General features: G+C 34.7%; 2 protein-coding genes across 2 annotated transcripts; both read right to left on the bottom strand.

Annotated features, from left to right (window-relative positions):
• Positions 1 to 37,195: 37,195 nt before the first annotated feature.
• Positions 37,196 to 38,499, bottom strand: LOC131858292 (LOB domain-containing protein 1-like). The gene is made up of 3 exons (XM_059211486.1): positions 38,350 to 38,499; positions 37,698 to 37,847; positions 37,196 to 37,483 (listed from the first exon to the last, which is right to left on the bottom strand). The coding sequence occupies exons 1-3, from the start codon at positions 38,497 to 38,499 to the stop codon at positions 37,196 to 37,198; spliced, it is 588 nt and encodes a 195-aa protein (XP_059067469.1).
• Positions 38,500 to 39,718: 1,219 nt separating this feature from the next.
• LOC131077910 (LOB domain-containing protein 1) lies at positions 39,719 to 40,634 on the bottom strand. Its single transcript, XM_058015498.2, has 3 exons — positions 40,520 to 40,634; positions 40,222 to 40,352; positions 39,719 to 40,006 (listed from the first exon to the last, which is right to left on the bottom strand). Exons 1-3 carry the CDS (start codon positions 40,605 to 40,607, stop codon positions 39,719 to 39,721), a joined length of 507 nt encoding a protein of 168 aa, XP_057871481.2. The 5' UTR covers positions 40,608 to 40,634.
• Positions 40,635 to 72,089: the final 31,455 nt, after the last annotated feature.

The raw sequence follows: 72,089 nt of genomic DNA, 5'->3' as shown, positions 1-72,089 counted from the left end.
AAGGGTGTGAATATACTGACCCTAAAAGTGGGCTACTCAAGAAGAATTTATAGGGGTGTTTCTGAGTGTCACAAGCAATTTTCTCCTTATGGGCCCTCAAAATTTACCAACTTTTTGAGGTCACAACAATTCCAATGATGAATATGATCTTGTTTATGTTGACAATGATTTATCTAACAATGTTCAAAAACAATAATCCTAGCTCCTAGTGATAGACAAAGTGACTCATCATTATAGCACGGTCCTTGTTTGGAACTTGCAGTAGCTCCATCTACCATGCTCAAAGTTTCTCCTCTTGAATATTTTCCACCTTCCCAAAATAATGTTCAACGAGATTGGAAGGTGGATGAATTTCTTGATTATCTTCATTCATGTCGTAGATTCTCTTTCTCCTCTCTTGCTTGTTTGCAATGCGTTTCCCCCATGATGTGTTTTTCTGTTGTCCCATTCCTCTATTTGTATCTCAATTCTTCTATTTGTTGTCCCTTGTTTTGTCTACTTGGGGACGATGCAAAGGGTTGAGATATCTTGTGGTCTCTTCCATGTTGACTCAAAAGATACATTTTCCCTTCTTCCATTGTGCTTATAGTTCTACTACCTTTGGAGATGACGTCAATCCAATACATACATATTTCATTATATACACTATTTATCATAAGAGCATACTGACCCTAGAGTTAGTAGATCCCTTATGTGTTTTATTTTTTGTGACCACTATCCTTTGATTTTTCCTTTCCTGGGGGCATATCATTGTGGTAATGTGCTTGTCTTTGGATGCAAGCTACCTTAAAGCAATTGATCTCGATAAGGCATATGCAATCACTTTAATATGGGGGAATTCACTATCACATGTCTCAATACTCAAGTTACTTTGTAAATTAAGCCTTTTTCTTTGTAATTTGGTATTTTTATTTTTCATGACTCATAGTAAGTGAACATTACTAGGCTAGAAGTCATGATTCTTTCTCTTTCCTCTTTCTTATGATGTCCCTTTTATCTTGATGTTGAAGCAGTGAGATCTTAAAGTCCCTTGGGGGATTAGCGTGTCTTATCTCTTTGATATCTTGATAAAAGTTTTCAATGCAAACATTTTTACTTTACCAAGAGCATGCTTAGTCTCATACTCCCGCTAAAGTGGGGGCTAAATATAGCGTACTAAATTGTACTCCCTTACAATTTTATCCTTATTTGGGCCCTCACCTTGGCATTCATCCCTCGAGGCCTATTTGGAGCTCCGATTTTTCTTACACCATGCACCAAACTCAATATTTCAACACCTACACTCTCTCCCCCAAAATTATGAGTCCTTGATTGGTCAGGACCAGAGCACTGGTGCCCTGATCCTTAGGTACCAAAGTGCCCTCACTCTAGTGCTCCCAATTAGGGCCCATTTTGGGGCCTCATAATGGTAACATAAAATGGGCGAGAATCTGGATCCTATGTAGGCTCATGTTGAAAAATGATTTTTTTTTCGACCAAGCATGTATAAAATGAGGTCTACCCCTCTAATTTTGACATCAATTGGAAAATTCAAGTCCTCAAGCATTCATTCGAATTCAAGTGAGCAAGCAATTAGTCTTCTTTCAAGCATTGGAGATGACATTCATGTTCTATGTTTTATAAAAACTACATGAAACCTTAATTCCTTGTGAAGACAAACAAAACTTCATAAAAGATATATCATTAGTGTTTCAGACATTTTTAGGATTTCCCTCAAAAGGAAATCGTTTCCATTATAGAAATTCATTTACATTTCAATTCTATTTCATTGTTAATTCAAAAACTGGGGTTTGACCTAAGGCAAACCCCTGTTCCTAACAAATTTCCCTTCTCTACTGTGTGCAGGAACATGTATGGAGCTACAATTTTCAGGATCGACATTATTCACAAAGATGAACAAATTCACTTTTAGACAGCAAAAAGTTCAAAGGACTAGAGGGATGAGCATTCTAGTCCTAAGAATTCATGATGATCTTTTGAGAACATATGCAAACACTAACATATTGCTCAAATATAGGTTTGTGTCTCTGTTTGACAACTGTAGTGCACTGTTCATGCACAATTGCTTCAATTTCACCACATTCCCTAATTTAAACATTTTCACAATTCAACTTAAAAAGAGGGAATCAAAACTCCAATCAATGAATCTAATCAAAATTCTCAGCCCTATCTCTGTTGGATTGAGGTTAGATCTATTGGATTCACCCCTCTTTAATGTATTTGTCCCTAAGAAAAAAAATTTAAGGGTTTTACTACATCATTTGATGAAACCCTAATTTTTCACCAATACAACTACAAATCAATAATTTGAGCACCTTTCACACCAAGCTACAAGCATCTATATTTTATTGTAAGTTCCACCAATGCAAGTTCTATATCTTACATAATTTCACTAGAATTATAAATGAGTTAATGTGGTTTCACATATGATCACTATAATCAAATCCTTGAACAACTAATGCACAAGAGACGTACTAGAAAATGAATAATAAAAAATATAGTTCATCTCAAGACAAGTATTGGTAGCAAGGCATTATTTTCTATCAAACTCATTGTAAACTATTTCGAGAGCATAACTAAAGTATTTTCTTGGGCATGTTGCTACTAATAAAGACATTAACCTAAAATCTAGAAACATTTTACCAATAACATAAAAAGCTAAAACAACTTTTTTATCATACAAAAAGAGATGATTTTACACGCCATCTTTTTTGTATGATTACAAATCTTTTTCTAGAACCTCAAATAGTTGATGTAAGAAAAAGTCTACTTTAATGATAAAAATACTTTTACTTAATTTCTTTTTGTCTTTAAGACTCTATATTAATTTATTATATTTTACATAATCTTTATTTTAATTTAGATAACAATTAGTTTATTCAAAACAACAAATTAATAAATAATATTATCAAACTTTGAAATTATTTAATTTATATTATCTTCTTATTGATATTTAACTAATTATTATTAATATTTTTTAAACATATTTTAACAATAATGTCTTTTCCTAATGCTGCAACTTGCACACCCTTTACAACTTGCTCATGTTAGATTGACATGTACTATAAAAATTTTGTTTCTCGTACTTTTGAATTAAATATGCACTTCTATCTTGTCATTTTGAACTTCTGCCCGAATGCTATATTTTTTAAAAGCTTTCAAGTGAAAAAACTCGAGTCTCTAATTATTTCCTCTATTCATGTATAAAAGCTCTATTTGATAAAAAAAGTGTGGATTTAGATTTTTTAGTGTAACTTTAGATACCTAACATAGTACTTTGTGAATAATATTCTCTCTATTTTCCTTTTTGCCCACTAGTTGACAATAAGGGGAATTATTTATCCATTTATTGGAAAGCTAAAGTAGTGTGTGTGAGAGGGAAATGATGAATTTTGTACAAGTATGGAAATCCATTCATTCAAAAAGGTAAAGTGAAACCGCACTCTTAGACAAACCATGCACTTTATAAGTGCATTATTATTGTACCCAACTTGATATATATATAGTGGTACACTAAACTAATGTAAAAGCAATCAAGAAGTCCAAAATGCACATTGAAAAAATGGTACATGGGTCTCAGTGGATTGAAAATAAGTCAGGTGAAAATAGAGGTTTATAGTAAGGTACTAAATGTATATAATATAATTGTAATGATAAAATTTGTATGTTTATTTTCTTTGTTCTGAATAATTTTGTGTAGTGTCTTGATAAATGACATATTTTTTAATAATTATAATATTTTTTATGTTTTTATAAAATCAATTATATCTTTTTCATTTTTTTATTTGTATTCTTGGATAAGATTTATAGATGGAAGTTTGATACAAGTCACTTTTATAGTGATGGATATGAGACTTAATTTTTAAAATTCAAATGCAATCTCACTAATATAAGAGAGCTAGTCATTCTGAGGCAGCCTAACATATATTTATACTGAGCGGTACACTTGATTGTCATATCTAACTTGTCATATCATCTAGAAGTTATCAAGGAGTTCAAAAAGACATTTCTAAACAACATTTATTATAGAAGTATATCAATACACATCATCATAGGTCTATTGTACAATTGATTGTTCTCCACAAACTCTTTGTTTAAAGCTAGTCTAACTGAGAAGAACATAAACCTAGACACTTAATAAATTCTCAAAGGTAATAAAAAACACCACTAGTCCTTATATAGATGTAAATGGAAGAAGATCAAAGTGGATTATTTTTAACAATTAAAAAACTACTAGATTAGTCTAATGTGCATAGTTCAAATATGTTTTCCAAGTTCAAATCTACACTCATGGAGGTTAGGTTTTTATGTGTAGGTGAGCCAAATAAAAATAAAATCAAATTCACATTTCATAAAAAAATATCTAAAGTATTCTAAAATTGTAAAATCTAGATAAATGAATATCTAGCATGTATGCACTAACATCTTCACTAGAATCAAAGCTAAGTAAAAATCTAGATAAATGAATATCTAGCATGTATGCACTAACATCTTCACTAGAATCAAAGCTAAGTAACAATATATTTAACTTTAAATTCATACTACACATGAATTGGCATTTATCATAACATTTGATAAGATTCTTGTTTTTCCATAGTTCTTTCTAGAGTTTTCCAAACCATTTATGTAGTCAAGATTTTTGTTGTTTGTTATGATCTTGGGGAGTTGTGGTAGTATAATGCATCACCCTTTGATTGTTTTCATGTCCATATCAAATACCATAAGAAGGGTTTTAAAGTGTAACCCTTGGCAATCTATTTAATGAACATTTACCAAGAAATATTGTTTATTGTTAAGATGTGTTATTTTGTGAGAACCTTTTGTTTGCCACTGTTACCAAGAGGAAGCCTTAAGGCCATCATTGCTAAGATTGGTTAGAGGAGTGACAAGTCTATATCACTATAAATGTTCAAAGTTTTGTTTGAAATTAAAAAGAGATCCTTGTTAATTAGTGAAACTAGCAATTGATAAATTGTCAATTGTAACCCCTCTTAACTTAATAGACATGAGTTAAAGTTTTCCAATGAAAGTTTTATTATAGAAACACCATGGTAATTAGGTAATACCAGGCTCAAATGACAAGCAATAGAGAATAGTTTTAGAGCATTTTTTATAGGTCTATGGAAAATAAGGAGGAACCTCATTTAGAGTAAGAGAAAGTGGAGGAGCATCTAGAACATAACATCAATGTCAAGAGACAAGAACGGAGATCATGGGTAAATGGGAAAATTCCAGTTGATAGTGATGATACTCTCAAAATGAATATGACAATGAATTAATAATGAAATTGATGATGGAGTAAATTTTTCTCACTAACTAGTGGGAGTCAATCACAGTAGGAAGAAGCAATAAGAATAACAAGGCATGTTAAGGATTGAGGAATGACACTCATGTGAATTAGTCAACTATGATGACAATAATAAAGGAAGAAGAATTATGGGTCTAAGAAAAAAATGAAGAAAAATCTTTTGAAATGAGTGAAAAATGTTTTCATCTCATGATAAAGGAAAATTATAATGTGAATAATATATATAGATATAGAGAGATTGAATCATGGGTAAAGATGGTTAGTCAAAGTTTTAAAAAGTGAGACAAAATAGAGGTAAGAGGACCTCACAAGACATAGAACATAGAATGAAAGTCAAGACATGAAATAAAATATAAAAATGACAATCCTTTCAAAATATAATAGCAAGAAACCAATTAGGCTAGTGCAAGAAAGAAGAGTAGTCAACAAGGAATCAAATGACATTACATAGGCATGACCATGACAAAATGTTCTAGATGACAAATGATCTGTTGGTTCCCAAATCAACAGATCATAAACCCTAGAAGATTAGCCACTTTGCCATCAATAAGATTATTAAAGGACTTGGCCAATGAACAAGATTTAGTCTCAGGACTGAAATCTTCTGTACTTTTGGCTCTGCAAGACCAAGGTAGATATACCTCAACAATGTCTTGACAAACTAACCCAATAAATACACAGACATTATTATTTAAGCAGACATCCCAATGATAATATACCAAGAAAAGCTTCAATATTCTAGACTTTGGTTGCAATCCTGGTTTTACACTTCCACTCAGGTATTGGGGTTGGTTTTGAATAATAGCTAATCCTACTCCTACTCCTATGATCATAAATGAAAGATACTGGATAATAAATGATTTTAAGGTAATTCAAGAAGGTGAGACTAGTGCTTATCCTAAAGTGAACAGAGTCAAATCTATAAATAATTTACAACTCCCTGCTATGTATCATCATTTCATCACATCCAAACATTTAATGACTTGCATACTATGTTCATCAAAACCACACCAAATTGAAATACATTTCAATGTGCACACATTGTAGAAATATTGAAATATAATTTAACCCTTTCCTTAAAAGAGACCCTTTATCAAGACCACACATTCCTACTTGAAGAAGACAAATTAATGTGTCATTAACACAAAAATTCATACAAGTTGCACACACAGAAATGAGACAATCTGCAAATGGTTATGTTGGCATTAGATTGTAATTGATTTTAATAGTTGCAGTACTGGTGAAGGTGCAGGAGGACAAGTGTCCTAGAGGAAGATGAATGTGTAGCAATGATGAATATCCCAAAGTAAAGACCAGATTGCTTGAGTTGGTGTTGTATCAGACTGGCAAAGTGAGCAGATTTGATTGTATATGTGCAAGTTGTACATGCATGGAGGTAGCAAAGGCAATTTATCAAAGGCCATAGAAAAGATAGAGACGACATTTGAAATTCTACTTGGTCTTGTTTTTGGACAAAGAATATGCAGACTATAAAGTCGTAAAAACTTTGGACAAACTGATTCGACACAGAAAGTGTTGCTGCAACATAACACAACATACCATGTTAGTCACACATGCAGATATAGAAAGAAAGCATGGGATGTGTTACTAGGACTTGCAAATTGCACAAGAAATCATAGGCCATTGAGTTGGTAAGGCATCGAGAAAACTGGTTTGACTCAAGAAAAAGTGCAGTTACAAAAATGTATAACACATCATGTTAGTCGCACAAGGTCACAAAGAAGGTTAGTCACCACATCGTGTTAGTCGCATTTGGTGCAAAGATAGCATAACACATCATGTTATCACTATTGTTATCTCATGGTCAACTCTCTATGTTGACCAAAGGCTACTGTGATAGGAGATAGAAGCTGTGCATAACACACAGGTTATCGGTATCTATGAAACTATGTTTGGAGATGTTAGTAACATGGCAGGTTATGTTGCCCTGCCATCCTATACCAAGGAAGACCTAAGACAAAATGCCTTGCAAGGTAAACAGATCAAAGGTTCGTGAGGTCCCCCCGCTCATGCTGAAAAAGACAAGAAGAAGATGACATTGCGAGGTAAGTTAAAATGAAGAGGAGAGGAGAATCCTGCTATCCCGCACCATTCAAGATGAATGTGCAATGATCTTGCAAGGTTAAAGGAACAAAATGAGAATGATGCATCCCACCATCCCATAATGATGAAGGCAAATGAAGATCTTGTAGGGTAACTTAGAAGTAAGAAGACTTGGCATCCCACCATCCTGCAATGAGTAAAATGGAAGTAAGATGAGCTTGCAAGGGAACAAAAGATAAAGTAAGAGATGGCCCCCACTATCTTGCACCATGGAGATCTGGGAAAAGGTGACCCCACAAGGAAAATAAAGGCAAAGAAAGTTAAGGCCCTCGCTATCCCACATCGAAGAAAGGTGAGACAAAGTACCCTATGGGGTAACTCAAAAAGCAAATCTAAAGGTCCCCTGCTATCCCATGGCATGAATAATGGAAGAAAGATGGTTGTGTGGGGTAATAATAAACAAAGGCAAGCAAGGTCCTCTCCTATCCTGCACCGAGGAAACCAAAGAAGAGATGACCTTGTGGGGTTAAAACAATAGAAGGAGATTGAGGCTCCCTGCTAGCCCATGGCCAAGAAGCTTAAAAGAAGATGGTCTTGTGGGCTAAGGAAAATAAAAAAGGAAAAGGTAATCCTGTCATCCCGTGGCGACAGAGAATGGAGAAAAGGTGACTATGGGGAAAGTAAAATGGATGATAGTGCACATCTCATCATCTTGCTGGTATACTTTGTGATGCAGAGAATGCGATAGAGTTTAAGGTCATTGTAACCTTTTGAGGTGATTCTATTGACATGTTGGTAGCTCGATAGACATGGAGGTCTATGTGGCTATTGAATGATATTGACTGAGCAACTTGAATGATGGTTTGGAAGACATGTGGCATCTAGGTGTTGTGTAGGGGAAAAAGCGAGACTAGGACAATGTACCCTAATCCTAACTTTTGACACACATTGTGGAATACGAAAGAGCCTAGAGATATCGCACGGTTGGCTACTTCTTTTGGTGAAAGAGAGAGCCACAGGATATCTATTAGGATTTCTATTCCCTTGTTGAAATTGAAAGCTAAAATGATACAAGTTCAAACCCTAACCTCGAAATGTAAGTATGAACTAGTAACAAGTTTGCAGAATTGAGATTAAACAATGAACGGCTGTAAATGTAAGGATAAAATAAGAATGCAGATATGTACCTGGAGTCGAAATCAGACTGAAAATGTTCGGGACGGGGGCGCAGGCGCCACTGTCCTGAAAACTGCACCGGAAACCACTGTTTTGCACCCTGAAACACTGTCTGGAAACTGTCGGAAAGCTGTCTGTCCGGAGGACCAGGGCGCCCAGCGCCTCTGTCCCAGGGACCAGGGCGCCCAGCGCCCCTGTCCCAGTCTTCTGAGCTGCAATTGCACACAGAGTTCTGTCTCAGTCTCCTCTTTCCGGATCTGTGTCCTGCGGCGTCGTCCGAATCCCGAAACCTGCAATAATATCTGAAAAGGGGGAAGGGCGGCTATATAGGGTTTTGCCTTAGTCAAACCCCCGCTTTGGTGATTTCCACCTCCATGAATAGCCAAGTTGTTTTGTAAAATGTATTGTGTGTGCAGACCTAGTGTGTGTGCAAGGTCCAAAATGCAAGAAAGCAAACTAGAGCAACCTAGAAAGTAAACCCTAATTGCTTGTAAATGATAATGCAAATGCTCTAAATCAAGATGCAATGTGATCTAAAGCATGAATAAATGATATATCAAAGCTTATGTAAGGACATGAAAACAATATGAAATCATACCCAACCCTCAAGGGAGGAGTACAAGCCAATCTTCAGTCGGTAATCTCCTATTGTTCTTCAATGTCTTCCAAGCCCTAATTGGATGAATGAATGAATTTGATAGATGCTTGATAGAATGATGTTGAGTGTTGTTGAAGTCTTCAAAGATCTGCTCTTTCGCTGTATATGAAGTTCCTGGAAACAAAAATCGGATCCATTCAAATGAGAAAAGAGAGCTTTTATGTATGAAACCCTAGGTCGTAAATTTGTATTTTGGTTGACCTAGAGATTGAATATCCCGCCAATTTCTTGGGGTTAAGCTTTATTTTATGATTGGATCGTGCTCCCAAAATTTCGGGAAAAATGTCCGGGACCATGTTGCATGGGCGCCATGGTCCCGACAAGTTTTCACCAAATTTTCAGGGCCATCGGATATGATGATTTTATAGAGAATCCCGAAGTTACAGGTGATTTCAAGATGTTTAGACCCCGAAACCAAGCCCCCAAGTTCGAAATAGGACTTAATTAGGGTTTTTGATTAAGTGATGTATTGGAGGAATAAAATGCGAAGGGCGCGCTTTAGTGAAAGGGCCCTACTTTATGATGTAGAGAATGATGAAATAAGACTTTAGACCTAATTAATTTGATTAATTAAGTGCTTAAGGAGAAATGCAATGCAGAATGCAAAATGCGCTAAGGCGGGTGCTAAACTAGGTGTGAAATTGTACCACCCTAGCGAGTGCGTACAATTTGCGACGCTACAGGTGTATATAATATACAAATGTTAGTGATGATGCTCTTAATTGAGGTAGTTGTTGATCCTTTCAGAGAAGGTCGAAAGAGGATGGAGAATGCATTAATGGTGAGTGCATTGCAGACTGTTCATGTGGCTCAAGGAAGGGTACCAAATCTCATCGGGTATATGAAGGTTACTAAAGTTAGTAATCTGTACACGGAGAATAATCAAGAGACAAAAGGGAGACATTTATTAATGGTGGCTATCTATCTAAGAGGATGTACAGAGAATCAAAACCACCTACAGATATGAATTCAAAGAAGCTTGACATGGAATATCTTTAAATTATTTTGGAGAGAAAAATTGCATGTATAGATATGACTGAAAGGAGATAGTTTTTTTTAATGAGAAGTGACAAAGGTAGGTGTGTAGAGCTGGCAAAGTGCTTTCATTATGAGTCTTGAGAAGGAAAAGAAAAGGAGTTACAGAAAAACCGAGAAGTGGGTGTAGCAAACATTGAGAGAAGTGCACTGCAGAAAAGTGTAGGGGAGTAGTGGCCAATATATAGGTGAATAAGCTTTGCAAAAAACATAAGATAGAGAATTGAGAGAAGTGAGGAGGGAACAAAAAAACATTTTACGCAGGCATGTATAACACGATGCTAGTGCAAATATAACACTATAGAAGAGATTGTATACAAAATGTGCAAATGTTTAGAGGAGACAATAAGTAGTTGACAACCAAAGCAGAGAGTAGATAGAGAAGATCACAGAGGTGGAGTGCAGAGATCAAAGACCAAAGAGTGCAGAGTCTAGGCAGATAACACAATGGATTATATACACTATGAGAGGCAAAGAAGGAGGAGTGACAAGAGTAGAAAACATAGAGCTATTTGCAGAGACAAAAAGAAGGCAAAGGGCAGAGAGATGAGAACAAGACCAGAGATAAATAAAGAGTTGAGAGCTGAGATTGAAGCCTAAGATCAGAGAGCAAAAAAGAGTCAAGCCAATCTCATGAGCAGAAGATAATTAGTGTGGTACAATACATCAATTGTAACCAGGTGCTTATTTGTAAATTGAACATTTACTTATTGTAAATCTCTTAGCGGGTGCTTAGAGTAGGGGTAGGTGCTCCTTTGAGTAGGTTCTCATAAAATCAAGGGTTGGTGCTCCTTTGAGTTGGTTCTCATAAAGATAGGGGTTGATGATCCTTTAGATTGGTGCCCATAAACATTATAATAAGTGTTTCATTGTGAATCTATATTGGAGCAGTAGAATCCACTAGCATTTCTTATCGAGGGTTTTCCCCACTATGGGTTTTCCTCGTATCTCTGGTGTCATGTGTTTCCTTTGTGTGTGTTTGAAAATGAGTTTAACATCTCTTCCCATAAGTTTCTTGATGCTTTTTGTTAGAGCTTTGATTGTTTAGATTGGTTGCATGACTTTTGTGATTAATATTTTAATTATTTAGAAAGTGCAAGTTTTTAATTACCACTGATTCACCCCCTCTCAGTGGTCCATTTGTGTTCTTCAGGTTCTTCTTCATTAATCTTTCAAAAATTGATACAATATGATAGAGACTTATAATATCCATAGAAAGAAAATGTTCTAGCTTTATTATCTTCAAACTAGCTCCTAATACATCCTACTTCTCAAACTTTCAAAATCCTTCTTACTGGCCCTAATTTTCCCTTTTATAAGACAAGGGAGAAAAACAAGCTTATGTTGGAATCCAAGAACACTGAGAGGGGTGTTGGCATTGGTAAAACTAGTTAATCCAGAGAACTCATATATGTGCTAAGATTTGTCATTGATGTCTAACACTGATCGATGGAATGGTATCGATGGAGTGGTGTATCTCAGTAGTAAAGGTGATAACTTTTAAACATATAAAAACAACATAAGAGACTGCAGATAGGAATCTGGAAATCATCAAAGCAAATAGATATTAAACTAGTTCAATCACAAAACCAGATTGCAATGATAACAAAACCTACAAACATTCAATAAAGATATGGAAATAAAACATTCAAATCAAATGCAAACCATCGCAAACGTGAATTTCTCCTCCAAAATTCTCCATTGTCCTTTCTCCTTCAAATGGCTTTGTTTTGTGGATCTCACCTACAAGTGCATAAGCATAATATGAAAGCAAGATTGACAAGACAAGATGACAGCATAAGGATACTAGAAGCATGATTGATTTGGCCCTTTTGATTGAAGAAATTCATCCAATTTATAGATAAATTGGAGAAAAGACAAGATTAGCATGAAATTGATATTAGAGGCAATTGATTTCAAAATGGCAAAATTGAGTTGAAGGAAGAAGGTTATGACACCTTCTATGTCATGAATTATGACATATTGCTAATGCAAAGGTTAGAGGACTAAAAGCTTATGACATCTTACTATGCCAATAGTATGACGCATGAGAAATTCATGCTTCCACCGAAGCACAAAAATAGGGAGAGACTAGAGAGAAATTAATTAGGTGGAAATTAGGAATTAGGAAAATTAGAAAATTAGGAAATTAGAAAATTAGAAATGATGTGGAAATTAGGAAATTAGAAATTGATGAAATTAGAAAAATAGGCGAATTAATTAATAATTTTTCATTCATTAATTAATTCACAAAAAGAGGGGGAATTAATTAGCCAATTAAGAAAATATTTAATTGTGACAAGAATACTTAGGATAAATAAATAAATTATTTAACCTAGAGGGAAAATGACAAACAAGATTAAATGAATAAATCATAAAACCTTAGAAGATTAGGTCTTGACAAAAGATAATTGATGTAGATTTGATTTAATCATGATTCTGACTTGATAAATGATTTGATTGATAAACAATTGAAATTGGTTGACAAATTGACCAATATTGATAAAGAGACCAAATTGATATGCACCAATTGACATGATTGAAGAGGACAAGGATCGATGACAAATTGATCACAAAATTGACGAGATTGACAAGGATGAGGATCGATGACAAATCGATCTCAAAACGACAAGATTGATAAGAGGACAAAACCCTAATTCAAAAGTGATAAAAATGAGGAATGCAGAAGAAGGACTCGATGCTTGCAAATGATAAAGACCAAGTACACAACATAGAAGAAATGTTAATGTGACACAAAAACCTAAAATAAGGCAATACGCCAATGTTAAAGTATGACTCCGCAAGCGTTGACCATTTTTAGGTGTCTATAGAGATAGATGACCAAAGTTCAATAAGCTGAAGGGAAAATAGACTAAGCTAACCGATCTATCACTCAAGAAGATCGGTGTTGAGGTCAGATCTTTAGGCTGGTTATTCTGAGGATGATGAAGTCACAAAAGGTGACTTAGGAAAGAAGGCTTGAGCTTGTATCCAAACTAGAACCTCATTGGCAAATAGGGAAAGAGACTTGATGCTAGCACAACAAATTGATAATAAAAGGATGAACCGATAATATAGAGCACAATGGTAGACGTGTACATCAGTGAGGGAGAAGGAAGATAGGTGATCACCATAAATCTCAGAGTGGTGATCGATTATTTAGTTATGGTGGAAAAAGGTGAGTTGGTGAGCTTGTGTCTATGTCAAACTAAAATTTGGTGAAGTCAACCTTAGTCGTCATGCAATTAAGCCATGATTACTTGCGGATTTTTTGGTTCGCATTTATATGACTGAACCCGACCCAAAATTCACTATTTTGGGGGAATGCAATGGCATAATTGGTTGAGTAGTTGGCAAAGTTGTTGTAGGGCGTATAGAGAAAGAGTGGGAGATTTTGAATTTGAAATCCTCCAAAATCTGTGGTTGCATTGATTAAGGAAACACTTGAAGGTGATGACAAAGAATGTATAAAGTATTTTGAGTTCATTCAAAATATTTTTTATCGTAAAATTTGCAAAGTACAGATCCTGTAGAAGGAGATCCAAAGTGAGAGGTAGTGCTAAAAGATTTAGCAAAGTGGAGAGTGTGTGAGGTAGACCAATAGAGTGAAGAGCCAAGGGTCAGAGGACCGACTAAGTGTAGAGCTAAGGATCATAGAATAGGCAGAGTGCATAGCCAAAATTATAAGCAGAAAACTAGTGTTGTGTAGAGTAGACACAACTGGTGCAAATGGTGCATGATTTTCATTGTGATATGATCAAGCTATCAATAGATACTCCAACAGATCATTCTTCTGTTTCTTTCTAACCATTGCAACCTAAATCCCTTAATTGGGTGGACTTTAACAGGTCCCTTTGTAAAATCCCTTAGCTGGGTGACATCTTAATTGATGTTCTTAAGACCTTTAACTAGGCTACCTTTAACAGGGTAAAGGCACTAACAGGCCTTATACAAAATCCCTTAACCGGGTGGCACCTAACAGTATCTTTGTAATCTCCTAATAGAGATGGCTCTTCACCGAGCGTACTCCAGAAGAGCATAAATTTTGTGAGTTACTACTCACACAATGGTTCTCTCCCATTTGGGTTTCCACGAGATAAATCTTGGTGTCACTATATATCTTTTCATGCATGTATATTCTTCTGCAATAATTATGTCTATTGATGCTTATTAAGATAGTGCAGTTTTGAGTTAAAAGTTTTAATTGTGTAAAACTGGTAAAGTGTTGATTCGCCCCTCCCCTCTCAACACCGATTGGAACTAATAAGGGTGGGGTGAATCAATGTTCTACTAGTATGATCAATTTTAACCTTATTAAAACATGCATACACCAACCAGTATACCGGTACATATAGAATTGAAAGAAGTAAAGCAACCAATAATCCAATCACATAAGTGAATATCATAACACACAAATTTATACATGGAAAACCTCAAAGAGGAAAAACCACGGTGGGATTTCTGACCCACAATATTAATCCACTGGCCATATGAAGATATATTACAAAATATAGGGGTCTACACTTGTAGGAAGGCTTACAGCCTAGAGCACACTACTCAATCACAAAAGGAGCCTCACTGACTACATAAAAATCCAGACTACAATCCAAAGAAATGAGTAAAATGCTAAGATAGCATCTTCTATGCCAAAATACAGTTTTGGTTAAGCTCTGTCTATTCTGATTTGAAACCCTAAACCCTTTACTGGAATAACCCTTACATAGATATCCTCACATACATAATCTCTCTGATATATTTCACATCTTCTATCCATCCATATTCACATTCATATCCTTATCCACATATTCTATAATCTCACATATCACAAAATGATCTAATCCAACTGACCTATATACCCTATACAATTTATCATGCTTTATGTCGGCTTACAAAGATAATTACAATATTAATATACATGTCGGCTAGATAATATAAATACATGAATATCAAAAACAATTTCCGATACCGGATCTAAGAGATGTCAGCCTCGAGTACCAATAACCCGATTCTAAACCATGTCAGTTTGCATTGCCGATAACCAAAGAAATCCTTCCTGTAGGTGTCGGTGTAGTGTCTGTGAAGTGCTTGTCGATACACAACTGAACCAAAACATGAAGCCAGAACAAGATACCATGTTTCCATTAATGAAAAAATAGTAAAACCAACCAATTGAGTGTCAATTGCCAATAGCTTCAGGCTGAGTAAGGCACTTGTGAAAAATTGATTGCTTGATATAATGGAATATGCCAAAAGGCATCAATCATAGGTACATTAAAAAAATCACCCTAGGAAAAGGGGCTGGAGGTAGCTGGAGTAACTACTTCTTGGAAATAGTGTAGAAGGCCTAGAGGTAGTGGAGTTGAGATGTCCTTTCACTGCAACATCTATCCCTGTCAAAATTTGAATTTTGACGCAGGAGGTTGTGTGAGATTAGGTTAGGTACATGTTGATTGTGTGATCATTAAAAACACCTGCCAAAATAGGAATCTGCAAAAAGAATGTGGTAGATCACAAAATGAGAAAGAAAAAGAATACTAGATTCTTCTTTGGGCTGCTCTTCTCCAAGTGAGCAGTACTTTTTGTGCCAACTGTCTATTTCATCTATGGGCCAAGAAAAGGTTCTCAGATTATACAACTTGTTCATATCTTCCTTTGTCTTATTGGCATGTACAATGGTAGCTTCCACACTATATTTACGATACAAAGAATCAATATCAAAAATCATTTCAATAAACAAATGGTATGTTTCTTGTTGACTGGGGTCCCTAGTTAAAGAATTTAAAACTGCATCAATTGATTCTTTGAATCCAAGCCTCCACCTATCCACATCTTTTATTTTCCCATCTTCAATAAAAATAGTAGGAATATCCCACTTTTGAAGACCTCTATGTTGGCAATTAGAGGAATTGATTATGTGTTGCATTGATGTTTTGTCACTGATGGCAACACCGGTTGTTTTGGTTATTTACCGGCTTCCAATAGGTTCCAGTAGAGTGGTTGGTTTATGATATTGATCTGGTATGCTCCAGTATGCTTTGTATTGTGGATTTGGTATGGATATGTCATTCATGCTATTCAGATAGGTATCACAATCAGTTGGTTTGGGATTTGATGACTCGGGAGCTATCAGTTGTTCTAGTAATCCTTTTGGTCACCAATAAGGGTTCTACCGATAGAGCTTTGTTGAAGACCTTTTGATGCACATGATAAGTGGTGTTGGTGCAGCTTCTGGATGGATTTTAGGATGCCGTTGGTTATCTTGTTCATGTTCCTATTGATCAGTGGTGTTGGATTTGTGTCCGGACCTAATGCTATCTTATTCGGCAAGGTTATGGACCGGTTTATGTAACGTGTTAGTGGATGATCCCGATACGTTACCATTTGGATTTATTGATTGGATTATGTTGTTTTGGTCTTAGGGTGACTTTATTGATCATTAGATTGCAGGTTTAACTTATAATTTTATTGTATTATCTTATAGGTGTCCGAGCTAATTGTTTAGGTCCCGAGTTGGTATAAATATAATGTAAGATCTCTTTGTAGGTCATGGGATTATGAGATTATGATTATGGGATTATTTGTGTGCAAATAAAGTTGTAATCATATGTAGAGGTTTTTGGTCAATCATAGGTGATTGAATTGGGTTTTATAAAAGAGGTTTAAGACCTCTGGTACTGAGCTTAATTGGAACTGTACTCAAGAATAGGAGATGCTATTCTTGTAGTTCATTCTTCTTCCGAATTGTATGCTAGATTTATTTTGTAGTCATTGAGGCTCCTTTTTTGATGAGCAGTGTGCTCTAGGATATTGGCCTTCCTGCATGTGTAGGCCCCTCTTATTGTAATCACATACTTACTAGAGAAGTATTATCTAGCTATAGAAGTATTATCTAACTGTGAGTAGGATTCCCACCATGGTTTTTCCCTTTACCAGGTTTTCCATGCACAAATCTTGGTGTTATCTTTTGTGGATGATTGGTAAATGTTGTGTGGTTTATATTTGTGCTTAACTATTATATCTACTATTCCAGTATTTGGTTTATGTATTCAGGTAATAAGGATTTAATGCTTAAAGTTCTATAATATGTTGACAACTGATTCACCTCCCCTCTCAGTTGTCCTTCGGTTATCTGAGTTGTCTAACAATTGGTATTCGAGCTTGGTCCTCTACGCAGCAGCTTAACCACTTGAGGAAGATCCTATGGCATCTAATACTACAAGTTCATCAAGTTCATCTACTGCTATTTTCCAGAGAGAAATTCCTAGGCTTGATGGAATAAATTACAGAGTATGGAAGATTCAGATGGAGACTCATCTGTGATGTCTTGGCAAGGAGATTTGGGAGATCATTGAGAATGGCTATACACCTCATAATCTGATATCTGGCAATCCTCCTCTAGCAGGCTTGGATAAGGACATTGAAAAGGGTTGTAGAGCTAGAGAAGCCCTTTTGTGTGCACTTTTTGATCAGCAAATTATGGGACTATCTAACAAATCAACAACGAAGGCTATATGGAATAAAATAGAGAAAATGAATTAAGGTGACCCTACTGTTAAAATTGCTAAACTTAATGGTTACTGGGTGAGATATGAGAACCTGAAGATGGAAGATGATGAAAGGATTACTTATTTTATGGAGTGAGTTAATGAGATTGTCATAGGAATTCAATGTTGTGGTGGATCTCTGAGCAAAGATGAAATATTTTCTAAAGTATTGAGAGCTTTGCCACCAGCTTATAAGATGAAGGCTACTACAATTAATGAGTTGATAACAATAGAAAACACCTCTGTTAATAGGGATACCTTGGTTGGGAAGTTATCTACTTTTGAGCTTGAGAAATTAGGTCCTTCTGGAGTTGCAAAATATGAACCTGCTTTTCATGCATCTACATCATCTATGACAAGAGTGATTAGAAAGCCCTATATGCTAAGGAGCTGGAGGAAATGAAGAAAGAAGATGAAGAGTTTAAGAAAATTGAAGCCCTATTTTCTAGAAGAGTACCTAAAGGTCCTGTAGGAAGTAAGTATGAAGGAAAATCACTTTTTAAATGTTTTGCATGTAATAAGATAGGTCATTTTGCATCTAGATGTCCTGAAAGGAATTCAAGATTTGAGGAAAGAGTTAGAAGATCTTTTAGGCCTAACCATGATTATCAAAACAATCATAAGTACAGGAGAAACAAAGACAAATCATGCTACTATGTTGATGAGGAAGGTGTGACTGATTCTGATGATGAACTAACCCAAGATTCAACTAGTGGATCCGGCAATGGAAAGGAATGGGTATTTTTGTCTATCAAGGAAGATGATCATGTACTTAAAGAAAAGGCCCTTGCTACTAAAATTGAAGACACAGATGAATGGGTGATAGATAGTGGATGTTCACATCATATGATTGGAGATAAAATGAAGTTTCTATCTTTGCAAAAATTTGATGGCGGTCTAGTTAGATTTGCAGATGACAAAGCATGCATGTTCAAGGGAAGAGGAACTATATCACTGAATGGTAAGCATGATACTGACAATTTTTATTATGTTGAAGGTTTAAGGCATAATCTTTTGAGTGTAGGACAGTTGGTGGATAAGGTATTTCAACTACAGTTCAAGGATGGAAAATGCAAGATTATCAAGAGATCTGGATTAGAGATTGCAACCAGTACTCAGACCAAATGTAACATATTTCATTTCAACTTTGGTGAGAAGACATGTTTGATTACACAAATTGATGAGAGTTGGCTATGGCACAAGAGGTTTTGTCATGTGAATTTTGATTGCATTGTAAAGATCAGTTCTACTAAGGGAGTTAGAGATATACCTAATATTGTGAAGCCCTATAATTCGATATGTAAGGAATGTCAAATGGGAAAGCAAGTTAGAACTTCTTTTAAGAGTATACAAGGAAAATCTAATGATGTTCTTGATCTTATTCATACTGATTTGTGTTGTCCTGCTAGAATCAAAAAAAATTCAGGGTGATAGATATTTTATGCTAATAATTGATGACTATTGTAGAATGATGTGGGTTACTTTTCTAAGGGAGAAATCTGAAGCATTTGAAAAGTTTAAAATCTTTAATGCTAAAGTTAAGATAGAGACAATATTGAAGATTAAATGCTTAAGGTTGGATCAAGGTCGAGAATTCACATCTGGTGAATTTAACAGTTATTGTGAAAATAATGGGATAAGGAGACAATTATCTGCAACCCGAACACCTCAGCAGAATAGAGTTGTGGAAAGGAAGAATATAACTATCTTGGATGCAGCTAGAACTATGATGATAGAAGCTAATCTACCTCATATCTATTGGAGAGAAGTTGTGAGCATGACCGTATACACATTCAACAAAGTTCATATCAAGAGAGACACTGATAAGACACCTTATGAGTTATGGTTTGGTCATACACCTATAGTTAAGTATTTCAGAATCTTTGGTAGTAAATGCTATATCAAAAGAGATGATTCCATTGGAAAGTTTGATCCTAGATGTGATGAAGGGATATTTCTTGGTTATTCTAATGAAAGCAAAGCATATAGATGTTATAACAAAACATTGTAGAGAATTGTGGAGAGCACTAATGTGAAGGTGGATTAGTTGAATAAAAATCAAATTAGAACTTATGAGAGAGAACTGATAGTGGAGATGATCATAACTAAACTAGTAGCACCTACATCGGAACATAATGTTGAACCAGTTACTCCGATAGTATTAGAAAATCCAATAGTAACTGAAGATCAAATCAGAGGAAAAGAAAGTCAGAAGACTCCTCGGTATGCGAGGTTAAATCATTCAGAAGATCAAATCATTGGAGATAAGAACAAAGGAGTGATGATAAGAAGAAGGTTGGAAAATGATGAGGTATGTTTAATTTCTCAAATTGAACTGGCATGAGTAATTGAAGCATGTAAAGATGAATGTTGGATGAAAGCTATGGAAGAGGAATTAGATCATATAGAAAAGAATAATACATGGACTTTAGTTCCCCGACCTAAAAATAAGAATGTTTTTGGAACTAAATGGGTTTTGAGAAATAAATTGAATGAAAATGGACAAGTTGTGAGAAATAAAGCTAGATTGGTTTGTAAAGGATATTCTCAGAAGGAAGGAATTGACTATGATGAAACCTTTGCACCGGTAGCTAGGATTGAAGCTATGAGATTTATTTTTGCTTATGCTTCCCATAAGAACTACAAGGTTTATCAGATGGATGTTAAGTGTGCATTTCTGAATGGAGATCTTGAAGAGGAAGTTTACATTGAGCAACCTGGTGGATTTTCACTTTTAGATGACAAAAACATGGTTTGTAGGTTAAGGAAAGCTATATATGGATTGAAATAGTCCCCCAGAGCTTGGTATACAAGATTGGATAAATATCTTTTGAAGCTTGGTTTCACTAAAGGTAATGCTGACAGTAATTTATACTATAAGATCACTGATGATGACATATTTATTGTTGAAGTCTTTGTTGATGACATCATTTTTGGAGGTGAGGATAAGTTATGTATGAAATTCTATGAAAATATGAAGAATGAATTTGAGATGTCTATGATTGGGGAGATGAAATTTTTCTTAGGTTTGCACATTAATCAGACTGATAAAGGTATTTTCATCTGTCAAACTAAGTATGATAGAGAGTTGTTGAAGGAATTTGGTATTGAAGATTCTAAACCGGTTGGTACGCCTATAGTTACAAGTGAGAAGTTGACTAAGAAAGATGCATCAACACTGGGAAATCCTACAAGATACAAGTCTATGATTGGAGGTTTGTTATATCCGACTCAGACTAGACTGGATATAATGAATGCAGTTTGTATTATATCAAAATATCAGAGTGATCCTAGAGAGAAACATGAGAGTGCGATGAAAAGGATTTTCAGGTATTTGCAGGGAATAACTGGATTTGGTTTGTGGTATCCTAAAAAATCATGACTTTACACTATGTGCATATACAGATGTTGATTGGGCTAAAGATGATGACTGGAAGACTACATCTGGTGGAGCTTTCTTTCTTGGAAAGAAAATTGTTTCTTGGATCAAAAAGAAGCAGTCATGTACATCTTTATCTACTGTTGAGATCAAAGCTTAACAAAGATATCATTCACATGGGGAGTTTGTTAACTTCATTGTTATATCATATTTTGGGAGATTTTTGTTTGCCTTCCTTTGGGGGAGACTTGTTTGGCATTTCTTGGCACTTGGATGTTTTTCACATCTAGTGTTGCCATAAATTCCAAAGGGGAAGATTGTTGGAAATTAGAGGAATTGATTATGTGTTGCATTGATGTTTTATAATTGATGGCAACATTGGCTCTTTTGATTGTTTATCGACTTCTTGTAGGTTTCGGTAGAGTGTTTGGTTTACGATATTGATCTAGTATGCTCTGGTATACTTTGGCTTGTGGATTTGGTTTAGATATTTCATTCATGCTATTCAGATGGGTATCACAATCAATTAGTTCAGGATTTGATGACTCAGGAGCTATCACTTGTTCTAGCAAGCCTTTTGGTCACCGGTAAGGGTTCTACCACTAGAGGTTTTTTGAAGACCTTTTGATCCACATGATAAGTGGTGTTAATGCAGCTTCTAGATGGCTTTTGGGATGCTGTTGGTTATCTTTTTCATGTTCCTATTGATTGATCATGTTGAATTTGGGCCCGGACCTAATGTTATCTTATCTAGCTAGGTTATGGACCAGTTTATGTAACGTGTTGGTGGATGATCTCAATGCATTACAGGTTGGGCTTATAGATTGAATTATGTTGTTTTAGTCTTAGGATGACTTGTTTGATCATTAGATTGCGGGTTTAAGTTATTAATTTATTGTATTATCTTCTAGGTGGCTGACCTAATTGTTTAGGTCTCTGGTTGGTATAAATATGATGTAAGATCTCTTTGTAGATCATGGGATAATGATTATGGAATTATCTGTGTGTGAATAAAGTTATAATCATATACAAAGGTTTTTGGTTGAGCATAGGTGATAGAATTGGGTTGGTAAAAGAGGTTTAAGACCTCTAGTACTGAGCTTAACCGAAATTGTACTCAGGCATAGGAGATTCTATTCTTTCAGTTCATTCTTCTTCCGGATTGTAGTTTGGATTTATTTCGTAGTTAGTGAGGCTCCTTTTGTGATGGGCAGCACGCTCTAGGTTGTTGGCCTTTCTGCATGTGCAGGCCCCTCTTATTGTAATCAAATACTTACTACAAAAGTATTATATGATTGTGGGTAGGCTTCCCACTGTGGTTTTTCCCTTTACTGGGTTTTCCACGTACAAATCTTGGTGTTACCTTTTGTGGATGGTTGGCAAATGTGTTTTGGTTTATATTTGTGCTTAATTGTTATATCTACTATTTCGATATTTAGTTTATGTATTTTGGTAATAAGCATTTAATGCTTAAAGTTATATAATCTGTTGACAACTGATTCACCCCCCCCTCTCATTTTTCCTTTGGTTATCTGAGTTGTCTAACACTCTAAATTATTCCATTTTCTCTTTCAGTATCTTCCCTTCCTCTTCCACATGTGGGAGCTCTTTTATTAGAATATTATAGTTTTTACATGGGAGCTCTTTTAGGGTCATGATTTCAGTGTTGATGAGGTGCCCCTGCACCACAATGGATTCTCAACATCGTATTATCCGACTCCAAATGCTAATGGGGGCACGATATGGCAAGTGTCTTGGGAGAGTTACTATCTCTCTTGCACAAAGATTATCCCCTTTTGGAGGTGAATCGAGAAGCTTCTATCTTAGGGTTTGTAGTAATGGTTTTCATTTGAAATTACCTCTTGCAGTCGTGCAAGCGCGATTGAGAACTATAGCCCAACAAGGTACCAAAAATGAAGTAGTCACGCAAGCATGATTGAGACCACAAGGCCCTACTAAATGTATGATATGAGAGATATCAAAAGAGAAAACTCAAATAATCCCATCCTCAAAGACTTTAATCCTGAGAGGCTTATTTTTTAGAGTGAGTTGCAAAGCTCAGGTCTAGCTGTACTCACTTGGGTCATTCTCAAAGGGTGATTACTTTTTCCCACTGTGATAGGCCCACTAAAGGTAATCAAATCTCAAACATAGAAGCACTTCAAGGGTCAGGATTTTTGATTGTCCAAATGGACAAGAGCATACCCTCCTACTTTTTAGACAACTTGTTAGACATAGAAAACAAGACGTTCATTTACCATTAGCAAAATAAGTGTGTCTAGAAAACTTAAAGAAGATACAAAGTTTGGTTGAGTTCTCCTTAGGCAACCTACAAAACAAATGCGTTAGTGGTCATGTTTTTTTGATAAAATGAAGCTTTGGCAAGCGTAATCTTCGACAATCATCCTGCAAAAACTAGTTAGGCTGCTAGAAAACTCACAAACAGACCAGGGTTAGCATTAGTAATAACCAAATTGAAGCATAAAAACCCTAAAATTGTAATCTATTTTGAAAACACATAAGAAGAAATTGGTACAAGTATTCTCACCTACTCGTACAAGTACTCTCACATACCTGTACAAGTACACAAAGAAACTCGTATGGTACTGTAAAGGTACTCATACAAGATTATGAAACAGGTCTGGCCAAAAACCCATGAGATTGAAGATTTGATGATCAGAGAGGCCAAGAAATTAGATTTTCAGCCCCACGGTGGGCGCCAAAATGTCGTGTATGTGAAGTAGAGTACCTGTAGTTGCAACACAAACACTCAATAGATCATTACAAGCATGGTTAGAAAATTGAAATAAAACTAAAGATAAACCATGGCAAAGCGACCTATCACCTCCTAAGAGATGGGAGTGTGGATTTTCTCTCAGATCTAGATAAGCAATCCCAATGACTTGACTACACCTAGACAGAGGATTTAAAATGATATGCTATGCAAGCTAGATGAGATTTATTATGATAGATTGATCCAAGAGTCTAATTAAGCTAATGATGTGCATGATTAAGCTATGATGATGATACAATTGCCTATAATAACAATGCTCAAATGATATGCTAAAATGGATATGCCTATAGTAACAATGCCTAAATTGATATGAGATGGGATCCTTTGTGCTCCAAAATGAGGGATATTTATAGGATTTCCAAGGTCAGGGGTGACGTGGCAGGAATCAATGCTCAAGATTAAGTCTGAAGATATCAAGGGTGAAATTGGAGGAGGTTGGAGGAGAGGTTGGAGGGAGGGACACTTGTCATCTCTGTGGTGAAAAGTGTCAAGAATCCTTGCTCATAAGAGGGCAAGTGTCCAAGGAAGGAGACATGTAGCCAAAGTGTCATGTGTCTCAAGGGGAGAATATCCACACCATAGGAGGTTAGGATGGTTAGAAGTTAAGAAGCATGTGGGTAATTTGAATTTAAAAATTCAAATAATAGGAAAAGGCTAATTAACTTTCAACAACTCATAATTTTATTTGTTTTAATTAATTAGGGTATTAGAAGGAATGAATTAAATTGGGGGAGGATTAATTAATTTGGATTAATTAATCAAGGGAGATTATTGAAATGAACCTATTAAATAAATCCTTAGATTTATTAATACGTAGATGAAAGGGATTTAATCAAATTGCTAATGAATTCAATTAAATTAGGAAGGGGGATTAATTGAATAATTTCTTATTTAATTAATTATCTTCAGACCATTTTTAGGTGTATACACATAGGAATTAGAAGAAACATGTTGAATACAAAATATATACCACATGATTTTAGGCTAAAGTAGCAACATACTTAGTATTTATTTCAATGAATATAAAAGATAAGATTCTATATGTGAAATATAGAGTAACAAGGAAGTTTGTGTCACACTTTATAGCTTTTATTTGTATTTCTTATGCACATGTTCTTAATAAAAAGAGGAAAAAAATGGGTGATAAACAAGAAAAATTTATCCTTGTTGGTTACAATGAACAATAAAAATCATAAAGTTATATCATCTAATTTTAAATATTTGAATTAATATAGATGTAAATTCAAAATAGAAAATATAGAATTGGAGTATCAAAACACAACAATAGAAATAACTTAAATAAAAAAACTCAAGTGAAAATATATTAAACTTGTGTCTTGTTGGTAGCACCAATTTCAATATTTGAGGTAGCCATGTTTTATTTTCTTCAACATCATACAATAAAAAAAGAAAATTTCAACACCTATGAATTCTATCAATATATGAGAAACCTGATGATGATCTATTAATTGATAGAAAGTGAATAGAATTATGAATTAATTTCTAATTTTACTTATACCAAAGTTTATCTTGTATCATATAAATATGTAATCAAGAATAAGAATTTATTAAAAGATATTGATGATAACATTGAAATAAATGAGAAAATATATCATTGAGGTTTAGTATATATCATAATAGGAAATGATGTTATTTGAGTCAAATGGATTAATAAGATAAAGTATAATGTTATCATTTAAAACTATAAAAAGAAAAGAAATATTGATATCTAAAGTTTATTCATATTTAAATATGGAATCTATTATAAGGATAAATGTATGCCTTTAGAAAAAGTAGACACCAATGAGATCTATTTGACAATTACGAATCAATACACATGGAAAATATATTAAGTAGATGTAAAATAAGTATTCTTAAATGGAGCATTAGAAAGAAAAGTACATGTGTAGTAGGCTCTTGATTACAAGATTCTTGGTCATGAGAACAAAGCATATAACTTAAAAACAATTTATATGAGCTCAAGCAAATGGTAGGCCTCCATACAACTATATTGATTCATTTTATTTGAGCATAGGTTTTGGTATTTCAATGAATAAACAAGGTAGAATTTTAATAATCTATCTATATTATTATGACTTGATTTTTATTGAAAATATATCAATTAAGTTAGAAGGAAGGAGTTTGATGGGTTTGGAGAGATACTTTCTTAGCATTGAAGTGAATGAAACAAATTATGATATGTATGTATGTATATGTGTATATATGTACATATGTACATATGTATATGTACATGCACATGTATATATATGTATGTATATATGTATGCAAATATATATCTATATACATATATACATGTACATATATCCAAATACATATACATATACATATACATATACATATACATATACATATACATATACATATACATATAAATATACATATACATATACATATACATAAAGAAGTATGGAAATGATATCTTGAAGATATTGATAATGCCATGTTATAAACCTATACCAACACTTGTTATCATGGATATGAAATTGAAAAAAATAAAGGCCTAGCAACAATGTGAACCCAACATTGTATATGTTGTGCCTACGAAGTGTGATACCTGCAGCTGCAACACAAAACACTCAATAGATCATTACAAGCATGGTTAGAAAATGATAAGCAAATATGGATGAACCATGACAAAGCGACCTATCGCCTCCTAAGAGATGTGAGTATGGATTTGCTCTCAGATCTGGGTAAGAAATCCTAGTGACTTGACTACACCTAGACGAAGGATTTAAAATGATGATGATATGCAAAGATGAGATTTATTATGCTAGATTGATACAAGAGACTAATTAAGCTAATGATATGCATGATTAAGCTATAATGATGATGCAATTAAGCTAGAAAAGAGATTGATTAAGCTACATGATTCAACAGTTATGCTAGAAAATGATCAAATTAAGCTAATGCAACTACCTATAACAATAATGCTCAAATGATATGCCTATAGTAACAATGCATAAGATGAAATGAGATGGGACATGCCTATAATAACAATTCATAAGATGAAATGAGATTGGGATCCTTATTGCTCCAAAATGGGGGATATTTATAGGATTTCCAAGGCCAAGGGTGAGGTGGCAGGAATCAATGGTCAAGATTGAGTCTGAAGATATCAAGGGTGAAATTGGAGGAGGCTGGAAAAGAGGTTGGAGGAAGAGACACTTGTCATCTCTGTGGTGACAAGAGTCAAGGAGATTTGTTCATAAAAGGGCAAGTGTCCAAGAGAGGAGACATGAGGCCAAAGTGTCATGTGTCTCAAGAAGAAAATATCCACACCATAGGAGGTTAGGATAAGGAGGTTAGAATGTGCAAGATAGGATAGGGTTAGTTAAACCGAAGGTTAGTTGGAATGGGTTAGGTTAGAGGGATGGTTAGGTTAGGTGGTTAGAAGTTAGGAGGCATGTGGGTAATTTGAATTTAAAAATTCAAATAATAGGAAAAGACTAATTAATTTTCAACAACTCATAAATTGATTTATTTTAATTAATTAGAGGATTAGAAGAATTGATAAGAGATGGGGGGAGGATTAATTAATTTGAATTAATTAATCAAAGGGAACTATTGAAATGAACCTATTAAATAAATCCTTAGATTTATTACTAAGTAGATGAAAGAGAGAATTTAATCAAATTGCCTAATGAATTCAACTATATTAGGAAGGGAAATTAATTAAATAATTGCTTATTTATTTAATTATCTTCAGACCATTTTTAGGTGTATACATTTTGCCCCTCTTTGAAGCGAGGTGTGATGACGCATTGAGTCAAAGAATAATCTCATATTTGATGATGATATTGGTTCGATAGGATGCCCCAGCTATTGATTGATAAATTGCGATATGATGATGCCCCCTCGGGAGATCAATTGATATAAATGACCTTTGGAGTGTTTGGATCTTTGCGAAATTGATATTTTGATTAGAAGTGATTTGATTTTTGCAACTGCGGTTGATGAAAAAGCGAGTTCTACGATCATGGTGATGTGGTTTTTGATTATTGATAAAGCTTGATTGATTAGATTGATAAGATCGAGATTTATTCTGGTTTCAGGAACGACACCTCCTGTATAAGACAAAGATGATCAAAGCATCTGGTTTTAGGAGTGATATATCCTATATAAGACATGATCATAACATCTAGTTTCAGGAAAGATGCATCCTGTATAAGACATGATAGGATTGATTTAGATGCGATCGATTGATCAAATTGATAAGGTTGATTGGATAAAGAACTAACAGTTTGTTGATATCAAGTTGAAGAAAGATTCAGATATGCTGATGTTGGTTTTATTGAGGGGAGAAATATAAAATTTTCATTGGGTCGATAATATCTGGATAGAGATGAGTCATCATTTTGATTGCGTATACACTTATGATGACACCTTGGTGATTCCTGTGATAGATTTAACCTTGAATAAAATGAACATGTAGTATCCCATGCAAGAATGAAATGCAAGCTAAATGCAAATACCAATGCAAATGAAATGAAAAGCTATGACCAGACCAACCACTGGGTTGTTGCGTTTTGTTATCATTGAGATTTTTTAAATGTGGGAAGAGTGCAAACATCAATGGTATAATTAAACCATGATGACCTGAGCACAAATTTCTTAGATTTTAATATGGCAAGTTAGCACAAGCATCGAGGTATAATTGAACCGAGATGACCCGAGTGTTGCTTGCGTAAAACAGGGAGTATTAACCATTTCAATCCACAAATCGGAAATGTCTTCGATGATACTCTGATAATCATGTCCCAAGATAAATTTGTACATATTAATGATTAATTTACAAAAAACAGACAAGAAAAATATCATGTTCCTTCCTTGTTCCTCTAGTCAGAGACATCCTGGAGTTACTCAGAAATCATGATAGTGAAAATCAAGATAGAAAAGTTGAACAAGAATGTTAAAATCATTATGCAAAAGATATCATCCATTGAAAAGTGTGTGATGTGCTTAGACTGACTTTGTGATAGCTTGATGGTTGATAATTTGATCTTGTGTTCAATGTTGGATGTGTCTTAGTTTTTTCTTGATAAGGGTTGTTTCACTATTGTTCTACCTGTTTGATTAAGCTCAAAATGATCAAAATTTTTGCCCCCAGCTAGGTGCAAGATTTTGCCCCAAGCCTAGAAACAAATTCAGTATGATATACCCAATTATCCAAACCATGACAAGAAGCCACCTGAGATGCCTGCATATGTACAAGGCTTTATTATGGATATGAACAACGCTGAATGAATGCAAGCAGAAGGATGCATGAACTAATAGATTGAAGAGCTAGCAGACAGATAGCGCCTGTTTGCCAAGTTTTCATCATATGTTTTTATTGCACTTTTTTTCATATTTGATTTTTTGGGATTTTCTTCTTTTTCACTTTTTTTTTGTATTTTCTACTTTTTCACTATTTTTTGGATTTTTCTGCTTTTTCACTGTTTTTTGGATTTTTCATTTTTCATTTTTCATTGTTTTTTATTTTTCTATTTTTTTAGACATAATTTTTTTTAGATGCATGCTATTGATGGGTTCATCGAGCTGATCTTCGTCCTGTGTTGATAGTTGATATGCTCTTGACCCAAATACTGCTATGATCACAAACGGACCTAACTAGTTTGGTTCAAACTTTCCTTTCTTTTCTCGATCTGATTGGTTTCATGGATTTTCCTTTAGTACTAGTTCCCCAACTTGAAAGACTCGTGGTTTGACCCTGTGATTATAAATTCAACACATTATTTGCTGATATACCTTAAATGATCAAAGACATTTTGTCTTCATTCATGGATCAATTCTAACTCCTTCAATCTAGATACTCATTGTTCTTCATCTGGGATAAGACCTTTTAATGATAATCATAGAGAAGGTATCTCTACTTCTATTGGCAGTATTGCTTCTGATCCATAAACAAGAGAGAAAGATGTGGCACACATTGGTGTGTGGATACTGGTATGGTAGGCCCATAGAGCAAGGTTCAATTGAATATGCCAATCTCTTCCAGCATCATTCACTGTCTTTTTGAGGATTTTCAGAATAGTTTTGTTGGATGATTTTTTTTGCCCATTCCCTTGTGGATAGTAGGCTGTGAAAAATTTGTGTTGGATCTTGAATTTCTCACATAGTTCTTGTACATCCTGATTCTTGAACGGTCGCCCATTATCAATGATAATGGTCATGGGTATTCCATAGCAACAGATGATGTAATTCAAGATAAATGCAACAATTTGTTTTCTTGTGATATTTGTGAGAGGTACAGCCTCAATCTATTTTGTTAAATGTTTTGTAGCTACAAGGATGAATTTGTGACCATTAGATGAAGAAGGATTTATCTTTCCTACTAGATCAAGGCCCCATTGATAGAAAGGCCAAGATGTTGCCAAAGCATGAAGTTCTTGTGCTAGTACATGAATCAAATTCCTATGGATCTAACATTGTTTGCATGTTCTAGCTATCTTAAAAAAATCTTGTTCCATAGTTGGCCAATAATAGCCCAAGCGTATGAGTTTTTTCGAAAGGGTAAGACCACTTGAATGAGTGCCACAAATGTCATTATGGACTTCATGTAAAGCCTTCTCAGATTCTTCTTGTTCGAGACATCTTAAAAGAGTACTGTCTAGACCTCGTTTAAACAAGGTATCCACGACGAGAGTATAATGGGAGGATTGGCGAATAAAGTTTCTCTTTTAATTTTTTGATAAGTCAGGAGGGAGGATATTATCTTTTAGGTATGTGTAAGTTTGGCCATAGTGGGAGGAATCATGCCCAAAAAGGTGACAGATAGTTTGGGAATCAGGACAATTATGAGTAGGGTAAAACAACTCTTCCACTAGGAATTCATAATGCTATTGATTTTCCTATGTCTGAAGGAAGAGACGCAAGTGTAGCCATGGCATCTGCTACTTTGTTGGACCATTCCTTGGAATCTACTGAAAAGTTATTTCTACAAAGTATTTCTGTATATCATCAACCATGTTTTTATAAGGCATTAACTTTTCATCCTTTGTTTGATAATCATCATTGATTTGATTAATGATGAGCTGAGAATCTCCAAAGACTTGAAGTTGTGTAATGTTCCATTCTATAGCCATTTTGATGCCTATAAGCAAAGCTTCATATTCTACTGTATTGTTGGTGCATGGAAAGCTTAATTTGTATGCTTTTGGAATTGTATGACCTTGTGGTGTGATAAATAAAATAACTGCTCCTGATCCATGATGTGTTCGATTATTGATGCCTTCTCCTGGACTGATATTTGGGTGATGTATTATAAGATCTGGATCCAACCCTGGAATGTCTGTATATGACCAGGTAAAAATGATTTGCCATCTTTTAAAGGGTTCCAAATATTTTTGCCTTGCTAGTTCTGATAGAAAAGTTGTTGGATGTAGATCAATTGTGCCAATGGTAACTGCCTCTATCGATTCTATCAAAATTGATGACCTTTCTTGATAGTATTCAGGTAAGGTGTCAAGTCTCCCATCCTTCAGCACCTCAAGGAGGTTTTCACCGTTAGATGTGTCCTTTGTTTTTACTTTTTCTCGATCTAATGTTGCCAAGAAATGGTTTTCAACATTAGACCTAATATTGTTTTCTTGATTTTCACTTTTGCGACTAGGAGATTTGTCACCCACTTGATTGGAAGATATGTTAGTAGAATCCCTGGTGAAAGTTGTTGCGGGTTCAATTTCATTAAGATATAAGGATATGGCATGGTCATTAGGAAAAGTATCAATGGCAATATATCTTTCATTTTCCCATTCCATAGGTTTTGGGAGGATTAAGGATAAAGGATCCTCATGTTGGATAGTTTCAAAGATAATAGGGGTCATTATAGAGATGTCAAGGCTTTCAGTATGTATTTCTATGTCTATAACGATACTCTCATCAGAATGACCTTGCACAAGTAGCTCCTGATTGTCCTCAATTAAGTCCAAGTCAACCAAATGTGATTTTGATTCAAGAGGGCTAGTTCCTAACGTTTTCCCTGCATACGTGTGAATTATATCGACACCTACATCTTCTTCTTCCCTTTCAATTTCAAGTTTCTCTTGTTTGTTTTTCCATGATAGCAAATATTCTCCATTCCCTCTATCTTTTAGCTGCATTTGTTTTTCCATGCTTGACAAAATTGATTCAAATGATTGTTCCTTGGATTGTGTGCTTGAAGATGTCACCTCTCTGTTATGTGGAACAATGACTTCTTGAGCTGGTTTTTGATTACTACAAGACTGCAATGGATTTGAGTCTACTAAGATCGTGATTTCCTGCCCATTGTATGGAAATTTCAGGCGCTGATGACATGTTGATAGAGTAGCCTGTATGTCATGTATCCATGTTCTTCCCAAGAGTATGTTGTGTCTTTCTGTAAAGGTCCCACTCTGATGGGTAATATCACAATTCCTTTAGAGGAATGCTCTTCTTCATCATATGCTTTGATTTTTATCTTTATTTCTTTGAATCAACTGCCTCTTCTGAATAACCTAGAGCATGGACAAGACTCAATGAGAAAATTTTTAAGCCAGCTCCTCCATCTATTAGGAAATATTTAATGAGTGTTCTATGAATGAGGACTTCAATTTGCAAGGACACATTATGGGGATGTTGCAAGGAATCAATGCTTGGATATGAAGGAGATAGACTTTGAATAGGATCCTCTGAAATAGGTTTGATGGCAATCATGGATATCACTTGGGGAACTTCATCCTTGGGTGTATTGTTTGGTGATGATGCTATGGAAGATTCTTGCAAGCTTTCAAGTAGTGTAGGGATAGATTCCTTTGGAGAATCAATTTGCTTATGGGGGAATGAGCCATTGCTAGACATAGGTGCACAATTTTGATCTTCTTTAGAAAAATCTTTTAGGGATCTCTTTAAGAGCTACATAAAAGAGCCACCTTTCTTTGGAGATGCATTTGAATCATTGTGAGGTTTTGACATAGTTGGATTTTGATTTTGGACTTGTTTGATTGCTTTGATATGTTGGCTTGTTATGTCTTCTTGTATTTTGCTTTGGTATTTCATATTTTTATGATCTTCAGCTATTTCAAATGTTTCAATTTCCGTCTCGGCGATCTTTCATCTCTGAGCCCTGGTTAAAACGAGCATACATGTGTGTTAGATATTGCACTAGGATTCGATTGTCTAAAAGTTGTTTTCATAAGTAATCAACTATTAATGTAAATGCAATAGAGAGATATGACATGAAAAAATGGTTCAAGTGTTTAAAAATTTGCAAGTTTTTCGATCTTTGGCTTTGGAGTGCAATGATGATGATTTTGATAAAAACCAAGTCCAATAGGAATGATATATCCTACGATGTGGGACAAGGTTTTCCTGGTCAAATGTTGTAGTTTCGTGATAAAGGATGATAGATCCTGATGAGAAACTATGTTTTGAGTGATCAGTTTATCAAAGAGGGTGATGATGCACTTTGAGATGTTTAGATCTTGAACTTGCTGAATGTGAATACTTGAAACTCTTGAGGTGTTTGTTTCTAGAGTCCTATTTGACAAATGATAACTTGACCAAGTAAACCAATAAGACAACCCAAGCATAAAATGATAGATAACAGGTGTTTATCCTCACTATAAACTGACCGAGCAAATATGACAGACCTGAAAAACACGTGCAAGAAGACAACTTTGGACCAACAGAGGCAGATATTCATACAACAGTTTAAGAAACTTCAGATGACAATACATACAGGTCCATATGACAAATCAGGAATCTCATATGACAAAGCACAAGCTCATACGACAATTCCCACTAAGCAAAACAATAAACTAGAGGCCTTGTACGACAAAAATTTCTAAACCATACGAAAAACAAGAAGGCTCGTATGAAAAAACTTGCTAAAGCATACGACAAACAAGAAGGCTCGTATGACAAAACACAAGATCATGCAACTCAAGATAGAACAGAGGTAAAAAATGTTGTTTGGATAGATTTTTGATCATTGAAGTTTGATGTTTTGCTTTTGTTTTCTAGTTTTAGATGTCTGATTTTCTTGTTTCAAGGATGAAGACACAGCAAGCACACGATATGATAAGTGACCTCAAGCACATTATGCTACCTAAGGAATTTGGATGAGAGAGAAAACCTTTGCTTGCAAACTTAGGTACACACCCAATAGCTAATCAGAATACGACCACTAAGTCTCACGTAATGGATTCTCAAAGGCATATTATCCGACTCCAAACACTAATGGGGGCATGATATGGCAAGTGTCTTGGGAGAGTTACTATCTCTCTTGTACAAAGATTATCACCCTTTCGGAGGTGAATCAGGTAGCTTCTAATCTTAATTGGAACTAGTAAGGGATCCATTTGACACGTCGGGATATAAACTCAATTAAGAGGTCTCCCAGCCTTGAAAACCAAGGTTTGATATACCCAAAGGTACGAAGGAGAGTTATTCTTGAGCACTATCGTTGACTTGATTTTCATCAAATCATGTTTATTTTATAGCGGGTTGGAGTATTTGGCATTAGTCATTCCCCTCTCATCGACCTTAATGGCTTAGAGTTATTAGCTCCTCGGGAGGGCAGGCTTGCTAAAGATATGCACTAATGAAAGAAAAAGATGAGTCTAGCTTTTTGATCACTTAAGGAAGGTGAGAGCATACTTGTCTATCATCAAAACACACAATAAATGATTGTTCATTTCCATTAGCAAAAACAAGTGTGCCTAAAATTTTTAAAGAAGACAAAAAGTTTGGTTGAGTTCTCCTAGGCAACCTGCAAAATAGATGCATTAGTAGTCATGATGTGTTTTGGTGAAATGAAGCTTTGGCAAGCATAATCTTTGACAATTGTCCTACAAAAACTCGTTAGGCTGCCGAAAAACTCACAAACAGACCAGGGTTAGCATTAGTAATAGTCAAATTAAAGCATGAAAACCCTTAAATGCAATTTGCTTTGAAAATGCAGAAGCAAAATTTCATACGTCACTATTTACCTGATCGTACGAGTATCCTTCTGTGACCATAAGAGTGCAAAATGGAGCTAGTATGACAATTCAGTATCCTTAAAAGCTCATACAAGTAAGAAATAATTCTCGTCTAGGTGCACAAAGGAGCTCGTACGAGGCTGAAAAGGAACTCGTATGAGAATCTGATTTAGACTCGGCCAAAAATAAATATTTGATGATGCTTGAGAGGCCAAAAATGAGATTTTTGGCCCCACAGTGGGCGCCAAAATGTCGTGCCTGTGAAGTGTGACACCTACAACTGCAACACAAAACTCTTAATAGATCATTAAAAGCATGGTTAGAAAATGATAAGCAAATAAGGATGAACCATGACAAAGCAACCTATCACCTCCTAAGAGATGCGAGTATGGATTTGCTCTCAGATCTGGATAAGCAATCCTAGTGACTTGACTACACCTAGATAGAGGATTTGAAATGATGATGATATGCAAAGATGAGATTGATTATGCTAGATTGATCCAAGAGACTAATTAAGCTAATGATATGTATGATTAAGATATGATGATGATGCAATTAAGATAGAAAAGAGATTGATTAAGCTACATGATTCAACAATTATGCTAGAAAATGATCAAATTAAGTTAATACAATTGCCTATAACAATAATGCTCAAATGATATGCCTATAGTAACAATGCATAAGATGAAAAGAGATGGGATCTGCCTATAATAACAATGCATAAGATGAAATGAGATTGGGATCCTTATTGCTCCAAAATGGGGGATATTTATAGGGTTTCCAAGGCTAGGGGTGAGGTGGCAGGAATCAAAGATCAAGATTGAGTCTGAAGATATCAAGGGTGAAATTGGAGGAGGTTGGAAAAGAGGTTGGAGGAAGAGACACTTGTCATCTCTGTGGTGACAAGTGTCAAGGAGATTTTCTCATAAAAGGGAAAGTGTCCAAGAGAGGAGACATGTGGCCAAAGTGCCATGTGTCTCAAGAATAAAATATCCACACCATAGGAGGTTAGGATAAGGAGCTTAGAATGTGCAAGATAGGATACGATTAGTTAAATCGAAGGTTAGGTGGAATGGGTTAGGTTAGAGGGATGGTTAGGTTGGGTGGTTGGAAGTTAGGAGGCATGTGGGTAATTTGAATTTAAAAATTCAAATAATAGGAAAAGACTAATTAATTTTCAACAACTCATAAATTGATTTGTTTTGATTAATTAGAGGATTAGAATGATTGATTGAAGATGGGGGAGGATTAATTAATTTGAATTAATTAATTAAAGGGAACTATTGAAATGAACCTATTAAATAAATGCTTAGATTTATTAATAAGTAGATGAAAGGGAGAATTTAATCAAATTGCCTAATGAATTCAATTAAATTAGGAAGGGAAATTAATTAAATAATTGCTTATTTATTTAATTATCTTCAAACCATTTTTAGGTGTATACAGTACAAGATATGATTGGCAATTTGATGTATTTAATGGCTATTATGTCTAACATTACATATATACTAAGATTTCTTTCATGTTTCATGATGACTCTAAAACACACTCACTTCAAGTTAGAAAGATAATTATGAGGTGTATTAGTAGCAAAAAAATAAGATCATGGTATTTTATGTAGTGCATCTTATGAATTTGGTTTAGTTGTATACTTTAAATGAAGAAACATTGATCATAAAAAGCACTTTAAAAAAAATGTTTCTACTGTACTGCATCAAAATAGCATGTCAATTAGTTTGCATGAGAAGAATGCTATATGATTTAAAGAAAGAGAAATTAACATGATATATCACTTCATAAGAGAACTAGTCAATAATAGAGGAATCAAAGTTATGTTTTCTAGATCAAATGAACAATTTGTGAAATTTTTACAAGCCTTATATAAAGTAGATATTTAGCTATCAAGAGTGAATTTGGAAGTGATTAGTTTGAAGCTGAACTCTTAAGAGAGGGTGTACCCAATTTTTATTGATTACAACTATTCTTGAAATATTAGTTAAGTAATTTATAAAAAATATTATATAAAGAATTATGAAAGTAATCAAATCAGATCACTTTTGTTTAAAAGAGAATAAATAAATTATCTAATTTTTTTTAAAAATAATTATAAAATGATACATTTGCTATTAAATATAAAAGAAATAAAAAAAAGGAGCAATAATGAAACAACACTTTTGATGAAGGAAAACAACGTGCTATAAGAAGAAAAAACTAAAGCAGAACTTGTCTACAACAACATATTTTTATTGTATCGCAACAACACTGTTCTTATATCAAAGTTTTGCAGTATCTTCTTGCAAAAAATTTAGGTCATCCTTATTCTGTAGGAATGTATTTCCCGCTTCACCGCCATAATGAAATCCAGTCACCGGAGACACAAGATTAGCCTGTGCATTGAGCAGATCTGCTTTCGCAGCTGCCAGTTGCGATTGAAGGCATGAAATTTGCTTCTCCAGTTGACAAACTGCGCCAGCAGAACCGTAGATTGAATCATTCATTCTAGCATTTGCTTCATACACCACGCTTGCTACATAATCTGCTCTCTTTTCATTCGGAATACTCTGCAATATCAAAATAATAGAAAAAGAACCACCGGATTCGATCAGGCGTCTTATATTTTACCCTTATTTGCCAAGGGTTTCCGCCATTTATCTATACTTCGCTTAAATAAATGCTCAGTTTTTTGCCCTAAATAATCCTAAATTTAAGAAAATGAATAACTCTAAAGGCAGTATTTTGACGAAAAGAACAAAACAAAAAGCATTCGATCGATACCTGTAGGGTTTTGACAATTTTGCTTGTTCTGAATAACTTGTGTACTGCTACAAATTTCTCAGGATCATTTGGCAGAAAATAAGGAGCAAGCATGCATTTATCTCCACATTTTCTTCTTTGAATCTTACAAGCTGTGCAGGATATCCATATCTATATACATGTACATGTATATATATACATATACATATAGCAAGCACGCATTTATGATTTAAAAAAAAAAAATGTTTCTACTGTCCTTCTAGAGCAATGTCGCGGACCTCAAAGAAAAAACCCTTTGTCTCTCGTTTTAGAGTAGACATTTAATATGTAGCAACTACATCAAATAGCATGTCGAGTAGTTTGCATGAGAAGAATGCTATATGATTTAAAGAAAGAGAAATTAAAAAATATGACAACAATTATAGTACATCTCTATGAAAGATTCGTGGTTTCATCAAACTAAAAACATTAACATGATATATCACTTCATAAGAGAACTAGTCAATAATAGAGGAATCAAAGTTATGTTTTCTAGATCAAATGAACAATTTGTGAAATTCTTACAAGCCTTATATAAAGTAGATATTTAGCTGTCAAGAGTGAATTTGGAAGTGATTAGTTTGAAGCTAAACTCTTAAACTCTTAAAAGAGGGTGTTGAAAATATTAGCTTACTTTCACTAGTTTATTCCTAATAAATAACTTGTGTATTGCTGCAAATTTCTCAGGATCATTTGGGAGAAAATAAGGAGCAAGCACACATTTATCTTCACATTTTCTTCTTTGAATCTTACAAGCTGCGCACGGATAAACAATACCAGACATATATCCATATACATATACATGTAAATGCACATGCACATGTACATATACATATACATATACATATATACATATGCATAATGATATCTTGAAGATATTGATAATGCCATGTTATAAACTTATACGACACTTGTTATCATGGATATGAAATTGAAAAAAAAAAAGGCCTAGCAACAATGTGGACCCAAGATTGTATAAGATATGATTGGCAATTTGATGTATTTAATGGCTATCATGTCTAACATTACATATATACTAAGTTTTCTTTAGTGTTTCATGATGACTCTAAAAGCCACTCACTTGCAAGCTAGAAAGATAATTATGAGATGTATTAGTAGCAAAAAAAAAAGATCATGGTATTTTATGTGGTGCATCTAATGAATTTGGTTTAGTTGTATACTTTAAATGAAGAAACATTGATCATAAAAAGTACTTTAAAAAAAAATGTTTCTACTGTCGTTCTAGAGCAATGTCATGGACCTCATAGAAAAAACCCTTTGTCTCTCGTTTTAGAGTAGACATTTAATATGTAGCAACTACATCAAAATAGCATGTCAAGTAGTTTGCATGAGAAGAATGCTATATGATTTAAAGAAAGAGAAATTAAAAAATATGACAACAATTATAGTATATCTCTATGAAAGAATCGTGGTTTCATCAAACTAAAAACCTTAACATGATATATCACTTCATAAGAGAACTAGTCAATTATAGAGGAATCAAAGTTACGTTTTCTAGATCAAATGAACAATTTGTGAAGTTTTTACAAGCCCTACATAAAGTAGATATTTAGCTGTCAAGAGTGAATTTGGAAGTGATTAGTTTGAAGTTAAACTCTTAAGAGAGGGTGTTGAAAATATTAGCTTACTTTCACTAGTTTATTCCTAATAAATAACTGTACCCAACTTTTATTGATTACAACTATTCTTGAAATATTAGTTAACTAGTTTATAAATAATATTATATAAAGAATTATGAAAGTAATTAAATCATCTAGATTACTTTTGTTTAATAAAGAATTTAAATAAATTATCTATTTAAAAAAAAAAACAATTATAAAATGATACATTTGCTATTAAATATAAAAGAAATAAAAAACAGGAGCAATAATGAAACAACACTTCTGATGAAGAAAAACAACGTGCTATAAGAAGAAAAAACTAAAACAGAACTTGTCTACAACAATATATTTTTATTGGATCGCAACAACACTGCTCTTATATCAAAATTTTGCAGTATCTTCTTGCAAAAAGTTTAGGTTATCCTTATTCTGTAGCAATGTGTTTCCCGCTTCACAGCCATAATGAAATCCAGTCGCCAGAGACACAAGATTAGTCTGTGCGTTGAGCAGATCTGCTTTCGCAGCTGCCAGTTGCGATTGAAGGCATGAAATTTGCTTCTCCAGTTGACAAACTGCGCCAGCGGAACCGTAGATTGGATCATTCATTCTAGCATTTGCTTCATACACCATGCTTGCTACATAATCTGCTCTTTTCTCATCCGGAATACTCTGCATTATCAAAATAACAGAAAAAGAACCACCGGATTCGATCAGGCGTCTTATATTTTACCCTTATTTGCCAAGGGTTTCCGCCATTTATCTCTACTTCGCTTAAATAAATGCTCAGTTTTTTGCCCTAAATAATCCTAAATTTAAGAAAATGAATAACTCTAAAGGTAGTATTTTCATCGAAAAGAACAAAACAGAAAGCAATCGATCGATACCTGTAGGGTTTTGACAATTTTGCTTGCTCTGAATATCTTGTGTACTGCTACAAATTTCTCAGGATCATTTGGTGGAAAATAAGGAGCAAGCACGCATTTATCTCCACATTTTCTTCTTTGAATCTTACAAGCTGCGCAGGGATAAACAATACGAGACATTTCCAGCTGAAATAAGCAGCAAGAACAAAATTTTACACAGCTTTTAGTAGTAAAGCTAGAAGATGAGAGTCCTATACAAAGCTGCAAGTAAATATGTAAAATTATAAGAGATGAGATCGATTTGGAAAATGAACTTTACTCATAAATAGATAAAATATGTTGTTGCTGGCAGGCACTCCGGGGAATTTGCAGGTGTGTAAATTGTGTAAATTGAAAATGTTCGCCATGTGACCCTGAAATGTCACCGTATTGTCTGTCCAGGATGCTAGCCGTATGTTTGAATTTGAATTAATTTATTCTTTATGATAAAAAATATGCATGTAGTATGTTCGACGGAGTTGAATTTTAATTAATTACTGTTTACAGTTAATTATGCCGATAAAGATTTTTGGGTATGCAATTTTCATGTCGGTATGCAACTTTTCATTATAAATTATAATAATATTAGGTATTTTATTGAATATCTATATATTAATAAAACATTAATCATTTCAATTTTTTATTAAGTTTTGTATCTATATGTATATCTTTGAAATATCTATATAGAAAATGGAAGAGATAATTAGCATTATTTTTATGAAGATAATATTTATATAATAAAAATTTGAGTTGTGTCATAGCTCCCTTCCACACACACACATAAATATGTATTTATATATATAGGCAGAGGTAGGCGGGGATGGCCCTTACTTTTACTAATTCTCTCAGATTCTCAGGGTGAATTTCTGGCTAATTTATATATTTATATGTATAGGCAAAGGTAGGCGGGGATGGCCCTTACTTTTACTAATTCTTTCAGATTCTCAGGGTGAATTTCTAGCTAATTTTGAAAAACAAATAATATAATTATCTTACCTACTTACAATTATGGTGTGGTTCTCTTAGGAACTAGGGTAACCTTGGTATAAGGGTGAACAATTGTTTCAAAACTTTCTTGATGATCCACACAAGTTGGACTCTGGGACTTAGACCCTTCACACACATATGCATATATATTGCTTCACACATAGTCTCTGGAAAGGATTTGGAGGTCATCCTTTGTGGAAAGAAACTGAAATCTCCTGTTTATGGAAATAAAATAGGATTGAAACTTGTTTTTCCAACTCTTTAGGGAGGATAGATTATCCTCTCTTTTTAGGCTCTTGCTATGTTAATATTCTCTTTGACTTAATTATATAAGAGATGTTTATCCTGGAACTAATGATATACAAGGCTGTGTTAAGGATCTATATGACAATCTCGACAGGTTCACTTCTCACAATTGTAACCTGGGTAATCTTTCATCTTGAAGTCAACATTAAAAGGATTCTCTGTTGTCTCAATATAAAAGATACCATGGTTGTAATAGCAGTAGTGGAAAGTGTTAAGCAAACCATGGAATATGAAAATTGTTTGATTTATTTGGGCTAACAAATCATGAAGTGGTTTGTTGTAGAACAGTGTTGAGATTATTTTGCAGGTGACAGAGCTAGTAGAAAGTCTAGGTGTCAAGATAAATGAGGAAAGATACTAGCGAGATTGAAGGCAAAATGCTGATAGGAGAATTTCCATGATGGAATACTAATGCAACAAAATGAGATGAGGGAGTGAAAATCATCTGGGCCTACAAGAGTATGCTTAATCCAGAAAGAAAGAGTCAAAAGGTTATATTGTAATTATAATTGTTGTTGAGGTTTAGATGCATTATCTAACTGGACTTAATGTCTCAGGCAAGGCTAGAGGTTTTCTCCTCTCCACTCTTTCCTACCGACGCCCGCGCTAAGCGGAGAATGTAATCTTGTTTATAATTTAATAAAATATTTTGGCTCCGGCCTTTTATTGATCAAGAAAAAATATTTATATAATAGAATGAGATAATTATTTTATTTAAAAAAATAATGTTTGAAATGATTTTGAATGAAATTCAAATCATTATTTTTATTTTAAATTAATATTTTGATTCAATTTTATCCTAAAGAATATTTTTAAGTTATCATAAATATTTGTTTATAATTAATTTGAATAAGTATTTTAAAATTGGAACACCCAATCTAATCAATGACATCACAAAGCAAGATAATTGTATTGTTAGCATGTATCATCATCCTAGTTATATTTTGCATTCTTTCTTACTAGTTTTTATCTTAGTTCATTATTGGTAAATTAGTACATCTAGGAGCTTGACCAAAAGTGAACCAACCCTTTCTTAGCAAATTACCAATGTCATCTCTTAACAGGGCCCTTCAAACATGGGTACCAAAAACCAAGGCATGTTTGTAATGATTGTAAATTCTCTAGTAGATTATCTATATTAAAAAGTCAAACAATCTTGCTATATTATCACTTCTAAGTATGAACCCAAAACAAAGAAAGATATTATTAGTGTATATAGTCAAAGTCTTTCATTTTTGTAGGCATATATTTAAATTAGAAAAAAATATAGTTAGTTAATAAATTTAGAGTCATTCTTGACAAGCCCCTATTTTTCTACATGTAGATAAATCAATTCCCAACATCTTTAGTCATATATACTAAATCCATCCAAATTGAAATGCATACATGTGTTAAATAGATAATTTTTCCACACTAACTAATTTACATGAAAAAAAGGAATAAAAGGACCTCATTTAGTTCCATTAATCTCTTCAATTAGTGGGGTGATAGTAGATTAGGTTTGTCTACCATAAATTTCCTAAAACTCTCCAAATTGCCCTTGAAAATCCCTTTAGAGAATAGCTTCAAATAAAACCTGGAATCCATATTATTTTTTAAATTAATATGGTACAAAACACCGCCAATATTATGCCTATACACCTCTCTCATAGTAGGAGATGGATTTAAACATTGCTTCCCTCTATGAGATGTGAACATAGTTGATTGGTCTTAGTTTGTCATGCATTTTTGTCCTAGCATGTTAATAGATACCATCTTGGGAGACTTAAAAATTATAGTATCATGTACATGTCCAACCTCTAATTTTTTCCTTCCTATATCTTTTATATTATTGCACCCATAGTCAAGGGAAAAATCATATTGAAAAGATGACTAATATATGCCTTCACACCTCATTTAAGCATCTTCATTTCTTTCTCTTGATCAAAACTTTACACTATAATTGAGATACAAAAAAGAGTAATCACATATCTCATTATACTCTTCCTTTATTATAAATCATCAACAATGTGTAACAAAAATATATTATAATCTACTGTTGGGATAGACAAAAAAGAACATAACAACTAATAAGATAGTTCACATAGGATGTAATATAGATATATTAGCTTAAATAGAATTATTAAAACCTAGCCATATATCTAATCTATATGAAACCATAATTACAACCAACAAAACAATCCTTTGGTTGGATAAAAGTTCTACCCCCGCATTCATTTAACTTGATAACAACTTTCTAAGAGAAGTCTCCCAGCTTATCCAATAGTGAACATATCACCTAAGCAATCCATTTAGAAATTTCCAAACTACAATCTATATGAGAAGAAACTATATTAATTCAAACCATCGAGTCTCCTTTGATGTCTATTTAGCTTAATTTTTTCTTCTCACAAGGCTTGAGACCTTCTTACAACACATGAAATCCAACATCATTATTGGTTTCATCCTATAATTTTCTTGAGAAGGCCCAAAGAATGACTCTCACCTCATCCCTTATAATGCAACCTAAACCTAAGGCCTTGAAATTAGCTTAAGAGGTCCCAACAAAATTCAATTTTATCCTACCTCATGGAAGGGCCATCCAATTTGTCATACTTATTTTCTACAAAGAACTGGCCTTACTTGAAGGAAAAGGCACATGTTATGAACCTTAGTAATATCTAAACTTTGCTTATCATATAGTCCCAATTTGTGAAACCTCATCTTCCCATGTTTTGGGTCCTAACATTTAGAATCACACAAATAATAAATAATTTAAGATTTTTTTAAAACACCTTCTACTAGGGAAAGCTTTCTAAAAAAAACATTATTCCACTCTCTCCATAGATATTTAATGATATTTGATGGAATAACTGACCATATCCCAACCCATGCTCAACCAAATTATAGTCATAGCCAACTATAAAAATCCTAATAGATCTTGAAAAATTATAAACCATCACAATTGACTCGATAAATAACATGCACATCCTTTCCCAAAGGTGTACCATAATAAGAGATGTTTAGTTAATTCTTATGATTCTTATTATGATAAGAGAATTAACTAAACAAACAATTTTCACATCCCATGGTTTGCATAACAATTTCCACTATTGCTATTACAACCATGGTATCTTTTATATTGAGACAACAAAGAAATCCTTTTAATGTTGACTTCAAGATGAAAGATTACCTAGGTTACAATAGCATTGTGAGAAGTGAACCTGTCGAGATTGTCATATAGATCCTTAACACATTCTTGTATATCATTAGTTCTAGGATAAACATCTCTTATATAATTAAGTCAAATAGAATATTAACATAGCAAGAGCCTGAAAAGACAGGATAATCTATCCTCCCTAAAGAGATGGAAAAACAAGTTTCAATCCTATTTTATTTCCATTAATAGGAGATTTCATTTTCTTTCCACAAAGGATGACCTCTAGATCCTTTCCAAAGACTATCTATGAAGCAATATATATGCATATGTGTGTGAGTCCTAACATTTAGAATCACACAAATAATAAATAATTTAAGATTTTTTTAAAACACCTTCTACTAGGGAAAGCTTTCTAAAAAAAAAATTATTCCACTCTCTCCATAGCTATTTAATGATATTTGATAGACTAACTGACCATATCCCAACCCATGCTCAACCAAAATAATGTCATAGCCAACTATAAAAATCCTAATAGATCCAGAAAAATTATAAACCATCACAATTGACTCAATAAATAACATGCACATCCTTTCCCAAAGGTGTACATAATAAGAGATGTTTAGTTAATTCTTATGATTCTTATTATGATAAGAGAATTAACTAAACAAACAATTTTCATATACCATGGTTTGCATAACACTTTCCACTACTGCTATTACAACCATGGTATCTTTTATATTGAGACAACAAAGAAATCCTTTTAATGTTGACTTCAAGATGAAAGATTACCCAGGTTACAATAGCATTGTGAAAAGTGAACCTGTCGAGATTGTCATATAGATCCTTAACACAGTCTTGTATATCATTAGTTCTAGGATAAACATCTCTTATATAATTAAGTCAAATAGAATATTAGCATAGCAAGAGCCTGAAAAGAGAGGATAATCTATCCTCCCTAAAGAGCTAGAAAAATAAGTTTCAATCCTATTCTATTTCCATTAACATGAGATTTCATTTTCTTTCGACAAAGGATGACCTCCAAATTCTTTCCAAAGACTATTTGTGAAGCAATATATATGCATATGTGTGTGAGTCCTAAGATTTAGAATCACACAAATAATAAATAATTTAAGATTTTTTTAAAACACCTTCTACTAGGAAAAGCTTTCTAAAAAAAACATTATTCCACTCTCTCCATAGCTATTTAATGATATTTGATGGACTAACTGACCATATCCCAACCCATACTCAACCAAAATATAGTCATAGCCAACTATAAAAATCCTAATAGATCTTGAAAAATTATAAACCATCACAATTGACTTGATAAATAACATGCAAATCCTTTCCCAAAGGTGTACCATACTAAGAGATGTTTAGTTAATTCTTATTAATCCCATCGCAAAAATCTAGGGAAGAAGTAGAATAGTGGATAGTGGGTTGCAACTATCCTTTTCTATCATGTTATCTTCGCATATGATACAAAGAGACCTATGAATGAGCATCCCAATTTCCATAAGTAGAGACAATGCAACCTCAAAAACTCCCATGAGGTAAATTGTGCTATGTTAAAATGGGATTTAGAGATACGCTAGCATGATTTTATGGGACATTACCCCAATAATATAGCACTAAATAGATGTGTGTACAAATTTATTGGCTTGCACTTGACTTTACATTAAAAACATTAGAACATATTATGGATTTAGAATTTTATATCTTTGTTTAAATTATAAATAGGCTCTCTACCTTGAAATCATTCCAAATTTAATTATATCTAGAAGGGATCCTAGCCAATATTATAATAGCACAATATTCCAAGAAAAAATATTAGGCCAAAATGTCTTGAAGAAATATTGGATATAGATCTATGTAGCTTGAGCTCTAGGATAAAGATATAAGAAATACTTGAGAGAGTCTTAATTACTATTAAAATTATATTAATATCTAAAATCCCCAAGCAGGTTAAGTCAGAACCAACAAAAAGGGCTTGTAAAAAAATACACTAGGAAAATGAGCATGCTATGGCTCAAGAATAGTTGACCAAATGGTTTAACATTTTTTCTACCAAACCATTTATAAATATTACAAAAGTCATCTCTATTTTAATATAGTACTACACCATATTTGAATGATATGAAAGTGAAGAGTAATATCTTTGAGACATTTAATTTAAAAGTGGTTTATTATGATAACATTTCCAATATTTACATCAACATTTGTAGGATAAAACTCTAATTTTGTGAACAATATCTATAGGGAATAACATCCATAAAAAATTAAAATCTTCATGATCGTAATTAGGTAAATGAAACTTTACCATGGCTTTAGAATAGATTGAAAAATAACTAGTAACTTTGGAAAAGAGATCTAGGGGAGGACTTTTAAAAAATATCAAATAAAAAACCATGGGTTCTTAGCTAGATGATGATTTTGACTTTGAAAAAGAGGATCCCATATTAATATATTGTTGATTGATAGAGAGACCATAATGAAAAATAGGGCTTGATATTACCCAATCTCTCCAAATATTTTTTCATCATGGAGGTCTCTTAGCTTTGAATGTAATATTTCATAATTAGAAGAGTATAAATCTAAATATCTTCCATGCCAATCTCTTGGAAGGGATACTAGAATAAATGTAGTGATGAACCAAAATTTAATAAGCCTCGTTAATTTTTAGAGATTGAATTATCAATTTGGTACATAAATTCAAGCCTTGGAACTAAGTGGAAATTAATATTAAACCTCTAGAATCATGTGAGAGAAAACAATAATCCCTTAAGATTCTCAGAGGAGGACTAAGGAAATACTGTAATAATATTTTCCAATTTCATATAAGATGCTTTAGAAGAGAACTAATAAGATGAATAATAAACATGAGCGGTTCCAACAATATTTGAACAAGTATATAACTTCCCTACAAGATATTAAATTTTAGTTGTCCAATACATTAATTTATTCTCAATTATAATCAAATTAGCTTGCTAGAGAATGGTTGAAGAAGATTGAAATTAAGGAAAAAGGAATTCTGACAAAGCTAAATATTTCTCCATGACCAATCAATTCAACCCGTAAGAACTAAGCTAGGAAGTCTCAGGTAGAAATGAAAAGCTATAACATTGAGTTTTATACTTTGAATACCAAAAATTGAGGTTTTATAGAGAATATTCACTTATAGTGAAAAACTTGGTAAACATTATTTTCCTCTTCCCAAAGAGTGAGAAAGAAATGAGAAAAAAAGGGGAATAAAATAAATGAGTTATATAATTATGGAATAAAATACCTTTAACCCTCACTTGATGAATGAAGTCAACCAATAAATATCCAAACTCTTAAATAAAAAGAAAACACAAAATGAGAGCTAGAGGACATTGCTAGTAAATAGACTTGGAAAGGCCCGAATTATTAGATTATAGCAAAAAAAAATGATACATCAGAGAAAAGTAGATGAATAAATTAAATAAAATGAGTTTCAAATCCTTGACCATGGATCATGGCAAGGATAAAAGGATAGACTTTAATATTTCATTCAAAACTTAAAGCTTATCATTAGTTTTCAAGAGCTCATACACATTTATTAAATAAAAGGATAGATTAGAAAGAAAAAATCATACATTTAGGAGTGCCAAATTTGAGTTTAGTGAAATCAACTCCAACAATTGATACACTTGGGATTCCATAGAACACTTAGAACACTAACTACACCAACCTCCTCTTCATACCAATAACTCTAGAATTTATAATGTTTCAAAATATCTCTATATTTGAACTTTTTAGTTTTATTTGACCTTTGTTTGCAAATATGTGTATTTTTAATTAATAAAAAATTGGTGCACCTATTCATCAAAAATATATTGACCAATAAGTTATCAAAATGGTTCTTTTTTTTCAAATGTTTCTTATTAGGGGCATTTAAGCCCCTAGCATTTGTGGACCTTCATTTTTCTCTGAAGGGAGAAAATCCTCCCTTAGAACTTAGTAAATAGTTGTTACTTATTGACAATGTAATAGACATCACATTTTATTCTCTTCTTTACTTATTTTTTCTTGCCTATTTTACGTCAATTCCAAAGTTGGTGTTGAGAATCTTAGATGTAGATTTACTTATGCACATAATATTTATTATATCCAATTCCTCTTCTAGCTCATTATAAAAAAGTATCTCTCCTCTAAATCCTCATGAACACCTTTAGTTTCACCACAATAAGAAGACCCTCATGGAAAGGAATGATAATAGAATTTAAAGATGACCCTCCCACGGGGTCAAGCCTATTTGACCCTAATTCTAATTATTTATTTCCTCTTTTTAAATCAACCTTTCATTAGATAACATAAATCTTCATCTTAGAGACTCGTCCTCATTTAGGAATTACCAGCGGGTACCTCAAGCACTTTTCCTTCAAAATGTATCTACCCCTATACTTTAAATATTAAAAAACCTCCTTCATTTTCACTAATTGAATTCAATATCTTATTGATCATAAGAAAGGATTATTTGATTTGGAATCACATGCATAGATACCACCTTTATTATAGAAAAATGCATGAGTTCCCATCAAGAAACTCTCAATTGATTACACTAAGAACCTTGAGAGTATTGCATTTTTTTTTGTTAATATCCATTAGATCATTATTCAAATGGAATACTATAAAATCTTAACTAGAATGGTGTGTCACATGGAGAACAAAAAACTAGATTAAATTTAGGAAACCTTTTACAAATGAACTCGATAGAAACATTATTCGACCATGGATTGTTTTGCAATATTGAGCCTTGATCTTTGGTTGTCCAAAAAGCCACCAAAAAGAAACCTTTTGAATGAAATTTAAATTATGGTTATATTTTCAAGTCTTCTATGCCCACTTTTTTATATCTATTATTAATAGTTTTGGCTCTATATATCTCCTAGTTAAAGAATTCTCTAAAAAATCTTTCAATTCCTACACTTCTCCCCTTAACACCATAAGTTTTAACATGCCCTCATTAGCCTCACTAAGGTTTCTATCAACCCCCAAAACATTTCAAAAATATCTCAAATACTTTTTTAGGTGTGAGCAATAAGTTTCATTTATGTGTAAATTCAAACACATACAAAACCCAATTTTATATTCTTAAATTTAAATTTTAAGTGATCCTATTTTTTATATCTGTGATTTTAATAAATTGGTTTTCGTTCACTTGATATTCAATTACACACGATGTATAGTATTGATGGACACCTTTAGGATTTGGTTACGTACTGATTAATTTTTTTTTACTTTCTTATACATATTTATTCATAGTGAAAGCATGTAAGATAAGGATGCAAGATGGCTATAATGATGTATTATTGTAATATTTGTTCATTGAAAAATGATGTAAGTGATTACCAATGATTCGTTTATCTTTTGAATATCTATTTTATGTATCTCTATATGACATTAATGATCTAGGTTTTGTCATTAAATACACAACCCTAGATACTCAATTCATTTGTTTTAGAGTGCAAGGTGATGGGTAATAGTTGAATTCTGGAATTATTAGCTCTAGAAATAATATATTTCAAATTTTTAAAAGCATAATAAGACCACATGTACAATTAGATTAAGGCATGCACTCAATTATAAACTTAACCCTATATCAGTTATCTTTGTATGGTAATTATTCATTTAAAATTGACCATTAAGTCATAGCATAGTTAAAGAAGGAAACATCATAGATTAGATTTATATATATTTATGATCATTTAAAATTTTAGCATTCTTGGAATATCCTCATGCGGTAATATTTTGTAATAGGCAAATCATATTTCTAAGTTGCTTTTCTATACTCAACATGTACTCATACACCGCCAACATATAACTAAAATATTTTTATTTGATTTCATATAGAATGCGCTGTAATGCATTATATAGAAGACACAAAGCATGTGGTATGTCTCACAACGTTTGTAGAGGTAAACGACTACGACTGTCAAATGGAGGCACATTCTTCAAAACAAAAATCAAGATCTTTACATTAATTAGACAAATAAGTGTGATTAAGTATAATTGAATTAAATGTTAAATACAAGATGTTTATAGAACGGAAAAATTGAGGACGTGTAAATAATTAATTTCTCATAGAATGCAATGCAATGCATTATATAAAAGGTACACAATATGTGGAATTCTTGTGTCCTAAAAAATACCCAAAAAGTCAACTTCTTATATTTGATGAAACAATAGTCAATCTATAAGTTTCTAGCCATTGCAAACACAGTGGTGAAATCTATTTTGCTCTTAAATGCTCAAAAAATAACTACTTATATATACACAAAAAAGTTGAAAAGGGTAGACCTAGTGATCATGTAACACTCTTGAGAAAAGAAACCGTCAAATATTGAGAAGGGGTTTGTTGAGTCTACACTCCCATACCATGTTGAAATTTACAACACAAGGATCTATAAGATTGAACATCAAACAAAACCCTTTCCACAAATGAGAGTAGCAATAAAGGATTTGTTATATTCCTTAAAAGAAAAGAGTACAAAATGATTGAAAAAAAAAATCACGAAGGCTTGATTTATAGAAAAAAATAATAATAGAAATATAATCTATAATTAGGGAACTAAAGTTAGCTTAAAGAAGCCCTAAGTGATCTTAACCTAAATATACCATGCCTACTAAATATACAATGCACTAACATAGATCCCCTCTCAATTATATTCATATAAGTATGATTTCTTATCAAAATAGGTGGCATATTACAAGGCTCAAATGAAGAGAATATAAACTGTGAAGATGACTATAGAATTAAAAATTGCATACCCTTTTACAATTTCACCTAAACTTTTGTAGCCACTTTAGTGTTCATTCCCCTAGCATTAAGTAGAATCACTTCAAACCTTGCATTAGGCTTTTCCCTCTTAGGATTGTCACCGTCCTTTTTAGCAGCTACCTTTCCATGTCATTTTTGTGTTAACCATGTGTATATCTTGTCTCCCATCATTTTTTAGCATGATTTGTCTGAATAATAGCACATCGCTTGGAGGTATGTGTGTCGTGTTAACGTTTCATGAAATGTAATGTTCAGGGGTCATTTCTAAGCATTTTTTTAATTTTCACCTACCTAAATCAATGGAATCTATTTGGGTAATTGTCATCAGTCATTTGGAGATGTTATTATTGCAGTTCATTCCTTCCAGATTATAGTTTGAATCTTATTGTAAGTCAATGAGACTTCCTTGAGGGTTGTAGCCTTCCAGGTCATTATCTTTTGAGCAGTGAGCTCTAGGAAGTGTGTCTGAATGCATGTGCATTCCCCATCGTAATATTTACACATACTACTGCAAAGTATCATCTTATTGTGGTTAGGTTCCCACCATATTTTTTCCCTTAACCGGGTTTTCCATGTCAAAATATTGGTATTGTGTGTTTTGTTATCATCTTGCTTATCTTTGTTATTAGATATGTTTTTGTGGTTAAATTTGTTGATCCGGTGAAAACTGACTCACCCCCCCGCCCCTCTCAGTTTTCCTTCATTGTTGTTGTTGTCAACAATCTCTTGCATTCATTTGGCTCTCATAACTCTCTACAACTTGGCGCAATGGTCTAAAGCTCTCACAATAATCTTTTGCAACCACCTTGGCTTCCTCAAGCCTTTCTAGTAATATCTTTCTACTTGTCTATGTCTTTGACAATTTTGGGATTTATCATAGCCCTTGTCTATTAAATCATTTATTCATCCATTTGTCTTTGGATCTATCTATCTATCTAGATATTGTGGAGGTGGAAACACAAAAATAGGGACTTAACAAAAGCAAGTCTTAAAACAAGCCCAAACATTTTTCCTCTTATGTATGTGTAGGTATGTGAAGGATTTCAATCGCACAAAGGTTGTTGATCAGATTGCACTAGAATACTGAGAGGGGGGGATGAATTAGTATTCCCTCATACTCAAGAACCAAAAAACTTTTCACCAATTATAACTATTATCAAACACACTTGACTAATATAGAGTAGTTAATGCAGAATAGACATGAAGAACACAACCACAAGATAAACACCAGATTTTATACATGGAAAACCCAAATGGGAAAAACCATAGAGAGTGTTAACTCTCAAGAGAGTATAACTAGTTATAGTTTGAGTTTACAAAGGGGTGGCTCACTTCCATATTAAAAAAATGGCTCACTGTTGGATTGCTCACTACAAATATACAAAAGATGGCTAATTGTTGAAATGCTCCCTACAACTGGAAAGGTTGAACTAAAAAGGTTAGAATATCCAAATGCATGGGATCAATTCCAAGTTTAAGCTCAGATTACAAATCTCAAAATATACAATAGATCCAGTTAGAGATCTTTGTACAACTAACCTGCAGCAAGTTCGGTAAAGGACTACTGCACTACCGCAACATTGATTGCCTTTTTTGTTCACAACTCACACTTCACACACTCTTTTATCTTTGCTGCCAACTATCTTTCACACATCACTCACCTTCACATTCACAATCACTTGTTCGATCTCCCTTGTACCACTACATATGTATGAGTATAATATATATCATGGAGGGTATAGATACAAAATAGTGTGCGGCCAAGTCCAACACATTACCAATATGCTCATGTCGACTTCCACAATATTTTTACATGCTTCCTTTTCATACTTAGATTATCAATGCATATACCGAGTTACCAAAAAGGGGCAGGGTCATCCGGACACAAGAATACTGACCCATTATCTCAAAATCAAGCCCAATATCCTTAAAAAGATAGACTCCACACAAACCAAGAAAGCCGCAACACAAGACTCGAAGAGATACTTCTAATAGTTACCAAAGTTTCTAACACTGGGACACATAACTGATACTAGGATCAATGTGAACTCAATGAATCCATAAAAAAATCATCATCCATATTTTTCCATGCTACATAATAACTTATGACCAAAACCGCAACATTTGAAGTACACATACATACTACATACAATATTATAATAGCTATAACATTCATAATATACCAACTAATATCTGGGCCTCAAAACATAGTCCAGTCCAAAACCGGATGACTGGTTTGACATCAATGACAACATTATTCACACAAGTCTAACAATATCACCCTTTGTCATTGATGGCAAAACATATTCAAAACATACCTGCACAACTCCCCCTTACTCATGCAATTCCTAAAAACTACATTCCTTGAATTCCTTTCTCCCCCTTTTGACATTAAGGACAAAGGATACCTTTGATTAAAAAAAGAAAAGAACAAATCTACAAAATTGTCAAAAAAACCTGAACCTTACACAAAGAAACTATCAACTACTCTTCTTCAGAAATATAAGCTTGTACTTTTCCTTCAGATTGGGAAGAATAACTTCCTAAGAATTTATAGCTAGTTTGATACTCACTAAAAGACTTTTGCACTCAACCAGTAGATCAACCGAATTTGAGAAATTATCTAGAGTAGTTGGATTCTTCTCATACTCAACTGTATTCTCAAGCAATGCTGAAAAATGCTCTAGCTTAGCTTCAACAATTTCCTTAACCTTTTAATATATACTCACAAAGTCTTCTTTCTACCTTTGCAACAGAAGGAGCTCAGCTTGAAGAGAATTGACTCTTTTCGTCTGCTCACCATCCTTATCATTATGAAAATCAAAAGACTTACCTAGACTTGTCAGTTCAAATAGCATCAATCTTACCTTTGTGCTTCACAGGAGCTGCTAGCCAAGAGATACAACATCTACAGACTCTGCTAGTGCTGCATATACAATCTCTCAATTCCTCTATACATTTCGACAAGTTCTTTTGTGCATCGATGCATTCATTCAACAGACATTCTTTCTTTTACGAGCTCATTCAAAGACTCTAGAAGCATATTACTGATATCTAGCTCTAGACTGATGTTGTTCCAGATCAAATGCTTCATTAGAATGCTCTCAATTTTGTTTGACTCAATTGAGGTCATCCATTTCACACCGATCAAATGAATTCCATTTGCACTATCAACTAGTTTTATAAAATCAGACTAATTATTTGAGTCCCCAGCTTCTTGCTCACCAGCATTTGAAACTCCTTTAGTTGCAGGGGATTCTAGATCTTCAATTACCATGACATTCTCCATCTTTCTTCTCTTTGACTTTGAAACACCAATAGGAACTAATTTTCTCCTTTTCTTCTTTCTGGAGGATGAATCTCCAGAACTGGAAGAGAAAAACACAGAAACTAAGCCAACTCTCCACATATCCAAAAATGATTTTAAATAGCCATTGCAAACTTCCTCTTTGTTAGCCAAACTATTCAAATATCTAAATATCTGTCTTGCAATAGGAACATTAGACTCCCAAATGATATTATCTTTTGTCGGAAGGGATTATGAACAATACATAACCAAACTCGCAAGCAATGACCCAAACTGGAAAACATAATTCTTCTCTTTTGTCATCTTAATGTTTTCAAACAATAATTATTTCAGCAATTCACACAAGTCAAATTATCTATTCTACATTACAAGCATATGCACCATATGTACCGCAATAGTTGAGGTGGCTCCTTCCCTATTTTGAAAATAAATTTTATAAGAGATGTCATAGGAAACATTCCTCACCACAGGGTTGATGATTGTATTAATGATTAGAGTTCAATGATCACCCTTTACACTGGTTAGGGCTTCCACTTCTCTGTTCAAGATCAAATTCTTTGGTGGAACTTCTCCACTATCACACAAGCTGGTCACCCTAGAAATGATTTTCTTCATGATTGGATAGGATTTATCCAATACAATGCAATTATCTCGCACACAACTAAGAATTACCCTGAAAAACTCTACATTATTGAAACTAAGGGAATTTGGTCCATAGATACAGACCTTTGCCTTCCAATTCTTTGACCTTCTACAATTCATCATCCTTCAAACCTACTTCAACAATTTTGATCTTCTTCGAGCTAAACTCATCCAAGAGCACCTTGTCCACATATTGAAATTCCTCATTGCTAGATTCTCCAATGATCAATTTTCCTTCCATGATTGTTGTTGTTTCTCACTCTACTACTACTCTACTATTCACAATATTCTCAAGCAAATAACTAATGTGTAAGAAATGAACTCAAAAATTGATACTTATCTTGCTAAAGATACTTCATTAGGGTTTTACCACCAAGAAATGTCTTTTCAATGATGTCATCAAGATTCCTTTGATTATCGGATACCACTCAAGCACCGTCATGCCGAATTAGTGACATGATCCATTTAGAGGATAGAGAATTTCTCTTTCAGATCAAAAACTCCCCCTGACCCAAAGCTCTAAGCTTAATTACCAGAGGAAGAGGTTCCTACATCGGATTCCAGTACTTTGGTCTCACTTCCTTTGTTCTCACTCTTCTTTCTCTAGACTAAAGTTTCCTTCTTTTTTGATTCATCATTCTTCATCACATTCTTCTCAACAGATTTTTCCTCATTTACATTCCTGCATTGATTAGCCTAATGTCCAGTCTGCTTGCATTTGAAACAACCAATATCTTCCTCTCAGATATTATCGGGTGTGGTTTGTATCTGCATTGACTGGCCTTATGTCCATAGTTATTGCAAATGTAATAATATCCACAAAAAATGTAACTCTTCTTGTTTGCAACAACCAAATTATAATTATGATTCACAACATGATTCCTACAAAGACTTGCTTTATGTCTAAACATATTGCAACCATAACACTGAATGCTTCTATAGCTTATTGCCTTGTGTCCAAATTTATTGCATTTAAAACAATAGCCATTAAAAGATGGGTACCTTTGTGCATTAGGCTATCAGACTGGTGGTCTTCTTGCATTTCATTTTTTATTTCGAGATTTCTTCTCATCTTCAGACTTCTTCTCTTCTTCATCTTTGACTTCTTTGTTTTCTTCTTTACCATTCTAATCTCAACACATACCGAGTTAGAAACCAAGTCTATTTTTGTCTGATTTAACTTCCATTTTTGGTGCAAATAAAATTCACAATCAACTTGTCTCATTTTTAAAGCAATTTTACTTCATGCAAATGTGTTTTTCATTAAGTTGACCAGGATTTTCAAATTCTAGTTTACTCCAACAATTGCCTTTGAAAATTAAAAAGAACACCATGATTGTTGGAGCAACATCTCCAAATAGATAGAAAATCATTGCGATGACAAATTAAAAGGAACAAGTGAATTTTGTGTTTGGCACACTTGTGCAAAAGAGTTGGTCAAGTGGTCCTACCTCTAACACACACTATCCTCTCCCTTGGCTCTCGTGGTCCTAGGTGCAAGAGAAAAGTGTTAGTAACGCTCAAATTTTATCTTTTTAAGAGAGGCCTGCCAAGGGATCGATACTCTTGGGAACGACCTCGAGCGGTAAATCCTTCGAGCTGCTATAGAAATCAGGTGAGAGCGAAAGCTGTAGCCTTGGGTATAGCTGTTCCTACAGTGTAACTGGCCGAAAGGACAAATGGGCCCCACCACCAGTTACAAGGCTCTTAAGTGAGTCACTGCAGAATGAACTTATGTCCAAAAATATCGAACATGACTAAACACCTTTAAGTAGTAGCCCACCCGTTCTATTGATTGAGGATATTTGAGATATAATTTAATGCAAGAGCATAGATGGTTTTTCTCCCAAGATACTCACCATACATATTTCCTTGAGTAGAAATATAGCTTTTTGAAAAGTCACTTGTGGCTTGATAAAAGTGGTGACTCCCCCATCATAGGGATCATCTATTTGTTATGCTCGTGCAAGACTTAGTATATCACATCCTTACCTGCCACGGCGGGATTCATAAGGTATGTAGTACCAAAGTCGAAGAAATATCAAAATGTGGGCTAAATTTATCACAACTGGCCATTTGACCTTAGGGATAAAAAGTGTTTGAAGTGTGTTCGTTTTACAGACCTAGTGCAAATTGAGCCGACTTCAGGCTTTGGAAATACACTTTAAAATAAATCTAAAGGAAGGGTCATATACAAGTCCAAAGATTGGGTTGATCTAGACCCATACTCATTTGTGCCTTTGGGGGCAACATTCTTGTGTTTGTGTGCTTGCTTTATTTTCTTGTCAAAGAAAAATCAGCAAATCACTTTCAAAAACAAAGTACTCATCCAACATTTCTCAAAAACAACCAAACACATCAAAAACAAAGTACAAACAACAAAGAGTCAAATTTTATGACCATTCTTCACATCTTGCGAAAGAAGAAGTGTCATCAGAATATCAACTTAAGAAGGAGACCATTAAGCTCAAAGGCTTTGATCAAAAGGAGGAAATTCTTCTATCTCAATAGACAAATCTTTGTCTCACATAGAGTCTTTCTACATCGCATGCGTCTCTATCTTCAAGGTAAAACAAACGAATTTGATTCCGAATCATTGAACCGCAGAGCTTTTATGCAATATAGAGCTCTGAGTTATCACAAAAATCAAGGAGGAAAGATTAATCCCAACTTCTTCCCAAACATCTGTATCACCTACAACACAGCTCGAGAAGTGCCACCAACGCCTGAAAGGGAAGAAGTAGAGTTTGTTCCATTTGTAACACAAAGTTTTTATTAAAGTTGAAAACAAAACATCCATCATCTCATTCATACATCATTTTTCCATCATCAATTCATCCCAAAACTCTCAAAACATTAAGAGGTTCTTGTCCCAAGTTCTCTTTTAGATATTGCTTGAAATCAAACACATCACATCACTTTTAGATTGTTTCTACATCTAGGATAAGCTCATCCTAAGAGACACATCTACGCAGGTTAAAACTAGTTCACGAGTGAATCCTCTCATTGCTAGGTAGTCAAAATCTGTAACACATCTCAGATTTCTCTACACCTTATCACATCCAAACTCCTCAAAACAAACAAGCAATTCAAAGAAGGAATTTCGGTTACATCTACCTTAAAGTGCTAGAGATCCCCATACAATACAAATCACCAATCATCAATCTTTCATCAATAACTCATCATCATCTTCAATCAACTTCAACACAAACTTACAAACAAAATGGCTCAAACCCGATCGCGATCAAGGCAACGAGAAATAGAAATTGAGGAAGAAGAAGACAACCTCAATGAATTTCAAGAAGCACTTGGAGGAACTGTAACTGATGAAAACCCAAGTACTCCCACTCCTTCAACAATCGAAAGGGCTCAGCATAACCCTCACTTCAACAGATTATTTGATGAAATATTAAGGAGCAATGCGGATGCTCACTTCTTAAAACTCGCTCAAGAAGGAGCCAAACTCCCCTCGGACTTTGATCTTGCCCAATTAAGACAAGCATCAGAAAGACAAAGTCGCCATGAGGAGGAAAGGGGTAGAAATCACATCAGATATAACATTCCTCGAGGTAACCCACCACCTCCTCCTCCAAATGAAATAGAGATGTTGCGGCAACAAGTCGAGAATCTCGCCCAACAACTTCATAGTGGTGTTAAGACCAATCAATTCTCACTTAACGACATCTGTCCCTATCCTTTTGATAGGAATCTTTATATGCCACCCTTTCCATGCGGGTTCGAAACACCCAAATTTGAAAAATATAGAGGAAAGGGGGATCCCCGTGATCATGTCCGAGAATTTCATTCCGCTTGTCTTGAAGTGGCTTATGAGGACACATACCTAATGCGCCTTTTTCCCCAAAGCTTGGGAGGAACCACCACATCATGGTTTTCCCGACTACCAGGTGGCATTAGAACATTTGAGGAACTCATCCAGAAGTTCCTATCTCATTACTCTCATAACATTGAACGCGACATCACCATGGCTGATCTATGCAACACCAAACAAAAACCAGGTGAATTATTCTCAGTATTCCTGCAACGATGGCGCCAAATGTCTAGCAGACATTCTCTTCAGTTACCTGAACAAGAACTAGTGGAAATTTTCATTTCCAACTTAAACGAAGAAATGGAATTTCACCTGGATGTCAAAGACACAGACTCCTTTAACGATATGATCACCAAGGGTATAAAATGTGAAAGGGCACTCATCAAGAAAGGACTCATCAAAATCTTTAATGAACCAAAAGATGGTCCTCGCCCGCGCTTCAATAGTGATAAACCAAACTTCTGGAACAAGAATAAAAATATCATCAACGATGGGGTTGTGGATGCTCAAACTATCCAAAATGCACAACCTGTGGTTCGGTTTGCAGGACAAAATCCTCCACCTCAGAATAACACAAATGTTCCTCCTAATCAAGGTCGCATCACATCTCATGATGAACCAAGACCTCGTCCACAAAAACAAAAACGCACATACACTCCCTTAGGGGAACCCATTGAAACAGTGTTGCGACAACTCCTTTCTCAGAATTTGGTCACTCTACCTAAACTATCCAACTATGAGCCTCAGGTCAAACTAGCATGGTGGAGAGATACTGAACACTGTGAGTTCCATCAAGGACGAGGACACAAGACAAGTAATTGTCACCGATTGAAGGATCTCATTCAGGATCTTATTGATCAAGGAGAAATTGAAATTGAAGGACATGACCCAAAAACGACCAATAATGATCATCTCATGTTCAAGGATCCACTTCCATCACAAGATCAAAGGGGTCCTTCCACTTCCCGACGAGGCACTGATACCACTGATTATACGTAGGCTGTGTATAACTACACTGTAAATCACCTGTATGATGCCAGTGAACAAATTGCAACTATAACCTTCAAAAATCCCACCTCAAATTGCAATGTTGTTACACGTCGTGGCAAGGTCACCATTAAGGCAGCTCCACAGGGCACCACCTCCGTCCCAAAGAAATATAATCTTGTGGAACAATTAGATAAAACGCCCGCGCTCATATCCATTTTAGAACTATTGCGCCTATCGCCATCTCATAAAACAATCTTGGATCAAGCACTCCAAGAGGCGTCAGTCCCTGCAAACCTGAACACAGACCAATTTCAAGCCATGGTTGGAAATCTAAAGTCATCACCTTGTCTCACTTTTTCTGAAAGTGACAACTCTTCCTTCCAACAACCTCATAACGCTTCACTACACATTGAAGGCTTTATCAACCAACACAGGATCAAGCGAGTCTAGATAGATAATGGAGCAGGCCTAAACATTTGTACACTACAGTTGGTCACAGCATTGGGATATGCAATAGAATCAGTGGATCCTCGCAAGAAGATCACCATCAAGGCCTATGATGATGCAGAGCGTTCATCCAAAGGAGCGGTGGTGCTACCAATCCGAGTGGGCCCTGTGGTAAAACACATAATTTGTCAGGTTCTGGACCTTCCTCTGCCATATAATCTATTATTAGGAAGACCTTGGATACATGCCATGCAAGCCGTTCCATCTACCTACCATCAATGTATCAAGTTCCCACATAATGGTGCAGAGATCACAATCCTGGGTGATGCAAATCCCTTTGCATTTTGCCATAATATCAGCCATCAACCAGAAATTACTGTTCCTAATAATAGGGAAGCCATTTCCTCTACATCATATGTAAGTCCCACCTCTCTTGCCAGTTTGAACACCCCTATACCCAAGCAAGAAAAGCTTAAAATGAAAGTCGCAGAGGAAGGTCCCGGGGAATATAACTTAAGTCAACTCTTTTGTGTGGGACAAATGCCCACTTCTCCTAAAACACATGGTAAACCACAGCAGTTACTCCAGCAACGACTAATCACACCAGCATGTGCTTGGATGCCTTTCGTCCTTGGAAGGAGTCAAGAGGAAGAAACACAAGATGAGGACCTAGCGGACTGGATCTATAAAGATCCCATCACCACTGACATACCGCGAGTTACACTTCCTACAGAACAGTATGGCAAAGGCCTCCTCATTATGCAAAGAATGGGATATGATGGTCAGAGTGCTTTGGGATACTGCAAACAAGGACGACATGAACCGCTGCTGCCAGAGTTCAAGCCCAAAGGTAATACAGGCCTAGGCTTTGAAAAAGAGATCCTTCCTAAACTCAGATTTAAAGGAAAACCTAGCAAACCATTTTGCCCACCTACTGTAAAGAGGACACCTTTCATAATCAAAGCACCATCAAGCAATATTGTCACTGCCCCATCGAGGCTCACAAACCCACCGCAACCATCATCAGTGCCAAAAATCCCACCAATCGAACTAGTAATCCCATCCACAGCAGTCATCACATCAATAAAACCATTCATAGCAGCAACTATATTGGAACCCGTAGCAGCATCTATGGCACCAGCCGTTCCAATAGAAGCCACTAAATCAACCCTGTCGATACTTCCAGTGACAAAACCTTTAAACCCCATCACAGTTCCTGCAGCACCGATCACCTCAAAGGTACATAAACCAATCACACCTGCAGTATTCAACTCCAGCGACATCCCAGTATGGTATAGCAATCGGATGCTAGAAAGTGATTCAGAGACCGACTCACATGAGTGGGAATTTGATTCTGTACAGCTTAACACTTCAGATGAGGAAGACACGTCACCACCTCCGCCACGCAAAGACATTCCTGTTTATGGAGAAGCACAGATAAAGACCACTTGGGTACCTGAGCTGGAAACATCTTCCACAGACCCTACGTCTCATCCTACGCCGGATTCTGATAGGGAGAGTACCATCAATGACCTTCACCACACTGTCTTAACCCTCACTGATACATCTCCTGCACTTAACTTAATCGATGAAGTAATGCCCATTATCCACCCTGAACTCATCGAATGGAACCAACCAAATCCCCCATGTCTTGACCTCTTCCAAAACGATGAGGCTATCATTGACTTTTTGGAATTAAGGGATAATCTACCAAGTGGTGATCACAAAGCTGGATTCGCCATTGAACTTAATAGCGCAGCATACTTCGGGGCGGATGCCAAACCCTTCAGCTGCAAAAATATAACATTAAAACATGGATCTTCTAGTGAAAACCACACTGTGGCACTGTTTGATCCAACAAAAGTAAAAAGAAAGAGCGTATCCAACGGTGAAAACCTCTCTGAGGCACTTGAGGATGAAGGGTTTGACATTCTCCCTGCTAGTACACAACAGGAACGATCGACGATTCTCATTGAGGAGACTAAAGAATACAATGTGGGGACTCCTGAAAACCCTCATATCATACATCTGGCATCTCTTCTCACTCCAGAGGAACAGCCTCAATTTATAGAGTTCTTCCAACAGCGTCAGATCAACTTTGCATGGTCATATGCAAACATGCCTGGGCTTGATCCTGATTTAGTCATGCATCATCTCACAGTAGCAAAAGGAGCCAAACCTGTCAAGCAGAAGCTTCGTAAGATGCATCCTCAGATTGCCGTGCTAGTCAAAACAGAACTCAAGAAACTCCTGGATGTTGGTTTCATTAGACCAATTGATTATGCAGAATGGATCTCCAACATTGTACCAGTTGGCAAACCAAAAGGGGGCATCCACATTTGTACAGACTTCAGAGATCTGGATAAGGCATGTCCTAAGGATGACTTCCCTCTACCAAATATCGACATCATAGTAGATTTGACAGCAGGACATGCCATGCTTTCACTCATGGATGGCTTTTCAGGATACAATCAAATAAAGATCGCACCAGAGGACCAACATAAGCTCATCTTGATACATTATGTCTTTTCCCTCGGTGTAGCTCATCTTGATACATTATGTCTCCTCAACATAAGCTTTGACCCTTTATTGCCATAACCTTTGCCGATGCGTTTTACTTTTGCCAGTGTCTAGTAGGATGTCTTATCGATAGCATAATCGACTATTGACAATACAAGATTTCTCCATTGCCTCTAGTGTCCATTCTGCCGATGGACTTCATCGGTGTATTCTATCCCGATCACATGCTTCTACTTGTGTGTTACCATCGGGTTGACTTTTGCCGATAGTTCATATTTCATATTTCACATCGGAATTCCATCGACATATGTTGGTCTAGTGATTTTCATAGCCTCTTGATTTCTTCTTACTCGTCGAGATAACATAAGCCGATGACCTCTCTTCCTGCTGATCGGTGTGAATTATCCCGCTAGTCTCATCGGGCACCGAGATAGCTTTAAATGTGTTCAGGCGATGGGCATAATTTCCCTGATGTCTTTTCCGTCGGTGTAGCTCCTCCCGATATGTTATGTCTCCTCAGCATAAGCTTTGACCCTTTATCATCATAACCTTTGTCGATGCGTTTTACTTTTGCCAGTGTCCAACGGGATAAGTCTTACCAATAGCATCATCAGTTATTGGCAATACAAGATTTCTCCATTGTCGCTAGTGTGTGTTCTACTGATGGACTTCATCGATGTATTCTATCTCGATCACATGCTTCTACTTGTGTGTTACCATCGGGTTGACTTTTGTCGATAGTTCAAATTTCATATTTGACGTCGAAATTCCGACAAACACGAGGTATTTGGAAAAAAAAAGTAATTACGTGCCATCATTATACGTGGGCTCATGGTGCAAAAATTGGGAGGAAGCAGGCATAATTGCTGTAGATAGATGCTTGATAGCAATTGTACAAGAGGTAGGTCCTTTTGTTCTTGTCATCAAGATTTTTTTGTAAGTTCCTTTGCTTTCCTTGCATTCTCTTGTTCACTTTATTTCCAACTGTAAGTAGCTTTAATTCTTGGTAAATGGCCCCTTAGAATAGTAGGGGCTTTGATTGCAGTTTGAATGAATCAGAATTTAATTCCAATTTGAATGAATTGGAATTTAATTTAAAATAAATGGCCCTACAATTCTATGGCCTTTTCTTTTCGAGTTGGCTAAATATTTTAAGTTTACTTTTGGTTTTTACATTTGTCCAAAAAAATTCCATAAAAAGAGATTCCTAATGCCTCCCTTTATAATAGTTGGGGCATGAGACTGTATTCTATTTGCATTCCTATAGCAAGAATAGATTGCATGAGATTGTATTTTGTATGTATTTCTATAGCAAGAACAGATGGGTCTATCCCTTGCCCAGATGGCGAACTGTCCAAATCATCTATATTCCTATAGTAAGAACAAGAATAGTAAGAAGGGGGGTTCCCAGGTAGAGGGAAGAGAAGTGGGGAGTCAAAGCATATAGGCGGGAGCTTCCATAACTTCTTCCCTAGACATCCCCTCCCTGTGTAGGGACGGAAAATTTAGGTGATTTGGAGTTGCCCCTACTGGGGCCTCAGTTCCTTGCTACATGAATCCTTAGTTATTCCTTTAAGACAATTGTGACCAAATTATTAGCTCAAATTCCCTTGCTGAACAGTAGGGTGTTAGCAACTAGTAATCAAATTATGATCAAATTATTAGCTTGAATTAGCTCGAATTCCCTTGCTGAATAGTAGAGCATTAGCAACTTGTTCACTTTGTTTAATGGTATCTCCTTTGGAAAAATATGGTTCCTCAACCTCCTTAACCTCTCTATTGTATGGTTGTCAGTTATAAAGACAAGTCACTTCATAGCTTCTAGAGGGGTCAACAATTCTCTGCGACTGTAAACCCTTCCGGCCCTCAAAATAGCCCCTTGTATGGAAGCAACTTTTATACAATTATTTAGGATTCTATGGGCAGTTGCTTGTATAATTTTCCCCACTGAAAGGGTCTCTTCATTTTCTCTAGTTAGTAGATAAAATTCATCATCCTGGGATGGCTCTTTATATGGTGTTCACCAATCCTTAAATCCATGTACCAATTCAATCTTTATGTCAACAAGAGTTTCCTGCTTTTATTGGATGTTCATTGTTCCACACTTCTAGCATATTCATCAATATCAAGGGTCTTTAACACAATGGGATCTTTTTTGACATGTTCAACTGCCATCTCTTGTGTTTCCTCATCCATATCATCTATATCATGTCCTGCATCTTCATAGTATACATCCTCAACCATTTTCTTTGCTAGTTCATGACTCTGGATGAATTCCAGTATCATCCAATGGATCCATGACATGGTTCCTAAAAGTTGCTTGCGCGATCCCTCTAACCCTTAAAAAACCAGCAGCATTTATAAAGACAAGTCGCTTCATAGCTTCTAGAGGGGTCAACAATTCTCTACAACTGTAAACCCTTCCAACCCTCAAAATAGCCCTTTGTATGGAAGCAACTTTTATACAATTATTTAGGATTCTACGGGAAGTTGCTTGTATAATTTTCCCCACTGAAAGGGTCTCTTAATTTTCTCCAGTTAGCAGATAAAATTCCTCATCCTGGGATGGTTCTTTATATGGTGTTTGCCAATCCTTAAATCCATGTACCAATTCAATATTTATGTCAGCAAGAGTTTCCCACTTTTTATTGGATGTTCGTTGTTCCACACTTCTAGCATATTCATCAATATCAAGGGCCTTTAATACAATGGGATATTTTTTGACATTTTCAACTACCATCTCTTGTGTTTCCTCATCCATATCATCTATATCATGTCCTACATCTTCATAGTATACATCCTCAGCGATTTTCTTAGCTAGTTCATATGACTCTGGATGAATTCTAGTATCATCCAATGGATCCATAACATGGTTCCTAAAAGCTGCTTGCATAGTCCCTCTAACCCTTAAAAAACCAGCAACATTTATAAGGACAAGTCGCTTCATAGCTTCTAGAGGGGTCAACAATTCTCTATGACCGTAAACCCTTCCAGCCCTTAAAATAGCCCTTTGCATGGAAGCATCTTTTCAATGATTATTTAGGACTCTACGAGCAGTTTCTTGTACAATTTTCCCCACTGAAAGGGTCTCTTCATTTTCTCCAGTTAGCAGATAAAATTTCTCATCCTAGGATGGCTCTTTATATGGTGTTCACTAATCCTTAAATCCATGTACCAATTCAATCTTTATGTCAGCAAGAGTTTCCCGCTTTTTATTGGATGTCTGTTGTTCCACACTTCTAGCATATTCATCAATATCAAGGGCCTTTAACACATGGGGATATTTTTGACATGTTCAACTGCCTTTTCTTGTGTTTCTTCATCCATATCATCTATATCGTGTCCTGCATCTTTACAGTATACATCCTCAACCATTTTCTTGGCTAGTTCATATGACTCTGGATGATTCTAGTATCATCCAATGGATCCATAACATGGTTCCCAAAAGCTTCTTGCGTGGTCCCTCTAGTCCTTAAAAAACCAACAGCATTTATAAAGACAAGTTGCTTCATAAATTCTAGAGGGTTCAACAATTATCTGCGACTGTAAACCCTTCCAGCCCTCAAAATAGCCCTTTGTATGGAAGCAACTTTTCTATGTCCAAGGCCAGCTACAAGTTATATATTTTATTTGTTAGTTGTGTATTATGTTATGGGTTAATAGAAATCTGGGTATTGTATAGAACTTTAAAAGGATTGATGGAGTAACTGTAACAATTCCATCAATTCAATAACTTCATAGAACTTTGTGTATAAAATTGAAGGAAACACTCCAATTCAGTAACTTTATAGTGGAATTCATAGATTCCATTTCCTTTTGTTACTAAATGATGGGCTCGAGCCTCATGGAAGCCATATTTGTCCCCACATACAACACTCATGTCCATGTATTAAGCAAGCTCTTTAATTGATGCATATTTAACTATTTTATCCTTAAAGTCTTTCATTAATGAACTTCAACAACAATGATCAAATAAACCATTCTTCTCAAGTTGAATGGAACCTTTTATACCAATGCATCTATGTTTTCCTACCCTCATGGATCAAGACTTGACATCAGCTAAACAATCTTCTTTATGTCATAGAATTTCTTCGAAGTGCCTTTGGCATGCTTTATATGTGTCAATATTAACTAGATTGAATATATTTTTAAAGTATCTTAACACATTCCATGACAAGAAAATGACTCATTTGGATTAGGGAGTACTTTCCTAAACCATTCCTTCAAATTCAACAATCCCTTCCCACACCCACATCATAATTCATATCCATGTTAGTTGTAATGAGTGTTTTAAATCAACAATTAATGAATCATAGGATAGAAGAAAACTCATTATACACAAGGATAAGTATTTCAATCATTGATTCTTAAACATCCATCATGATTAAACATCACATATCATAAGCCTTTTTAACAATCACGAGGGCTATACATAATATTCAATCATATCATAGGATATAAATTATCAATAATTATAAAGAAATAGAAAGTCAACTATATAAGCTTAGCAAGCCACCATACAATAATTATATTTTGTAGAAAATAAAATAAACTATATGTTGACATAGAATATATATTTTATATATAAACTATATGTTGACATAGACTATATATAAACTATGTATTTCAAATTTCGACCGCACGCGCACAGGAGTATGACATAGCATACTACATCGAGACCCTAATTGAATAGTTGCACCAAGAACCAATGCATACAACCCCTGATTGGAGAGTTGTGAGACTTCACTAGATGAGTGCTCCGAGGCCATTGAGTTGAGAAGGAAGTCTAGGAGCCATTTGGCAGGAGGAAAGCCAAAGTGAGAGGCAAGGACACTCAGAAAGGGAAAATCGACCAAGGGACAATGACTGTAAGTGATTTTCCCCATATTTATAAATTACATTCAAATAATTCCACAAATCAATCTTTAAAACCAATTATTAAACCTTCCAAAGCCTAGCCATAATATATTAACTACACCTAGGGCTTTAGTCATAATAACAGAGCTACAAACATCATCCAAAAAGTTTAAGCTGCATCAAAAAAACTTGTACTGCTCTACTTGATCTTGAAGTACAACAACATTTCATCCTCACACAATGAAGATATCCCGTCCTTCTGCCTTTTCAGAAAACTTACCATCTTGACAAAGTTTTAAATCTTTGAGCTCATGTTTGTTGCAATATTGTTATTAATTAGCTTTCTATTGTAGGAGAAGTAATTTTTCTGGTATAACATATGCTTTTTTTTTGGATCGATAATTGGTATTTATATTATTTAATAAGAAAATGAGTACATTTGAACCAGGGAAAAGTGGTTTCATAAAACCACTTGTCAGCCCTACCACCCATAAAACACTTCTACAAATCTGCCTATTCAAACCAGATGCAGAAACCCCCATGGCATATAAAAAAAACCCATATCCACACACCTAGCAATACAAAATTAGTGTCCATGGCACCAACTCAAATTTACAGAGTTGGGGACTAAGTCCCAGACACCAAAGACATGAAACAACATTTTATCAAAGCAGGATCCAGACCAAAAAAACTACAATCCAAACCAAGCACAACAATTAACCCATAAGTGGCGTGTACATTGGATCATTTTTGAAGTCGAAAAGGGACGTCATTGCTTGTGCCTTCCTCTACCTTGGTCGCATCTCTCGGCCCACCTCCTCTCTGGCCACCTTGTGCAAATCCCACAAAATCTCCTTTGTCCTCATCAAATTAGCAAAGGTTTTGAATGCTTCCCACCCACAACAAGCCAAGTCCCTGTAATGAGTCTTCAAGCCATCCTCCTGCCATCAGATAAAAGGATATGGTGCACATGGTACATCCTCTCTTGCAAAGGTCCTAATGCCCACACCAAGAATTTCTTGTTCACAGCTATCGTCCAAATTCGACAAGTAGTTTGAATCAATCAAAGTTCTTAGAGCCATCTTCACCTTCTCCACCTCTTCCTCAAATTGCAACCCCCAAGCAGCAATCAAAGAGTACACTTCCATGTTAGTCCGATATCGATTACTCACATGGACAAAATCTTCCCCAAGAAGCATTTTAATTGCTTCATACAAATGATGGTCTTTGAAAAGGAAAAGACATTTCATCCTCCTATCTGTTATCTTGCCCAAAAATGGCACCAGTTTCTTGCTAGTCAAGAATGTGAAATTCGCTTCCATTATGCATTGACCAAAACCACCCTACACTTGCATCTTTGAGCAAGAAAACAAAAGTGAGGGCCACAAAAAATCCCAAGGCTTTAAATGCATTAACATCGGTCATCGAAATTAAAGGCTTTAAATGCACCAATTTCTTGTCAGTCAAGAATGTGAAATTCTCTTCCATTATGCACTGACCAAAACCACCCTACACTTGCATCTTTGAGAAAGAAAACAAAAGTGATGGCCGTAAAAAATCCCAAGGCTTTAAATGCATTAACATCAGTCATTAGAATTAAAGGCTTTAAATACATTAACACATGAAACATCATTCCTCGCATCTACCGGACTATGTGCACTATCCTTCCGCATGGGATAGCATTGAATATGCATTCGTGTATTAGAAATAATAATAATAGTATATTAGGATTAATAATAGTATACTAAAAACTAAAAATAGTATATTAGAAATAATGGATTAACATTTTGTGGATTAGATTGAGCAGTGGTTTGGGGCAACAATTAGAGACAAACCAACTTACACCTTTGACCCAAATAGGATTTATATAGTCATTACAGCCCCTCACCAATTGTTTTAACCATCTTTCTAAATAATTGATTTTTTGGGAAACAAAATGCTACTTTCTGCACCAAAATTGCAAAGTTTCTCATTTTCAGCTTTTGAGCAATTTTGACAACTTTTGCAATTTTCAACCAAATGATCTCCTATCAACCTAGGACTCCTCAACATGCTAAATATGACATAAAACCAATAATTACATCAATTTCATCACTTTTGGCCACCTCAGGAAGCATTGACTAGTGTTGACCTATTCAGGACCTAGTTGGCCTAGACATGACAAAAAAATGGCACAATGGCCTTACAACTTTGATCCAATAAATGGAATGACCTCAAAAATCCACCTTTTCAGGCCTCAAACTGATGATGAACTTAGAAATCCATATTTTCTCTAAAAACTAATGCCTGAACTAATGAATGATACTAAGAACTTGCATTATAACTTGAAGTTCACTTAATTGAAACTCCCACCCTTTAGTAATTTCCATGTGCATGCTTATGGTAGTTTAATCTACTAAAAAATACTATCATGATTGCACTTTAATTTCTCATAGAAGGTGATCATATCTCCATGTTGCATTGTCTAATCTCAAACTTATTGTCATGTGCCTCTATATTTAGAACCTGATTTCTATCACAATCCTTATTCTTCACTCCTCATTACTAGTTTATAACAATGTATCACCATTGCATTGAGCCTTTGTGCATGCCTTATGACTATTACATCTTTGAATGCCTTTGAGTTGTTTTTTTTCTTTGATAGACTTGATCTTCTTATCTCTCTATGACTGTACTTTGTCTTTGATTTGCTTTGCAACAAGGCTTTTATGGACTACAATTGGCATTGATAGAATCTCCTTATATTGCTCTTAAGTTTGGGGCCTTGAAATGGAGTGTACGCCTTATGATGGCACTATCTACTTTGTGTTCTATAATATTCTCATGTCTCCAACTCGGATGATTATCTTTTATGACTAGATATATCTTTGTAAGTGCTTTATTTGTTAATCATTATCTCCTTGAGTTGTGCATGCCTAAGAATGAAATATTGTTCTTGATAGTCTTGTTGCTCACTATTTTGTAGAGTTTTCCTCAGGCACGTGCACTATCACATGTTTCCCTTTAAACAAGGTCTAGGAGTATACCTAACCCTACACTTTTATCCATGACTGCATACTAAGTTCTAAGTGTCTATCTTTATAATATCCTCCTTTGATAGTATTTTTAAACAATAATATGACTATCTGTATGACTATTTATGAATGTTTTATGTCACTAGTACATTTGGAGCAGTTTTCTGACGACAATTCGTTGAAATTCTGACGTATTTGTTCATCACTATTTTTTCGTCGGTGATTCCGACAATGGGTTTCACATCAAAAATCAGACGACACCACATCGGAAATATCTATGCACCCATGGTATGTTTTTTTGATGACGAGATGTAGAGCTTGTTGGTATTGTGGATATGTTGATATGGTTTTGTCATTGATGTCAACACTTATTAACTCTGGCACTTGGAGAATTGGCAATGTTCACTGGCAAGCAAGTGACTTATGCACAGTCACCAGTATCTGGTTCACTGGCACTTGGAATGACATGGAAAATACTTGGCTATGTTGAAGACATCGTTTGGACACTTTGTCTTAAAGATTTGTTCATTGGTATATTCATGTTTGCATATTTGTTGTTACCGACAAATAGGTCTAGGATAAGCACCAACAGGATTATCTATTCCAGATCAGCATGACATGCTATGGAGATGATTTATTAATGTTGTAAATGCATTAAGCCGATATGTTGAATCAGATATTGCATCGGTTATTGTTTTACTTATAAATTATTTTATTAATCTTTTGTAAAGCCGACCTATAATTTTTGGTCCTAGGCTTCGGTATATATGTAAGATCTTATTTGATCGAAGAAAAGAAAGAGAGGAATGTGAATGAAGTAAGGTATATGTGAGAATAAGTAGAGCTATACACGTAGACATCATTTGAAGAAAGAAGGAAGGTTTTGTGAAGACATATCAGAACTGAACCAGTACTGAATCCAGCATATGAAGATGCTATTTTGAGCAGTACATCATTATTAGATTTAACCATCCAATTGTAGTCACTGTGACTCCTATTTTTGTTTGAGG

This window comes from Cryptomeria japonica, chromosome 9, assembly GCF_030272615.1.
Source record: "Cryptomeria japonica chromosome 9, Sugi_1.0, whole genome shotgun sequence".
NCBI classification, from domain to species: Eukaryota; Viridiplantae; Streptophyta; class Pinopsida; order Cupressales; family Cupressaceae; genus Cryptomeria; species Cryptomeria japonica.
Note: the sequence above shows the minus strand (reverse complement) of the source record. Positions and strands in the feature narration are given on the sequence as shown.

What these genes read in the sequence shown, in the direction of transcription:
- LOC131858292 (XM_059211486.1), bottom strand. Translation starts at nt 38,499, where the DNA reads ATGTCTGGTATTGTTTATCCGTGCGCAGCTTGTAAGATTCAAAGAAGA. An exon ending in TTAGGAATAAACTAGTGAAA is followed by an intron (nt 37,848 to 38,349) that starts GTAAGCTAATAT and finishes ACATGTATATAG; the next exon opens with ATATGGATATCCTGCACAGC. An exon ending in AAATTGTCAAAACCCTACAG is followed by an intron (nt 37,484 to 37,697) that starts GTATCGATCGAA and finishes TTGATATTGCAG; the next exon opens with AGTATTCCGAATGAAAAGAG.
- LOC131077910 (XM_058015498.2), bottom strand. Translation starts at nt 40,607, where the DNA reads ATGGCGAACATTTTCAATTTACACAATTTACACACCTGCAAATTCCCC. An exon ending in CATATTTTATCTATTTATGA is followed by an intron (nt 40,353 to 40,519) that starts GTAAAGTTCATT and finishes ATCCCTGCGCAG; the next exon opens with CTTGTAAGATTCAAAGAAGA. An exon ending in AAATTGTCAAAACCCTACAG is followed by an intron (nt 40,007 to 40,221) that starts GTATCGATCGAT and finishes TTGATAATGCAG; the next exon opens with AGTATTCCGGATGAGAAAAG.